This window comes from Aptenodytes forsteri, unplaced genomic scaffold (genome assembly GCF_000699145.1).
Source record: "Aptenodytes forsteri isolate BGI_AS27 unplaced genomic scaffold, ASM69914v1 Scaffold84, whole genome shotgun sequence".
Classification (NCBI taxonomy): domain Eukaryota; kingdom Metazoa; phylum Chordata; class Aves; order Sphenisciformes; family Spheniscidae; genus Aptenodytes; species Aptenodytes forsteri.
Window position 1 is genome coordinate 4,347,229 of NW_008795492.1, and position 56,818 is coordinate 4,404,046.

Consider the following 56,818-nt stretch of genomic DNA (forward strand, 5'->3'; position numbering starts at 1 on the left):
CAGGCAGCTTCCGCGTACGGGGACCGGCAGGGATCGCCGGGAGGGGGGCTAAAGGAGAGCCGTTGCTGACAGCAGCGCGTTTCTAAAGCTACGCTGGAATTTCTCCACGAGAACGGCATTAGATAGAAGCAACTGACAACACTGCCGCAAGACATTCCAGTTCCCACATCGTGGTGTTATTCGAGGGATCTGCGTGTCCTGGGAGCCACCCCGGGGGGTTGTGCCGTTCACCCACGTCAGCCGCTGGAAGGAGACGGGCTCCAACCGTTGGGTCAGCTTACCTTGAAAGTATTGGAGATTAATGCACTTTACTCTTGCGTTTCAGAAGTTTTACAGCTAGGAGATGGTGTATCATTTCGGTAGAATCATGCCGCTGCTGTATTTCATAGCAATTTTGAATGTATTAATTCCTGTACCTTGCTGGTAGACAATTTGTATTAATTTAATGGGTACATTCATTGGGAAGATTATTCTACCTTAACTTGGCCGATCAGCTTCTGAGCAATCAGATAGCCACTGTATTTGGTACGTAAAAATTAATGAAATAAATTAATAATAAATTAATTTTCCAAACCAAGGAAGCGCGCGCCAGCCTGTGATGTAATCCGGGCCTTATTACTGGCCACCTCATCCCAACCACTGCTGCCTTTCTGCCTCTCCCGTGGTCGTTCCCGGGCACGGCCTCGTCCTCTCCCCCGTTCGTAACATCACAGCCGAAGAACTGAATTACAGATTGCAAACGTTGGTGATTACTCCTGGCACCGCTCATCACCCCAGCAGACGCTGACAGTACACCTGCCTAAAAGCTGCCCGTGTAAACTGCAATTGTAAAACTGAGTCACCTAAAGAGACCAACCCAGAATCCCCCACAGGGGGTACCTTACCGGCAGTCAGCAAAAGACAATTCCTGCCTCAAAATGCTTACAATCTACATAGAAATGAGCACTAAATCATGGAACCATACTTAGTCTTATGAGGAGGAAAATGTTTTTCCGAGATCTTTGACAACGGATCACAGATTTGACAATTTCACCTTCCCTTCATTTTCCCGTTACCCATGTGTAAAGTTCTCGCAATACTGTTACGATTAAAGCACTGCAGACGCCCAGCCATTGTAGCTGCAGCAACAGCCATCTGAACACCTGCTACACGAGTAAAACTTAGGTGTTCAGAAAAAGGCATTAAACAGTGTAACCACTTTGCTTTGGAAAAATGCACACAATACATTCATGTCCTTTCAAGAAGTTTCCGGTTTTTCTCCTGGAGATGCACATAACAGGTACGAGCCTCGAAACAGCAGCCCCTCTTGTGGCGGCTACTTCCCGTGAGGCAGACTGACTTACTCCTGAGACAGGGCCCGGGAATTCTAGTTCAAAAACCACTGATGGTAACTCAGGCTTGAGAGAAAGGCAGGTTGGGGCGGGGGTTTTGGAGGAACCGTGAGTGAACCAGCACGTTTCCTGCTGGCAAAGGCTCCTTCTACTGCTTTGGTGGAGGGTGCTGTAAAAAGAGTATTCTTCTGATTTGAGCACAGTCAGGAGTCTCGGGAATTCCCATTTCTAACTGATTAGTCCCAAAACTTTATTGTTTTAACATACAAGTGTTTAAGTTACTATTTAAGTCGGTCTTGCCTTGGAAACACAATATATAGAAAAGAGTATCTGGTAATATTTGGAAAGGTACCAGCACATCCTGGTGTTAAATCTGTCTTTTTCCGAGGAAAATACTGCAGTTATCTTTTTATGAACACTCTCCACTTCAACAACCGCAAGCTTTTTAGAAAGAACACTCTGGGGGAAAAAAAAAACCCCACAAAAACTTCTGAATAACTGTCCACCTACAATAAAACCATAGGAAAAAAATCTTAAAATACATTTAGTTATTTGATGAGTTTGGCCTCTGTTTTTCAGCCATTAATAAATAGGCTATTGCCCATTTTCCATTTCAAGTATATTTACCTCAGGTAAACGCTCATTATCACTTGATACTTGTACAACTTCCGTACTTACTGCTCTGTAATTAGATTCTACGGGAAACTAATGAAAAAAATGTTATGTGGAGGTGGATCCAAATGTTTAAGCAAATTCAAATGTCTGGGGTGGGAGGAACTGGCCAGTAAGACGTATCTGAGAAATTTATACTGTACCTTCCCTATGAAAAATTTGGCTCTGTTTTAGACCACAGCTCAGTACTGCACTTCAGGTCTGTGCTTCCTTTCAAACATATGGATTAGATTCACTGATGTCAGCAGGACTTTCACATTTTAAACTGAGGTATGTGTTCACATATTTTTCTTTTGGGGCCAACAGATCATTTCCTGTTCCCAAAGTTACATAGAACATTCCCAACAAAAAGCACCAAAAAGGAAAAGTGAATCTCCTCCTCAGCACCCCCCTTCCTCCCAGCCAGCAAGGGCTCTTCGTGCAGGGGTATCTACCCGGGCAAAAAATAGGCTTCGTATAGTCTTTGAGTCAGGCTGAACTCGGCGGTGAACTCTGCCAGCACTCTTGCAATCTCTTGTGCTCGGGAATAACTTTACCCTCCTGGGCAGCTGCTGAAAATTAGTTCCATCAGTTATTGCAAGAGGGAAGGTTTTTGTGTGCGTGAGCATTTGCAGTATAAATCTTACCCTGTTTATAGACCCCAGTCTGGTGCCTCTCCACTGCGTGTGGCTCCACTGCCCGTACCTCACCTCCCTACAGGTAGCACTTACAGTTGTGCATATTTTAAACATCATGAGAAGATAAATTTAACTTACGATGACCATTTGTTTAAAACTACCTCTTTTTTTTTTAGCTGGGGTGTAATGTCATGCTAGCTTTCTGAGACAAGATATGCTGTATGTAATGCATAGCTATACATATATATTTCATTTCCCCAGCTTGAAAAAAAGGTTAACAAGCTGTTTCATAGTTATATATCTGGAGAAGAAGAAACGATGGCAATTGTTGTGCATTCAACCTAGAAGAAATCTGTGTTGATTTAAGGACTCTTAGGATAGTGAAATACAGTGCCTAATTACACATCGTTATTTATGTTCAAAATTCTTGGCACAGAAGATGGGTCACAATGCAATTTTAGAGCACTGGATTTCAGAAGGAGTTTTTTGCCAGAGAGGCCAGAAGGCTGAAAGGAAAAATTAGAACGGGAAGTTATCTGAGAAGTTGCTCAACGTTTTAAACTGGAGAAAAGTCATCATCAGAGGAAGGTCTCTCCATCTTTTATACTTTTTATGGAAGATGAATACAGTTGAGGGGAAGAGCAAAGCCCAAAATAGTTATACTGGTTTTTTTGTCCATTTGGACCAAACCATCTGCAGAGATCAGTAGACAATCGTTAGGGATGATTCCCAGAGTCTCTGTTTCGGTTCAGAAGGTTTGTTTCCACTGCTGCATTTCCCTGCAGCCACTAACTGATATACGTGAACCACTCTGAAGTAAAACTTTTATTTTGTTTCGCTCAAGGTAAGCTCACTGAAGGTAAACCTACAGACCCATCCAGAGCGACCCTTCGGCAAATCCCTCTGCACTATAACCAAATAGTCTCACATCACGTCTAGACCTCGGGGTCCCAACACGCACAGTGCTGCTCTGCGGGGGAAAGCACTGCATCTCTGTGGGAAAAGCAACGTGCCCTAGGACAGGAGGTACAAACGGAGGCCCCCTGGAGCGCTGGAACCCAGGCGGGTTTCAGCCTGGTGGCGAGGCGGAACAGCCCTCGGAGCTCTGTGACACCTCCGCTGTGTCATAAAGCACTGCGCAGCCCCGAGAAGGGTGGCAGAGGCCCCGGGGTTGCTCAGAGTGGCTGCGTATGCCGGACAGCCCGAGGGTGGCTGCCTGAACCCAGTGCAGGATGGAGTTTCTGGGGACCACACACCTAGCCAGTTACTGTGGCACAAAGAAGAAGTGCCTGTTCCCGGATCTAGTTCCCACCAGCACCACCAAGGACACCTATCAGTCCTACTACCTACCAGGCTACCGCTGCCGCAGCTCCTGGAGGCCCAATCTGCTTCACAAAGTGGTTTCGGTCCCTCCCAGCTCTGACAAGCAATTTAATCCCACTGGGCGGCCGCCCACTATTCTGCCTGCATCACGTTCTACCCTGCATGCCCGCTACAGCACTCGTGACTGGCACCATGCGAACATGGTTCAATTAAAAGGCTCCGAAGCCTCCAGGTACTCCGCTGGTAGACTGAACGCTGATTCAATGCGACTGATCCAAGATAAGGATCAACTGACTTATCGGATGCAAGAAGACAGTAGAAGAAACCTGGGAGAGAGGATCTCTAACATTGATTTCTGGAGATCTGAGCTCGTCTATGAGCTAGAGTGTCTGCTGAAAGCGACCCAAGACTTGGAAACAGCAAAGAAGCGGCTCGAATGTGCTGCAGATGAAATGCAAGGACCACTGAAGGTAGGTTTGACATAGCTAGTTATTTCATGACTGTACTGCGGAATGGGTAAAGAAAGTGGCTTTAACTCTGTTGAATACCAGTATGACTTTTACCGTTATCATCAAGACAGATCTTGGTGAACCATTACCTTGAGTAAGAAGGAAACCTGACCACCATGGCCTTTATATATAAAAGTCAACAAAGGAACCTATCAAGATACTTCTATGCCCTCTTTTCCTTCCTTTCTGCTTGAGGCTCCAGGAGGCTGTCTGCCTCAGGCACTGGCCGGTCAGCTCAGTACATTACAGGAGAGCAGAAAATGGCCCTCTAAGTTGCAATATCCCGATATTCTTATCTAGCTCTGGATTTTCTCCTATTGCTTGGTGAAAATAATATTTTCACTTAGGATGGCATATCATTTGTGTTACATTTTGAAGTTCTCCAGAATCTTAAAGGCAAATTAATTGCAACAGAAAAAGCCACAGTAATATAAGTCAATGAACGATGCTAGCAAAAACTCAAAACATGCAAAAACTAGAGTCAAAGTTCTCTCATAAACATCAGGAGTATTGCTGATGGAAGCTACGTCTATCAGAAATGTTTCTAGGCAAGTACAAATAGAAAACCAAAATTCAGTATTCAGTAATGACTTTTTTAGTTGTCTCTATCTGTACTGATTGAGTGGCAGGCTGAGGACGCTTTCTATTCAGGGAACATTTTCTGCTGAAAGTCTTTGTGCCAGCTAATGCTGTTTCATTTATTAGTATGGTTCTAAACAAGTGGATGAGACATTAAGAGTGAAGTTAACCTGCTGGGGCAGGTTAACTGAATTCCCTCGTCAATGACTGTAGTTATGCAGTCATTCTCTTGTATAGGTATGAAACTTCCAAACTTTGGCATTGGGTAAGGGAGGATGAGGGGAGATGAGATTAAAGGATTTTGCTATGGATGAGCGTAGAACAACACAGGTGTTTTAATCCACACAATTTACAACAAAGCTTGGGCATGTTGAGATGTAGGCCTTGCTGCACATTAATAAGCAGCTAATCAAATGGCAGCTGTGGTGGCAGCTAATCCTTAAAAGCATGTATTAACAGGTAAGTAGGAATGAGCCACTGAGATGGATCAGTTGAGCGCAATTAGGCCACCTCCTATTCTGTTCCAACCTCGATAGATGGTCATTACTTGACGCGTCAGCTCAGTGGCCCCTTCAGCAAGGTTCAAGGTTTCACTCCACAACGCGGTACTGAGCCTATTGCAAATGTTCCTTGGTTTGCTTGCAGATAGCCCTAGAATGCTTGTACCACCGTGAGAAGCGGAAGGGTATAGACTTAGTTCATGACTATGTGGAAAAGAACCTCATAAAGGTAAGACCAGACTTACTAGTTTATTTTTCAAACTGTGGAAATAACTAAAATCCAACTAAATATTCATCAGGGTAAAAACATTGCAGTAATTTCTTCCTTTCGTTCATTTGGAAGACTGAGGGGGGGAAAAGAGGAAGAAATTTGGTAAAACCGTATATATTGGGGATGGTTAATGTTCTATTCATCCTTCCCAGAGCAAAAGGAATAGCCTAGCATCCTTGTGAGGTCTTGTCCAGTTCTATCTTCCCTGATCCTATAAAACAAGGTAGAACATTTCTCAAGATTGTTTTCTGGGCCACGGTCTATAAAATCTCAGAAGTTCTTAGGGCTTACAATATAAAATGCTGGTTTACTGCCTTGCTATATATATAGTGTAACTGAACAAAGAAAATGAGGTGGATAGTAGCGATTGCTAAATCTTTGAAATAAAAAAAAAATCAAATAACATTTTGCTAACATATTTGAAAGAAGTTATATTGGATGTGTATGAGAACAAAAATGTATGAGAACAAAAAGAACATTATGGGACAATGGCATTGCTTCAAGCACTTTTCTGGATTGATAGATTACAGAAGGATGTGCAGACCACTTGGATAACCGAGATGCTTGTTCAGAGCCTACAGCCTGGAACTTGGAGTTTTAGAGTTTTAATGAAGAATCAAGGAGTTAATATATATTAGCTTAAGTATTTCAGCACTTAATTTAGCATGAGAATTCAGGGTAAGATGAAATACTGCTACATGTCCACATGAACAGATGAAAATATTTTTTCAAAATGAAAAATAAAGGCTATTTGCCTGATGTCCCCAAGCACTGCTCTGACTATGGAGCAGGCTAGAGAGTGACAATAAAGGACCACAAAGGCTCGTTTTGTAGTAAGAGGAAAGCCAGTTCTAAAGTTGCTGTCACTCCTACACATACCACACAAGTACAGAGACAGAGCCTGTATTTTTAAATTTGGGGTGTCTTAATGACTTCAGAATAATTTAAAACACTTTACTCCCTGTTTCAAAAGTCACAAAACTGTACACACTTATGTAAGAGGGTATGTTAGGCTAAAACAGAGTTTTTAAAAAGGAAAGAGGCTGGAACACCATAACGTTGTTTGAGGGACCGTATTACCATGTTTGTATAGTTTTCAGTGTGGTTGGTTTGAGTATTTTTTATTTATTTTAAGATGAGTGGAACCTGGCTTTGAATTTCTTTGACTAATATTTATAGTTTTGAAGAATTTTACAATATACTTCCTTAGGGAGCCTGTTTCTGAAATCAGATATTTTTTCAACCTACTCCACTATTAGCAAAATACTTGTATTGTTCTAGAAAAATGTAGAAGTAGTTAGAGAGGGTAGTTTAATGGATTAAGGTTCATGTTTCAAGTATCTTCATTACACTTAAGCCAAGCAAAATTTGACTTTATGTTTATTAGAATGACCTCATCCAATAAAATCTACTAACATGTTTGATATAATATAAAAAGCCATACAAAACCAAGTAAAAAGATACAACTTTGTCACACTGAGGAAGAGAAGGACCAAAACATGCATCCTTTCTTGACCTACATTGCATTTGAGATATGTGAGATGGTTGCAACATCTAGAATGCAGAACAAAAAGGATAAATTCACTAAAACAAATGAAGTTTGAAAGCACTGACACCATGTATTTTCCACTGTAGGAGGTTGATGTATTCAAGGACTGTCAAGAAATACTGACAAAACTTGCGCAGAAAATCAGTAAACAGTTGGGGTAAGACTTTATATTTAATTCCTGTTTTAAAGATAGGAAAGCTGAATTCAGTGTTGGCTAGTATCTAATGACAGATTGAAAATAGCAAAGGCAAAATCAGAGACTTAGCCTGTTAGATGCTCGTTGCCCTCCACTTCTAATTCTTACCAAGGATAGAATTTGTATGTTAAACTGCAGAAGAGCAATACTTACCGTTTAAAGATGACTGTGACTCAATTTTTAAGTCATGTTTAATCTGAAATCCTTCATTAAAATCAGGGACACCAAAATTATAGCTTAGTTGTGCCAATGTTGCTATGTGGCACATTGGAGCGAAGTTCAAAGGGAATTTTTTTTTTTAATTACAAAACTAAATTCAAAGGAAAATCATTATTGACAAAAGAAAGAGGAATCTAAGCACATCGTAAACATTGAGATGAGTTATGGAATGGACTTAAATTATTTTGATGTATATTTATCTATGTTTTTGTTATGGGAGGCTTTGGAATTTATTTTATTTCTTTGACAGTACACAAATAAATGCAAATTACATTTAAGTCTTATTTAATTAGGTAAAACTATTCTGAATACAGTGTTCTGTTAACTACACAGAACTGATACAAATTTTAAAAGGCATGTTTATATGACATGATTCTCAAAAGAAACAGTTCAAGTACTCACAAGGAAGATAAAGTTGTACAGTTCTTGATTAATACATTACAGGAGAAAAAGACATAAGTAGATTTTTATAAACAATTGCTCTTATTAATGGCACTCAGGACTCTCATGAGTCAGGCTAGATGTATTTCTGCAGTTCATCCCACTACTGTAATATATTGGGTATATGACCAGATAAAAGCTAAATTCATATTTGGTGGCATGAGCTCTGCCTAGCTCTCCAGGCTGGCATTTCTGGTTACCTTTGACTCAGTTCTGTCACCACATCAGGCAGACCGATAGCAATGCCAATTGACAAGTACGTCACGGAAACAGCAATATTTGCAAAAAACATCAATATGTCTGCTGTCTCCCTGATGCACTGGAAAGCAAGACTTTCTTTCTTCGTCCATATTACTCCCATTCTAGCCCAAGGTCTGCCAGGCCTTCCCTCCTTTTGGAAGAGCCAAAGGAGATTAAGTTACTCCAAAAATTCCTTGTGGGTAAGAAAGCAAGAGATGGAACAACATATTTCCCTCCTCGTGATCAAGATGAGCAGAAATATTTAAACAGATTTTCCAATGATGTACAATTTGAATTATGCTAAGTGAATTTGTCCCCCAAATCAGGAGAGATGGGAAACCACAACTCTGGTCTGCCCTTTTCTTTCTCATTTACAGCTTTGCTAGCATGAAGGTTATCACTGAAAACCTCCTCCCTTTTGCTCTGAGGCTTTCCTTCATGCCACCCAACTACCTGTTGTTTTTCACCATTGTGGTTGTCTGTCATCAAAATGACAAACATTATTAAATGCAGCGAGTTAAATGCAATTCTTTGAGGAATACTCTCTCGAGGCTGAAAGAGATGAACGGGACAGCAGCTCCCTCTAGCTAAATTACAGCACCAAGCATTTTCAAGCCACTGTAAATGCCAACAAACTATAAAATGAAGCATTGTAGGAAGTTAATGGAAGCAATTAGCTATTTAGCACAACAGCATTAAAGGTGGTTCAGATCAAGGTAATTCTTTCCCCTTCACAGCATCAACAGAGATGCACAGCATGCCCTGGAGCAGGATCTTTCTGACAAAAACTCAGCCCATTTTATTGATGAGAAGTGCTTTAACCTGAGGAACACATCGGACAGCATCAACTTTTATCATGGAGTGGAGAAAGCAGATGGGACGTGAGTACGAGTGGCTATTGTAGACTTCTCTTTCCCTGCTCCCTGCCGTAAGAGCCTGATTACAGCACGAGTCCTAGCCTTACCTTTGAGAAGTGATGTAGAATGAAGTAGCTTCTCTCTCCATATGGCCCTGTCTTTCCTTGGTGTGAAACCCTCCATCATCCTCAATTATTCTCTGCCTCCTAGCAGCTGCCATTGTTGGAGGCCGGGCAGAAGCTGGCAGTCTGCAGCACCTACACCGCTGATGTGCAGTGAGCTGTGCTTTTCAGCAAGGATGATCATTTACAACTGCGTTGCAGCTGACTCCTTGCCCTCAAACTCCTTTCTGCAGATGTCTCCCTTTGGTTTTGATTTATACTGTTCTGTGGCCTTTGGGTTTCAAAACCACATCCAATCAAATTAAAGTGCAGCTAAGGTGTGCAGTTAAGTGCAATGTGGTAAACAGCATGCAAGTGTACAGCAAGGACTATATATATTTTCCGTAAAAATAGCTTGGGTTATTTGGAAATCAGGCCATCAAGCTATACGGAGGTATGTATTAAAGAGGATGATCACAAAGATTTGGCATAGCTTTAGCATTACAGACTGAACTAAAAATCACTGAACTAAAACGTCCCAATTGTATACAGTTTTAAAACTGTTTATTAGTAGTGGCCTCATCAAGACCTGCATCCAATCCAAAAGCAATAGCCGAAGCAGCTTGCAATAGAGGGCAGTGTTTTTGTGCTAATGACTTGTTAGTTCCTTTATCGCTCTTTAACACAGCAATATTTGAATGGTGAATGTACTCTACAATCTCAAATGATGACGACTCTGTCTTGTTGGAAGGAGAATGTTCTGCTTCTCATTAAAAGATCACCTCATTCACTACTGAAATGAGGGCATATCTGAAGGAAACTTGGCAGGCATTCTGCTGACGCCAGTAACACTACCTACTTTTAGGATTAGCAATGAATAAAATTATCCTTGTCAGCTCTGGTAAAAAGCAGATTCACGTGGATAAGTTTTACAGCCCTTTTCCTTTCTCACCAACCATTATCCAAAGAAATGCCATTTTTCATTAACATTTTCCTGAAACCATCTGGCAGACTGAGACATACCTGCAGCACTCAGGAGCAGAGCAGGTGTTTTCTGCCTCAACAGAGCCAGCCAGATAAATTCCAGTCTGAAAAAGCAATGTTAAAGAACAGATTAAGTACTAAGTACTTCAGATAGTCAAGATGGAAACCTACTTGAAAACTTAATTTTCTGATGAGAATATGAATATAATCATCAGACCATAGAGGGGGGAAAAAAACCCCAACCCAAACCAAATACCCTGCAGAAAGTATACCAAGATTGTCTGGATCAGTAGTTGTAAGTAACGTCTGCTCAGGTTTAGCACACTGATTTGTGCACTTTACTGTGGTATCATGCTGGTTACCTGAAACTGCCTAAATAAACGTGTGGCACTAAGGAATTCCAAATCGTTTAGGAAGATCAGTACTTCTGTCTGGAGGGAGAGGAATACCCTATGAAAAACTGAAAAAAGGGCCCCTGCGAAAACAAGCACTGACAAAATTAACTTTTTCTTTTTGCATCCCTTAATATTTATTCTCAGTGTTCAATTAAAATCTAAAGTCAATGTGAAACTCAATAAATAGTGACCTGTCCCTGCAGAGTTTAACACACAGGCATAATTCTTAGAAGGAAGTTTTGTGTGGAGAAAGAAGTCTAAATGCAGGCAGAAGTTTGTCTCAGTGTTTCAGTTTGGCAAGTAAAATATCTGTACCTTTTCATAAAATGCACTAAATATTTCTGGGTGAAGGGAGAAGTGACCTAGTAGGCTAAACAGCGTATTAAAGAAGGTGGTGAATTTAACTCCAAAGAGAGTAGCTTATGCTGCACCAGTTTTCAAGCCAGGGGCTCAGGCTGCGAGTTGAGAGCCCCACAGACTCCCAGTTTGGAGAGACCTGAGTCTGGGATTTATATTCATAATTATGTTAATTATGATAATGAAGGCCATCTATGAAGCTTGGACACAAAACCAAGCATCCCAAAGTTTGTTTACATACAGGACATTACAGCAGGAACATTAATGGGTGGCACTTTTCAGTGCAGGAGCCCTATATTCAGTCTTTCTCTGTGTATTCATAGGCTTTTCCATAGCAGAGCCATTTCTGCTTGTCTCATAGATATTACTAAATTTAACTGTAACAGCCGTGTAAATTAAAGCAGAGGTGTTCATTTTAACACATGGAGAAGCAAGAGGATGGAGATATTTATCCAAATGACACAGAAGGACAGTGTTGGGGCTGGGAGAAAATTCCAGTTCTCCTTACTCCTAGGTCAGTGCCTTATCCATTTTCCTGCCATCATTCCTTCTGATGATGAGGGCTACTAGGATGTCAGAGCCACGTGCTTTATTATATAGGTCTCACATATCTCATGAGGTAGGGCTGCTCTGATAGCAGACCAGAGCTGTCTGAAGAGCTCTGTAACAATCCTTTCTCCTTCGGTTTCTTGCTCATTTTCCCTAAACTAGGTTGGGCTTTCATGTTCTCTGGTGGTTGGTGACACACAACTCGGTTTCCCCAGGATAAGTGTTTGGATTCACAAAAGTAGATGGTATTTGAATCTAATCTGATGGTGTGCAATGTGCAGGAGATCACGCTAAATAATCTAATAATCCATTAAGGCCATAAGCACTCTGAACCTTGACACAGAGAAACGTGTCAAATTTCAGCTGAGATACAGCAAGTAGGAATTCAGACCATCACCTAATCTGTTAAAGACAGGAAGAAGTTGCGTTGTTGATATTCATACCTGATCCTGAAAAACTATTTTTAAGCATCAATAAACAAAAAGTATGCAAGAAAAGGTCATTCTTTATACAGCAAAACATAAACCTACTTACTTTGGAGTTGATGCCAGGGCCACTAAGACCTTTAGTTAGCAGCTACAATATTCAAGCAAATCATAGAAACTCTGTCGAAGCAACAGCTCTCCAAAATCTTCACTTGTTGTTGCCAAATCTTTGGCTTGTAGAGGAAAAAAGAAAAAAAAAAAGTGGGTATGAAACCCATAAAATCACCTGATGTATGTGATTACACAGTTTGCACAGTTCAATGGATGAACACTTAGCGTAATTCAGTGTAATTATCACTGACCAGAAAATAGCTCGACTAAGCTTTTATTTTTTTATTTTCCCCTTATTTTAAATTTCTTACTAGTGTTTCAGTTCCTGCAACATGGGCTAAATTCAGTGAAGACAATATCAGGTGCTCTCAACATGCAAGGGCCAACTCTGTCAAGCTCCGAGAGGAGGCAGAGGTTGGACTGGAGAGCACGTCTGAGGAGATGTGGAATCATTTCATCAGTACCAACCTGGCCTTTAACAATCGTATTGCTGAAGTAGCTGATGCAAAGAACAAACTCCAAGCACAACTGGCCAAGGTAAGATTCACTAATAGTTGGCAGCTGCATATTATCTTAGTTGTACCTGAAAGGCATAGAAATCTTCTCCAGTGTTTACATCCTTCCTGAATAAGCACCTCCTCAAAAGATACACCTGTATTACCTGTCCTCAGATGGTGCATTTGAATCACACGGCCTGAGAAGAGCTCACTCAAAGTCTGACAAGATGACAAGGTTTTACAAGGAACCGTGCAACATCTGTCCATAATCACACACTGATTATTTTCATTTGCAACTTACATGTTTAAAGTGGGGGAAGATATCTTACATGGTATTTTTTTTTTTTTCAATTTTACATTTATAGATGATATTCCCTGGCCATTTCCTGATACAGAAATAGTACATGAATTACTTTTTTTTGTTTGTGTGGGTTTTTTTTGTTGTTATTAAACAGTGAACTAACTTTGGAAAGTGTGCACATAAAAAGGCCCACAAACAGCAGCACATTTATCTGTTATAGAAGAAGCAGAAGACTAAGTTTTTGCACTTTCATTTTGCAGCAGCAAGGGAAGAGCTCTAAATTAACCAAAATTTAGAAGTATTTACATGCAGAATGTCATTTTGTCTACCTTTGACACTTAAGTTCCAAGTTTGCCTCTCCCTTTTGATAAATACATTTCCACATCTTTAACCTGAATTTTGGCCTGGTTGCGGTCGGAAACAGCCTGATATTTCGGAGTGGGCCAGACAGCGAAGTCTTCAAACATTTGTTCTGCCTTTGTCTTCACATTATACAAAGCAGAAATGACACAGAAGGAGACAGACCTGTATTAATCTCTATCTGTATTGCCTTTTCAGTAAGCTTTCACTGAAATAAGTGATGTGTTGGAAGTGTATTAGTTGAATTTTAAAACGTATTCTGAAGTTAAGAAGAGGTGCTGCCTTTGTACTGACAGATAAAATCTGTTAAGCTAGCAAGACTCCCTGTGTTACTTTCATATGACTTCAGTCAGAGTTCAGTAAGTTCTTCCATTAAGACTCTTTCTCTAATAGAGGAGCCTCATGTTCACTCATTTGTTTCAATGCACATTTGGAAACAATAGAGCTTTCCTGCCATTCTATTTGCCATAAGTAGTTTAAGATGTTTTCAGTTTATTTTTAGGGACTCTTAGGAAAGTGCAAACTAACCAGCTAAATATGTGAAGTCACAGCACATAAATTAATGTTTTCTTTTTTTTCCCTGCTTATAAAGCACAAAGGATGTTGAATGTAGTTTTTTGTGTGTTTTAGATTGTATATGATCTAGCCAACTACAGCACTTTATCCCTGAGTTGGCCATACATACAAGTTTCTCACGGATTTAAATCTATGAACGTTTGCTTCACATTTTCCATTGACCTTTCTAATGCTTTTAAGTGCCCCTTTTATAAAAGAACTTCTAGCATGAGGTAACACAGGGTGCACATACAGAATCACAAAGTGCATTGTGAGATATCAACATATGAGCAGGGATTTTGTCATGGAGCCCAGCTGATACTATGACATAACTGCTGACAACTGGTATATAACAGGGGAGAAAAAAAATTATGTCCCTATACTGTTATACCATTAAATAGCAATCATAAGCTATCTGAAGAAACTTGACTAATCATATCTGTATAAAGAATAATTAGCTTGTATGGTACACATGGATAAAAAAATGTATCAAATAAGATTGCACTCTATGAACTAATGCTGCTGTTACTGCTGAGTTACTAGATAGCACATACATAGCAGAGATACTTTACTCATTACAAACTCCATAGTAATGTAGTTACATCAGAATAACAAAATGCTAGAGGAGAAGAAAACTGCATATGCTGGTGAGGAGTAATTCAGGCTAGTCAGTGTTGTCAAAGGAAAGGAAAATACAGTAGGTTTATTGAGCAAAACCATTGCTGGTTAAGATGTGGGTGAAGTTATACGGTAGAAGTCCTGTTAATTCTCTTGCTCATGACCACACCTCAAAAGGACAAGAGGAACGAGAAGGCGAGTGAGGGCAGAAGTGAGTAAGGAGTGAGTGCTCCTAGGAGTTATCTATAGGTAAGCATAACAGAGTACCCTTTCTTCTTTCTCCAGGCTTGCAGTATAGTCTGTAATAATCGGAGAAAAGAATATTGCTAGGATATGCTTTAAGAAGACAGCCAATGGCTGCCTCAAATTCTACCACACTTCTATTCTTCCACTGGGATGCGATTATAGTCAACTTCAGCTACTACAGTTCCTGTTCCCTTCACATCTAATAGCAATTAGACAATGGGTGCCACAATTGCATTGTGTTTAAAAAAATCAGTCAATCTTTCAAACGCTGTTTTTGCACTGACTTCTCAAGCAATGAATGCCACTTTCAGAGACATCCTTCTCTCCGCCAAATTATTTCCCTAACTAAGCAGGCTAGCTCCATAAAATGAGAGGAAAATGAGCATAGAAAAGATTCGCTATCTTGGAACCAGGCAAAGCTATTAATGAGGTCTGGAGCCTGTTTCAGAATGAAAAATACTTTTCTGATTTGTGAAACAGCAAAATCTCTTCCAGACAAAAAACCCACCAAACTACAGGGAACCTCCTGCAACCATTTGTTTCTAAAATCAGTACCCTGAAAAAGGAAACAATCAAAAAATACATAAAAGAATAAGTAGTGTGAATATTGTGATGATCTAAAAATGATCCTATGTTGAAATGGCACATTTTTTTTTGTTTATATCACTTGCACATAGAAGATCGGCTGGTTAAAATTAAAACCAAATGCCTAATGCCTGAGCATGTGATGGACCACAAGCTGTTTAGAAACATAGAGCACCAGGTGGAACAGTTTGTCTTGCATTGTAGATTTCATCTGTTGGCCCTGGAAAAAATTCATTTTCCCTTGGAACTAAGCTTTTTGTAAAAACTCATCTAGTTAGACTTAAACTCTGGAATCAGTGCACTGTACTAGTGTCTGTCATTGATATTGTGGTGGTGACTATGCTGTGTGCTATGGTTAGGATTTGTCATATCTTAACTTAAAATGTTTCTCCTGGCCTGAATTTTTTTTCACGTTTAGTTTATATTGCCCATATGTATAATGGCTTTACGGCCACACGTTTACAGTCCTGACTTTCTGTGCAAGAATGTCATTGCTTCAAACTTGTTTAGGGAAATCCACTACAAAAAGGAACACGGGCGTTGCCCTGGTAGTGATCTATTGGAACATTCTTGCATTGCTGTAATCAAATGGTAAAGGGCCTTTCTCCTCCTGCCTTTCTTTCCCTTGCTTGATGACAGTATTATATCACATATGAGATTATATGAGCAAAATGCCATTCATTTATAGCTTGGAAAACAATAAACAGGATTAAAAATACAAGAATGAACAAGATTTAGTTAGTTGTGAATTTATGCAGGCAAGCTAAGGAATTCCACGTGCAGTTTGCTATACCAGTTACTTCTGAAAAGCTAGGATTTTCCCCTCAGTAGGCATTTGCGCATATTGCATCAGGTACCTCCTTTCCTGGGTGCTGTTGTCTGCAGCAGCCCTTCACGGGACTGCTGTTCAGGAGAAGGTTGCTGGGTTGATATTCTAGATCAACAGTAGTTGGTAACAGTTATGTTATCGAAGGCTCTGTATGAACAATCTACAGCAGTCCTTCCAGCGCTTCCTTCTCCTCCTAAGTACCACCAAACTTGTATTTCTCATATAAACAAAATGTAAGGAAAAACAGTGATCCATTATTACTCTGTTTAGTTTTATTCTAGGATATTGTCTTCCTTGATGTCTAGAAAAGTGTGTTCCAAAAGATACACAGAATGTATTTATGTGATGAAGGTATTCTGTTTTTACTTCTATCAAGCATTATGCCAGGGGTTTTGCCAAGACCTTCTCCATCGATGACATAATGTCTCTGTTTCAGGTTACAAACTGTAGAAGTCTCAGAGTAATAACTGCACAGCAGTCCATCTGTTTTTATAGGCATTTTGTTTGCTTCTAGTACTGCTGGTGGACTCGTACCTCAGTTTCTAACGTTTCTGCACCATTTACCTTGAGTTACTGAAATACAATTGAATAATAGACTCCAAGAATTTTCCTGTTGTAACTGATCGAGGTTCTGCCATAGAATTTAACCTAGGTTCACACATCATATTTAGAAGCACATGAAGAAAATACAGTCTTCAGAAAAAGACTTCAGCTGGTTTGCCTTACCTGGATTGGAAAGTGTGTATAGTTAAGCCAAGAGAAGCACCTAAGAACTTTTCCTGGTAGGCATTTGAAAAGCAGATTTTTGCTCCTTAAATAACTTTCTCAAACTCCAACATTCAAGCCGCTTGGCACACAGCCTTTGCTTCTTTTTCATGTCTAAAACAGTCCAAACAAGACAAAATGCCTTCAACTTCTAGTCATCAGACAACACACATGATGAAAACATTCATATGCTATCATTTTATAATATATATTCACCTGTCCCATCACATTTTTTACTATAAACCTACAACAATTTCCATTTAGTTAGAGGGATGGTTTAGCGACTTACAGATGTCTTGTCTTGGAGCAGATCAGATGTGGTTTTACCCTTTATTCTACTTGGAGCTTGGTCCGAATCCCAATACTGACTAGGCTCCAAATTCAGATCAAGTAACCAAGTCAGCACAAGGGAAGTCTCCAAAGAGCATTTGTTGTCAGTGATTCCCACTTGCTTTTCTGAATTCTCAGTCCAGCTGCTGTCCGCGCTTACTGTTATTTCATTGATGTATTCAGGAAATTGAGTTCTCTTCACTTCAGATTTTCATTGTCTGCTATTTGGCTTTTCCTGCCTGCCACTTCTTTTGGGGAAGCTGGCTGGTGAGGCTGACAAACCCCAAGTCTATCAGAAGTCTGGGAAGTGATTTGCATAGAGTAACAGTAAAAAAGGATTAAATTGCTTTTGTATAATTTTGAACAGGAAACTATCGAATGCAGAATGGAAATGCTGTCCTTAAAAACCTGTTTTATATGTGTCCCGGTCCAGTTCACTGTAGAGCTTCTATGTTAATTTATTCCCTGCCCACTTTTGCTTGATTTTCTTCTAGACGACTTAGACAATTTGCCATCTTTACAGTGGCAATCAAACTGAGTACGTGGGGGCAAGGGTGTGGTATAAAGCATTTCCTACTTCAACTCCAAAGCCCGAAGTCATCACAGCTGCAAGAATGATTAAAGGACTGGAAAGCAAGCAATTGATAGAATAAGCTCCTCAACTTTCTCTTTAGCAGGGTGATGTTAAAGCACTAGATGACACTGCTTTATTTAGCTTATCCGAATAACAGTCGGGGTAGGGGCAGAGAACTTGCTAAATCCACAAATATCTATACAGAAGAAAAAAGAATCATAATACACGACTTTTTGCTTGAGCAGACAAAAACAAAAGAAGAATCAGTGGCCAGACAAAAGCCAGACAAATCTAGATGGAAAACATAAGCACTTACTTTTCAGAGCAAAGGAATTCATCGCTGCAACAGCTTACCACAGATAGATGGCTTCATTAGCACCAGGAACTCAAGACCAAGATCACTGTTCTCCCTGAAAGCTCTGCTCTTTCTACAGGGACTGGCTTACAAAGAGGAATTTCTACAGGATAGACTAGGGACCTGCAGGTAGTGCAGACAGCGCATAACTAAGACTTCTTTCTGAGCCTAAGATTGACAATGTCCCATTTCCATTTCTGTCCCAACTGCACAAGGCTATGGTTAATTTATCTTACATGATTCTGGGATTAATCTTGGTCATAACAATGCGAGGTTCATCCAGAATTTGGATAGCAGAACCCTGGAAATACGAGGTGCTGGAGGCAGAAGGCCAGAAGCCCTAGGCTAGGTATTTGGCAAGCGTTAGATCACAAACCAAAGAAGGTATTACAGCTCCACTGTGTTTCATCATCACTGGGCTCACAGAGCACGTGGTTGTTCGGGGATGCAAATGTTCTGTAAGAGTCTAATTGCAATGTAGGACTCTGGTCAGGCTTCAGGGCTGCTCTAGGACCAGGTTTTTAGGCTGGTGAACAGAAAATATAGTGTACACAATTCAATATAGAAGAAGTATGTAGTCTTTAGCATGCCTCAAGAAACACTCAACTTATGCCAAGAGATGTTATGGTAAATATATTTTACATCTGGTGTAAAAGTACACAGATCTTTAGGAAAAGAAGGAAAACCTTTAATCATGGTGCCAGCCCTTCATTAATATATTTGTGTCTCTTTTCTATAAAGTTAATATTAACATAGTTACCTTGGCTTCAGTCTCCTGGAAATAACCAATAGGGCAGGATGTTTATGTACATTAGCTCTGGGAATCAGTCAGACCAGACAGCAAGTGACATATTTACATAGTCCAGTATTTATACCATACCTAAATAGCAGATTCTCTCTGCCAGCTCCAACACCTGTACTGTGATCAGAAGTTGTTTCTCTGCCCAGAGGCAGTGCCCAGCACCACCCTTCCTGCAAGCTTTGCTATTCCACTACCCGGGAGCACAGGGATCAGAAAGATGCTAGAAAAACAGGTACATGTGTAATAAAATCATGAAAAAATAACCACCCACTTCAATAAATGAGTAGCCATGTTTCTGAGTATTTCCACTCAGTTCACTGAGAATGTGGGCTTTTAGAAACAGCTCTGTTTTGTTGTTGGTTTTTTTTTTTACCCCTGGGGTGTGAAAAGGCAGTATATTACATCAATATATGATGGAAATTAATTCTCACTTCCCTTTTTGCCTGGTGTATTTTTACTCTATACCTGAAGAGCCTACAGAATTTTGTTTTAGTAAGTTACTCCATCTCTTAAATGTTACCCCCTCAGAGTGTCCATCCTTCACACATTATTTTTATTAAATTTATTTATAAATTTAAGAAAAAAAGCTTTCCTGTCTTAGCAACTATTGAGTATGTTTATATGGTGGCTAGAAGGAAGTATTGAATACATTTAATATTTACACAACTTTCTTCTAATTCAAGGGATGAACCTACTTAATTTTATAACTAGCATAAAATATAGAACGAAAGCCAGGAAAACCTCGGTGGCAATAAAACCAGAAACTGCCTACCAGCCTCTGAAATAGTTTTCAAACTTCTTACCTGAGAAATTCTGAAAGGAGCCCTCCTGCAGCTGTTGAAAAGCACACAGCCTGCTCCTCTGAACAGGAACATAAAGAAATACTAAAATACGATGGGAGGTGCCCATGCAAGAAGCATGCAGGAGAGGTGTAGCAGTGTTGTGAGCCGAGGGAAGGAGTATGCCTATGGCAGAGGGTGTACTTTCCCTGTGGCACTTGCCCCACAAAGCCTTTCATCTCGGACCCCAGCGTATCCTCACATAACTGTTTTAATATATTTTTGTTGATCGCTTTTTTCCCTTCCTCTTTTTATGCCTTAATATCTCAGTTATTTACAGTTTTTCACGCCTGTTCGTGGTGGCTAGGTATACAGTTAATCTTATCATTTAATACTGGAACCTCTTTGAGAATAAAGTTTTCAGACGATTAACGAACAGTGCCTCAGGAGCGGTTGGGAAGGTGTGTGCTGGTTGGTGTAGGCAGCTCAAACTTGCCTGGAAAAACCTGTTTGAAGGAGGAAATAGTTGTTTAAGCTAGGAATAGACTTTTGCCTGCAAACCCAGAGAAATTACAGATGAAAGCTAAGGCACTCACTGGAAGACAAAACCAGATTTCTCTCTCCTAAAACTGTTGCTTAATCTCATGAAATCATAAAGACTTGCATAGACTACCTCAGAGTACGAGTTATGGGCAAGTGGAGAAACCACGCAGGAGAAGCCTGGCTCCTCAGCATGCCATGCAGCAATGCTCCACTTCATGGATTAGCCTAGGGGGAACACGAAATGAGGAAGGCTAGAGTTATCATAATCAAGTGACAGCCATTGCGCATCAGGATGTATTCAGGTTGTCATGAATCCAAGTGTCTTTATTTGCAAAATAACAGAAATCTCTTCTCACACTGACGGGGACACAGCTGCTAAGTAAAGGCAGCTTGGATTGAACGGATGTCAGACTTTGCTGGCATTGGTACAGAAGATAGCTTCTTTCTGCCACAACATTTACGTGTGAGAAACTGAGGTGGTTGCTACTATTACTGCTCCCTTCCCCTGCAACCCTTCCGCACTCAGGCAATTCATATAAACTTGCAAAAGAAACAGGGTTTAATTCAAGGCAGCAGTGCTCATATATATTTATAAAACTGTTCCTTATTCTCAGAAAGGGCTGTCTTGCAGGAAACAGAGATGGACATATGTAGTAGCTTGTCTAGAAAAGAAGCATTTTCAGGCTCCAAAGGGTCATGAGACAAATGCATTACATTGACTCTACAGGCAAGGCAAATTTAGCTTACCATGACTGGGTTGAAATTTCATTAATGACTAGAAAGAATCTCATTCCTGACAAGAATCAATATTATAGAGCAGCTGCATGAGCCGTAGCCGTTTCTCTCTGGCACCATCTCTTTCTAGAGACATGCCTCTGATAGAGAGATGTATACCCTCCTCTCAGATGAGGCAACCTGAGACAAAACAGAGCATGCACAAGGTCCAAACTGCCTGTTTTATTGTTATTTTGACCAGGTTTAGCAAAAATACATTAGTAACATAGCAATTTTGTTCTCCTAAATGATGACGCAGTCTAAAACTGCTGGTCCTGCAGCATCTGAAAGCATGATACAGCGTAAAATGGAGGACAAATACAACAGAACTCTGAGGCTTATTCTTGTTCTTCGATAGTTAAAAGTGTAGCAAGGAGGTATGCAAAGAGTTAAGCGTTTCCTTGTGTATAGTTATTGCTTCCTCTGTTATTTTGAAAATATTTTAGAAAATCTAGGCCAAGTTAAATGATCTTATGTTTTTCTCCCCCTTTAACTTTAATAAAACTGTTTTAAAATAAACATCTTGTACATTTTTAGGACCAGTGGAAAAGTAAAATAGAAACTGATTGCATATAAATGTAAAATTGATTAGATTATTTTCAGAGATTAAAGTAAAAAAATGCATACTGGAATTCAGTGGAAGGAAGATTTTTTGTAAGATTGTTATACCAACCAAATGAAAGGCCCAGGGTCCCTGGGTCCTCTGTTTCAATCTAAGCTGAATAGACCAATCTGTGTAAGGACACAGATTAAATGTCCAGATGTATGTTTAAAGCCTTCGTTGTTTTAAAAGGGTAGTATTTACATTCTGATAGTTTCCTCTTTTCTGTGAAACCGTCATGCTTAAGACAGTTATAAAGAAAATGTTGGGGATTTTATAGGTAGCCTTTGGCATGCGTAGAACTTACAGTACGCTTTAGCTTTCAGATTTGTTGACTGTATTTATGCCAGCCCTATTCCCATTGTTATAAAGCTTTATAAATAAAAGCTTGCAATATTCCCAAATCCGGACCGATCTCTCCACTCCTAATACGCTTGATGAATTGTGCAATGCATCGGTTCGAAGATATTTTCCCTGGGCGCAAACTAAACCACTGCTTCTCTTAACTATGAAACTCAGTCATCCCATATGAGTATACACAACAAATGCACAAAAGTTACTGCTCAGAATGATTTTAACTCTGCTTCAACACAGTTAAACTATCTGAATGCATTACCTGTTGATGTCACATTTTGTTGAGTGTGATTTTTTTCTTTTAAATGTGCTTTTCTTTTTTTCTGAAAAGATTCCTGGACTATTCCCCACCACCATCTGATTAAAAACAAAACAAAACTTGATAAGTCATAAAACAGTGACCTGCAATTAAGCTTCAAAAGAAACAAACAAACCCTAGAAACAACAAGAGCAAGGGACATGGTAATCTCTGTCAAGAATTTGTCTGTGACATGACAGTAAAAACTGTCAGGCCCAAATTCATTTCAGATTGGAGATCTGGGTTATACTTGTAATCCAAAGATTGCAAGATATCATAGTTTTACTTTGAAATAATGTGGTCGTATACCCTAAAATTAATTGTGAAATCAGTCACGATTACACTATTTAGTCAATTAAGTATGATAACCTCAACAAATGTAACTTTTACAAAATAATTTGGATGAAATATGAAAACATGGATTAAAAAAAAGTTTAAAAAACTGACTGAGAGGCAAAATATTATATATAAAGAAATTTACAAAATGAGGAGGCACAAGAATGTTCCTCCCACCATATTACCGGGCTGCTGCTTTTTGCATTCGGATACTAAACACCGAGCAAACCTCGGAAACAACAAAGAAACAAGGATAGCTATCAGACTGTAGCATTTTAAAAATGCTTATGTTGTACATAAGACTGCCCTGATTACATGATGAAACATGTGTGACTTCAGCAGCTCTTTCGCTCGGTCTTACTGTATCCAGCCTATAAAAACCGTGGCCTTGGTGAAGTGAGAGAACAGTGGGAACGCAGTTTTCTACAAGCTCTCAAGAATGCTGCAGCACAAAACTTTACTCGTGTCCTGGAAGGGAAAGCTTCCGGACGGGCAGCTGCCTGAGCCAATGCCTCACCATGCTCTCTTAGCAACACGCTGCTCAGCGTTTGTTGTTTTTGCTTCCTGCCTTTGGAGGTCATCCAGAAATGACGTAGACTGGTGCAACACTATCTGGTGATCCTCCCCACCAATCCGTTTATGTATAGTAAATTATCGAAATCATTTTTATCCAATGAGTGGCCAGAATGAGTAATTGAAAACTGTTTGTACAAAGCTTCTGCGATGCTTTGGAGGTGGTTCCCCCGAGGCCATTTTTCTTTGTATGTCTTAAATGACAGTGCTTTAAAAAAAAGTAAGAAAAAATTTGAGAACACACAATGAACCTAAACCACATCCACTTACACGCAGCCAAGCAGGGCTTAAAGATGGATGCGTAGTTTCACATTTGAATTTTGAGTTCACAGGCAGGTTTAAACAATATTTTTCTTTAGCGAATGGGTGAGGGGTTTGCTCAGTAGCACTAATCAATTGCCTCGGTTGTGCATAATGTGCTTGCAGACTACTCCTACCTTTATGAGCAGGACACCAGAGCACCTAGTGAAGTCATGTGGCACAAGAATATAGTTACTGCACACTGTGCCGACACAAAGTGTTATAAGGGTTGGACAAAAACCTGATTTTTCAGTGACTTTTAGATGAAAGCTCTCTTTTCATGACTAATGAACTACTGGATTCTCAATAAAGAGGAACATTTTCTATTTAGACTTCAGAGCTTTCCCTTTTTGAACTTTAACATTGTGTGAATTTGCAGGCTGTGCAAGCTCTAAATACTTTGAGTCACTTCTAGATACAAGACGACTATTGTCCTATGTCAGTTATATGCCATTATTTATGGGGGAAGTGCGTATATGACTTAGTATTCTAAAAAGAGAGGGCAATACAGTCTCCCGCTTCTGTGTCACTAAGGGAACACCTATGTGTTTGCTATGCGTACAGTGGGCAATAAGTGCTGTAAAGGAACGGAAACAAACCTCAGGTTTGATGATTACCAACATTCATGCACTTGAAACATTACTACTGAATTTGAAACATATGGGTTTGTACTTGCACTGTGGCCACATATGAATGCATCAGAAGAGGATTTGAGAAAAGCGTGGGTTCAGAAAACTGCTCTTCTAAAGTTCTCTCCACTAGCTGAGCTTAACGAAAATGGCTTTTCCAAGAGACTGAGGACAGTTTATACATGGGCAATCTGCTCAACACTGTCTGTTCTGTCAAGAATCAGCTTGTTCCTTCTACATCTTAAAAAAACATCTGATATGTAATTTATCTTTTCATGCAAGCAGAATGAAAGAGTAAAGCGCACCCAACCATTACAGAAGCACTGTCACATAGTACTGGAATGGCCATGGTTTGCTGTAGGCAATCCTTATATAGTAAGGATTTGTGGCAGAGGAGTAGCACTGTTATCTGAAATACTGAAGACTACTAAAGTTGTTCCCTGGTCATCTTACAAATTTGTGTAATGCTTCCAGACCCTGCCGCAGTATGTTTCTTTGCACGTGCTGCGTCCCCTTTGATGGCTTCCTGCCTTCCTTCCATGTGTGGAATAAACACAAGATACCTATACTGCTTTCAAAGAAAAGGAGGGCAGGAAAAAAATTTCTCACAGAAAATATTAATTTCATCCTCTTCTCTAACCTGATTAGAACAATTAGCACTAATTAAGTGTAAGAGAGCTTGTAACCTAACTCCACTCACTGTATAAATTAAATTGTTTTGATTCATATTATCACAGGACAGAAAGTATCAGCACAGTGACTACATTACATGCTTACCGTAACACGAGTGCATTTGTGAACTGCAGCATTGCTCTGGGGAGCTGGTTTCACAGCCATGGTTCATTTCTAACCAAGTGCTCTGGGCTGCTTTAATTGCACTGTTTCATTGATAGATTTGCTCCACAAAGGTGAATCACCATTTCCACCTGCTGCCCAAGAGAGAAAGTGTTATTACCAATAAAGCTCAAAGTCTGAACCACAAAGGTCCTACCCAGAATCTGAACTGAGAGTGCAAGTCCTCTGTTCCACCATAAGTAGAAAACAAATAATCCACTCAATCCTTTCTGAAATTGAGACATAACTTTGCTCAGTTCTTACTGGGCTGAGATACGTGCTGCTTTGTTTCATTGTTTTTACTTTGAATTACACCTTTTTATTAAAAAGAAATAAATCTGCTTACAACTTGCTCCAAATTGTAAGTAGAATTAATGTAAGAGGCCAACATCCTCACAATACCCCACTGCAGGTAACAGAACTACGCCACAATGAATTTGGCTCACTTGCACGCAGTTAAGGCGTAGCATGGGAAACACCGCTGTAGTGACAGAAGCTATAACATAAACACAGGAAAGGAGGACCCTGCTAAGCAGTGGGTGACCTCTAAAAGCACTGCGTATTCTTTGCCTCACAGCCTTGGTACGTCCCCACAGGTTGATGTTTTTGGTTAGCAATGAAGGTGAACAGTGGGAGCAAAGGATAGGACTGGCAGGCTTGTAAAACTCTCCCTGACATACATCCGCTTAATCACCAGCAGCCTACCTAGGAGCTGCACCTCACCTTTGTCACGTACAGATAAACACGCGCTGGATTCTCTTAGGGAGGTTATAAATAGCAAAGTTCTGACAACAGCATAAACTACTCAAATTCTGCTTCTGAGCAGCAGAGGACCCAAATCCTTGGTGTTTTCAGGGAAAAGGAAGGATGTGGGCTTGATGCATAATGAAGACATTTAACTTCATTAAGTCTCTTTCCCTTAGTTTTTATCTATAGAAATAAGTATGTGTAACCAGTAAAATTGCAGCCAAGTTGTAAAAGGATGTATTTAACAATGCACTCTTATCATAAGTGGTTCCTCTGCAAAACAAATAGCCACCAAAGCGCTATGGATTACCTGCATAAATATTCCCTGTAAAACACAGCTAGCTTACAGTGATTATCTAATTAAGAAGGAACCACCGCAGAATAAAACTACAGGGAGAAATTTACTACCGTTAGCTTCACTTTCTTCCATACTGTGTTCCCTTCATAACAAACCAGCTTTTTTTCCCTGCAGTCTATAAGCAGTTAAAGCTTCTTTTTGGGTGAAGATGCTCTTAAGCTAGCTCTGTGAAAACCAACCTTGGACCCAAAGGGCTCAGTACAGTGTGGAGACCTGGCTTCAAATCAGTACAGTCATGTTCGTATGCTGCCGCTTCAGGGTCCAAGGTGATTCATCTGTTGGAAAATTGCATTGCTGTAAGGGTTGAACTGGTTTGGACAGTGCTAGCCAGGAGATCTTTCACATTGCTCTACTATACAACGTCAACAGGCCCTTAAGGATTTGGACTGGGACGCAGGTTCCTGGCATCCTTAACTCTTTAGGTTTTGTCTATAAATATCCTTTCAGCAGCAGGAACTAACTGAATTTTCAAACCACACATATCATTAGCAAACCTGGTACAGCTTAGTGTGTAGGCTGATCTAAAGATCTAAATAGCAGCATAATTTAAATCACTTTATGCCATTTTTAGTGGTTGTTGAAATTCAAGTTGCATTGATTTTAGTAGACTGGCTGAGAAACTCCATTAGTTCAATTTGTTCTCTTCCATTTTAAAGCTGTCTATTGGAAAAACTTGAATAGGTTCACTACATTGGCTGTAATGAATCCTGATAAATAAAAGTAACATAATCAATTGGCTGGGAAATGTTACTTGAATATAAACATTTTCTCCCTTCTTTCTTTTTCAAGACTGAGCAAAGCTTTTCCCTTGCAACTTCTCTCATTTTTTAATACAGATTAAAACATGTAAGAAGCACTTACAGGGTTTTCAGGGATAATATTATATGATTAACATACACTGCAACTAAACCCCATGCTATACTAATTCCATGGGCCTCTCCTTTTTGGTAATGTTTCATTCTGTATCTTCTCCATTTACAGAAAATAAGCTTTTAAAGGAAGTTGGTCTTCCCTCTACAGCTCCCAGTGGAGTTTTCAAAACTTTGAGAATTTAGTTTCAGTATGAAAATATGACTTGTGTTCATATGTTCTTGCAGCAGATGTCCCCAAAACACTTGGAGTATGAAACAATTTCAGAGGGGACATATTTGATTACTTTTGAATTTTTATGAGGCAGAAAGAAATAAGAATTGAATGAAAATGGCAGTTTATTGGAATTTTACCTTTGCAAAATGTTCATAGACCAAGCAGCAGATTTTTTTTGTTTAGGAGAAAAATTAGATAATGAAGCAAAATAGAAATAAGTCCCTGTAGTTCTATAAACACTGCCTCTATGAAAATGGCTTTATCACAGAAACACAGTTGGAATTTCTCCCATCACAGTAATTCAGTGCTTCTCTTCTGCTTGTAATAAATTTATATTCCAATTTGCCTATAAATTTCTTAATTTTATAATAGGAAAGAGATGGTGCATTTCTTAGTGGAAGTTGTTTGCCTGTTTTCCAGGAACAACTTCCTTAAATGTTTTCATTCGATGTATGATTGTATGGGCCTCCTTCTTCTAGCTCTCCTATGAGCTTTGATTACCATATGTCCTTTTAAAATATGGCAAGACCAAGCCAACATATTATACAAATACATCTGATCGATATGAGTTTATAGTAATCTCCTCCCCTAAATTAAACAAAATGACATGCCAGAATGGAAGCAGTTCCAATAGAAGTGTTTAAAAGCAGGGGTGAGTTCTGATTTTCTACACACATGAGGCTTACAAAAACATTCTGCTTTGTTCAGATACTTCAAGAAATCTTCCAGACAGAAGATACAATCATGTTACTGGAGAGATCCATAAAGGCAAAGGAGTACCCACTGAAAGTGGCTCAGACCCGCCTGGAGGGAAGAACTAGACGACCCAATATAGAACTTTGCCGTGATGCACCTCAGTTTCAGTAAGTAAAGGCCAGACTACTCCGTCCCTTCCTTCATCAGCCACTCAAGAATGGGAAATTTAATGACAGTGTGAACATCAGTTTGATGAGATTAGAACTGCATTCATTACATTGTGATATAAATTCTGGAAGAAAGTAGTAAAATCCAAGTAGCTATGTTGAAATAATGGGCCAAAACATCTAATGTTCAGTGTGTAGTTGCCTTTAGAGTCCTTCTCCCAGGACAGTTAAGAGCTCAATTGCTTGTTGGTGGCTGACATCTTTTGGGATTCAGTCTCATGTCCGAGTTGTGACTTAGGAATTGATTTTAATTCCATTCTGTATGAAACACAAGATTTCACTTTAGGAAATACCTAATTTTAGAAACACATTATCCCAGACAAAATTCTGTCTTTTGATGCAAAAAACTATCTAATGGTCAAGCTCTTTAAAAAGTTAATTGCAAATAAGAATGAGACAGCATCTCTTACTGCCTCAACTAATTTTCAACTATATAGTGCCTCCAGTATCATCTTTGTACAGGTTAGCTCATTTGGCATACATTTTGGTTATATAGCTGTGGGGACTTCCCAGCACATGTTGGCATCAGCTTGGTGATCCCTGTGCTATGATCCATTGTATAGTGTGTATTGTGTTATTATAGATGTACAAGAAGATGTCCGAGATACTAGCCTTCCTTCCCTGATGACTGAAGAAGGGTCTTCTGAATTGTAATCCCATTTATCTCCCTCCAATCCAGTTGGAACACATCAGTGTTCCAAAAGAACTCTATTGAGTATATCTTATTTAAAATACTGTCTTCAAAATATCTGGGGGGGCGGGGGGGGTGGCAGGTTCTCAAGAAATACTGCACCTGGAGTGAATAGCTGGAGTGAATTTCACAGTCCAGTAAGAGAATTTTGCATATTTTTATGAAAAGTAGAAAACTATTCCCTTTTTATTTTTGTCTCTAGCAAAATCCCACTGTATACAACAGCTTCACATACAATGAGATTAATGAAGTACATAATGCTTAAACTGAGTATTTCTATTATTTTTCCCTAAACAGTGTTTTATCAGCTCAAAAAGCTATTCAAACAAGGAAGGGGCAATAAATCATAGTTTATTGTACTGGCATCTTTTCACTTTTTTAACTCCTTAAACCATAAATCGTACAATGCAATATATCTTTTTTCAGCCTCAACTCCTTAATTGGATCTTGACATTTCCTTTGGCGTATCCATATATTAGATTTCTTCAACTTCATGCTCTGCTCTCCGCATCCATTCTGTCACAAAATATTGTTCTGGGTCTGAATTCTTTTATATCCATTTGGATAGCTTTATGCACGTGGCTTTTCATATCACATAAATCACACCTGTTCTAGACGCAGGAGCTCAGCTGTCAGAAACCAGAAAAACTTCTGATTGCACTGTAGCATTCACTTAGCAGTTACATTTACTATGGGAGCAGATCATTTGCCACTTCAGTTACCACCACACCATCAATTATGTATGCAAATAAGCTAGTATCAGCATTTTATTAAAAACCAAAACAAGACGGCCTTAAATATTAACACACAACTCCAGTTTTATACTCACTCTGAGTCTTGTTCTCTCCCTACTTCCTCCCTGAAGACCTCTTCCACAAAAATGTCTGCAGCATTGTGATTGGTATCAGTCCAGTCAGCCGGATTGCATGTATCCAAGATACAAAACTTGTTTGATTTAGGATCAAAAATGTGCTGAAGCAGTATCACATTACCCCTTCTTCTTCCCACAATTGCCAGTGATGCTGTTGATGTTCCAAAGGGTCCTGCCCAAAAAAGTTTGGAAGCTTCATTTGAAGTCACTGGAACATCAGAATGTCTTTGAAAATTTTCTTCAATTAGAGTGAAAGGACATTAATGTGACATACTTAAAAACAAAAAGTACATAGGGGTTCTGAATCAATCTAACTTCTACTAGCTTATAGAAGAGCTTCACAAGCTGTTACACAGCTATTTGGAAGTATTTTAGGCTTAATACACATGCAAGTTTTCTGTCAGTCTAATATGGCTTCTAATATTTTAACCAAAACGTTTATACAAGTACATCGTTTACTAGATGTAGTTATATTGACAGATAATTAGCATCTCCTGTTCTCCTTCCTCCAATGCATATGAATTTTGCTCTACCACAGCTCCCTAATCCAGACCAGGTTATTTTGGATGCTTTACCTGATCCGAATCATTGAATGTTATGGTCATCATAACTGCAATTAGAAAGAGAAATTCTGACAGGGTATTTGAAATTTGGACACTTTTTTCTATCACAGTTTTTGGCTGAGCTCACATCTCAAATAAAATGTATTTTCTTAGAGACAAAATCCTATCTGAGAAAGTAAAACCATTTGCTAATCCACTTTTTAAGGATTTTTTGCTTTTAACTAATTTGTTAAGTGTATTTCTCTCATGTGGTTTAAAGCAAGGAGGAATTCAGCCCAATAGCTCAACTGTAATAGGGAAAGAAAATATCAAATGAACCACTTCTTTGTAACATATAAATGTTATCTGAGTTTGCTGTTTATTTAAAAGGAAGTGCTGATGTTGGCAGTTGTTCTCTGTGTGTGCTGCCAACTTTGTAGTTGAAGGGATTAGGCAGAAAACAAATTAATAAAGTCTAGTTTTTCTGTGCTGAAACAACTGGGACTAACCCAAAACAAGTTAAAGTGGGTTCTGGAAAAATCAATCTTTCTCATAGTCTATAGTGGACTGAGCAATTAATAGAACATTAGACAAAACACAAAGTTGACAGTATTAAAGAGAGTTTACCAGCTCAGAGACTGTACAAGAAGATTTGCCACATCTCCATTGATAAGCCACTGGAAGAAATGTGGCTAATATCAGCTCATGGAAAGTCTTGATTTCAGAGCTCCACATTCAATGGTTATTCTGGCAAGTGATTCTTGTACCAATTAACAGGCTTCTGCACCAAATCTAGACCATTTAGCACATCCTGCTGCGCAAGTTTAAGCTATCATGAACTACACCAACACTCTCCAGTAACATCCATCCCAGACATATTCTACAGGACCATATGTAAGCGCTCAACACAGCCGTGCTAGCCCTAGAGAGGCTACACAAATGAGAGGCTGCAAGTGAAGAAGATAGCAATTAGAAAGATACATCAGAGTGGCTTAATCTGCTGTTGAAGGTCAACGCAAGCAAGAAACATCACTTCTTAAAGGTGCTATGCAAACTAGTTTGGCAAGTAGGTTTCATACTGATTCAGTCCAAGACAGCTGTTCAAATCCTGCCTGAAAGCACGACCTGTCCACTGTCAAAAAAGGAATGTGGTGAGGGACTGCTAAAGTTATGTGAGCAACCTGTCTCATTCTCTTTTCTCAGGCTTGTCACTGAAGTTTACGCTATAGATGACACCTTACATACCTTAAAGCGACGTCTGCAAGAAGCCCACGATACTCTGCAGATGCTGATCCTCAACAAATCAAAGCTGGAACAAGAAATTTCTGTGAAGGCAAACTCCTTCTTCATTGACAAGAAGTGTATGGACATGCGCAAAGTTTTCCCCAGCACCCCACGGCTCATTGGCTACACTTGAATGTAACCTTTGACATCCTAGTGCATGATATAAGAGTTGCAAAGGTTGCAAATATTTCCTGAAGGAAATAATTATTATTCTGTTTTCTCAAATAAAGAAGTCCTATAGAAATAAACTAATGAAAATTAATATCATGCCTCTCTCCTTTGAACAACCTTGTATTCTCAGCTGTAGCTGAGTAGACTTATTCTAACAGAATCAGACCACGCTAAAATAACCAAATATTGCAAGACATATGTGAGTTACTAGCTAGAGAAAACGTTAGACTGAAATGCCATACTTCTCAACAGAATTAGTACAATACAGGATTTAACTGTTCAGGATAATGTGCCTTCTGTGTTTTAGTGCTTGTCTGGAAAAGTCCAGTTTAAATACTCTCCTTACACTCTCCTCCTGTCTAGCAATGCTAGATTTGATGTTTGGAATTAGAGGAGGTTGAATAAACTTGATTCACAGAAACTGAAGGGCAGCTTCAGTGCAATCACTTCAGGTACACGTGTAGCCTTTATTCATTGAGTGGGAATCTTTCCACCTCTACCTCTTTTTTTTCTTTTTAATTTGATTTTTCATACAATTAAGTATGAAGAAAATTTGTCTATTTATATGAACTATTTGTGACTGATGTGATATTTGCCTAAGTCTGAAAGGTCTTAACTATTTAGAAATACGTACTATCTATCAATAGATCTCAAAGGACTTCATGAGCAAAGACAGCACCATTGCTCTATTGTGACTAATGAGAAAGTTAAGACAAAGTGGGAATGGAACCAGCATACGGGAACATGATGTGCTTAAAGAGCACTGAAATTGTCCTTCAGTCTGTGAGTCAAGATTGCTCAGCTTTCTAGTTCTCAGCGGAGCACTACTCTGTGTGATGGAGAGGAGAAGGGTGGAATGGGCTTTGAGATCTGACTTTTCTGGATGACAGTTGAAACACATTAACAGTGAGGTAATCCTAGTAAAGGATTTGAGGAAGAACTAGTTTTAACTAACGGTAAAACAGTCTGACCCTTTTGGACAAAATGGAGTAATAATGTTTTACTGTTATTTGTGTTTCTTTCCTGGATTTACTCACACTCACTTACAGAGTAACCGGCAAACTACAATTCTAATATCTGAGCTGTTTCCTCCTACCTCAGCGTCCTCTCTACAGGGCAGCTCTAGGAACACATAAAACGCATTTTACACTGGACCAAAGCCAAATCCAAAACAATGCTAGATTTGAAAGTCTCCTGAATAAACTGGCTCTGTTCCTTACCCTTTGTTTTGTGTGGGTGGTGGCTTAATCTAGCTACCAAGAAAAGTAACATTGCTGAGGCACGCCGAGCTGAGCGGTGCTGATACTTCCTTGTGAGTTAACCTCAGTTTTCACTGAGCGTGGTTGTGGCTGAGCCATTTGACACTCAGTTTTTCTCATTCAGTTAAAAAAGTAGTATCTCCTGGCTATTGTGTCAAACCATGTACATAGTGATATGTTTCTGAAGATTTAAAATCATGGGAAACCATTTTGGAACACACGATCGAGAAGTGGCATCCAGGCCTACTTCTGATACTCGTTAAACCCATCTCACATTGACCACACTGCATCTTGATTTTCTTAATGAGGATAATGCCGGTCATGTTGCACATGACTATGGACAGGGCAGGCTGCTCCATCCAGCAAGCTGATGCCAAATGGTGGCTTTTTGGGAGGAATCTCTCTCAATATAGGGAAAGTTCCAGAAATAATTTGTGTTTATATTACCACATATGACTGCAGAGCAGTGCGATGGCTCCTGGTGACGTGCCACCGGAGACAGGAGGAGTTCTGTTACTGAACACTTCACCGGTAATCTGGTTTGAATTAATAGCCATACCTTGCTGTTTCTTACTCAGAAACACTTCACAACAAACTTCTATCACAGAATCCCCCTTGGGACATGACTTTAGGTGGGAGGAGTGAGGAGTCTCACTGCTTTGTTTCCCAGCAGGGAAGACTGTTACCACTGGTAACATATTCCTCCCTCTCTATGCCTTTGTATGGAGGCAAGGGAGATTTTATGACTTGCTTCTGTTACTACCAAACCGTAGAATAAAGCACTTGATTTGCATTTCATATACTATTTTTACAATGTATAAAGAATAATATTTGTGTTCAGCTGTTAAATATTGACAATAGTCCCACCCTATATATCAAATACTGACAGCTGACCAAGCAAAGGAGTAAAAATTATTTGGAAATTTGGATCTTCTTCAAGGCTTTAAACACATTTCTAGAAGTTGGAAGCTTTCCCAGTTCACACAGCTACTCTAACAGCTAGAAATAGTTTCTCCCCTCCTTATGCCAAGAACTCAATTAAGAAATATATAGCAGAAGGGAGGCACTTCTAAGAGAGCTGAATTCTTGCAACAGTTCTTGACAGAAGAGGAAAAAAGGAAAAAAATCTTTGCCTGAAAACAATCAACATCAGTGAAAAGTCAGCCTGAATCAAAGCCCTGAATTTGCAAATCTGGGGGCTTTGGGATGGAGATGGTGGGGCTGAACAATAGTTCTGAACATCACAAATTCCAGCTCCTTCCTGACTGTGCCTTTGTTCAGCAATGTTCTCTCTCCAAGACCTGGGCTCTGCTTTTGGGTGGAGTACTCACTTGGTACATTGTCAGTGCAAACAACACTGAACTTGGTTGAACACAGTGTGAACTCCTCCTAAGAGTGACTGCCTAAAACCATGGATCTATGACAGTTAGCACTGTTCTTTGAGAGCATCATTTTGCATGATAACAGTAATTCCCTGAGATTCAGCTACCATCAGCAAGAATAAATTTTTACTGAATACTGCAAAAATAACAACACCGTACAAAAAATCATCTTCTTCCCTAACTACAACTGACCAGAAGATACTAAGTATATTATCCTAGTGGAAAAAAAACTCGGTGAAGAAAGTTTTCTTGTCTTTCATTAGTGGTATCCATGCATGCAGCACGTTTCAGTTGCTGATAGTGTACGTCCTCTTTTTAAAAGTAAACAGCTTTCATTAGGCTATTGAAAAGGAGGAGACTTCCATGGACTTAGGCTATAAACCTATATAAATCCAAAAAGGCTAGAAATAAGTCACTATTTGCTTCTTAGAAGTCAAGGTAGATGGATAATGCAGAAAACCTGGATTGTAGTCTTGTTCTGCCACTGATTTACTGTGTAAATGAATTTACACTCAGCCTCCAGAATGCAGTTAATCCCAGTTGTGATGGGAATATGTGAAAGGAAAGACATTTCTAACAATCATAAAGATACCTAGATAAACCTGAGAATCTCTTAAAAAAAAAACCAACCCTGACAGAATATAAATGTTCTTTCAGCTTTTTTCCATAGATCTCTCTCTTTGAAAATCTCTAAAAAAAAAACCAACCCTGACAGAATATAAATGTTCTTTCAGCTTTTTTCCATAGATCTCTCTCTTTATGAACTAGATCATCAATTATTGTACTCACATGCAGCCACAGACATCAAGAAGCCAGATCTACTGTATTTCCATGTATAGAACCAGAAATTTAATGACCAGTTCCATAATACTTGAAAGATAAGAGCTGTTTTATAACAAATAGACTAATGCAGAAAAGACCAAAACCTGTCCCTGCCTGTTTCAAACAATGAGATAATTTTAGTTCCAGACAAGCTATTTCCTAACATTATCTAAACTATAGCTCATAAAAGTTTATGGACTTAACCTCCAAACAGAGTAAGAAAACAATGGATCTAAGTATCTTCACTAACGATAATCCCAGTTCAGTGCCACAAGGTTACTGATTATAGCGAAAGTAGCTTATTTTACCCAAATCTACTAGTAGTTTATTCCTCCTTTTTTTTTTCCTTTTTTTTTTTTTAATTTAAAATCACAGCAAGGAAGCAAAATTTGTCATGTACAGATTAAATGTCTTGCCACACAGAATTTACAGATGATGTCCACAGTCAATATGGTGCTCATTACAGCACATGCAGGCCCACCGATGTAATAAGATATCCCAAATCAAATGAAGGATATATGCCAACAGTTTGGTAAGTAATTACTATCTTGGGTAAGGTTATGCACAGACTTAGACCTCTGCAATATTCAATCTGAAGATATGAAGATGGAGTCAAACTTTCAGGTCTTTGCTCTGCAGCTGCTTCAGCAACACTGATTTCACAGAATCACAGAACAGTTGACATTGGAAGGGACCTCTGGAGATCATCTAGTCCAGCCATCCCCCCGCTCAGAGCAGAGTCAACCAGAGCACATTGCTCAGTGCCATGTCCAGTCAGGTTTTGAATATTACTGAGGATGGAGACTCCGCAACACCTCTGAGTAGCCTGTTCCAGTGTTTGACAACCCTCACAGTTAAAAATGTTTTTTTCAAGTTTAAATAGAATTTCCTGTATTTTCACCTGATCCTCCTCTACCAACTGTAAGTCTTCCTTGCTCCAGACTTTCCCACTGGTCTCAAGGACCTGGGATTTCTGAGGACATATCTTACCAGTAAAGACCAAGGGTGAAGAAGGCATTGAGTATCTCGGCCTTTTCCATATTGCTGTCACTGAGTCCCCTGCCCCATTCACCCAGTGGATCCACATTTTCCCTAGTCTTCCTTTTGTTGCCAATACACTTGTAGATGCCCTTCTTGTAGCTCTTCATGTCCCTTGCAAGATTTTGGCTTTCCTGACCATCCCCTCATGCTTGGACAGTGTCTCTGTACACCTCCTGGGTGACCTGACACTGCTTCCACCTCTTGTATGCATCTTTTTCATGCCTGAGCTTTGTCAGCATCTCTTTGTTTATCTGTGCAGGCCTCCTGCCACCTTTGGCTTATTTTCTGCCCATTTTAATGGACCATTCTCAAGCTCAGAGGAGGTTGTCCTTGAAAAATCAGTAAGACCTCAGTGACCCCTCTTCCCTCCAGGAATATCCCACGGGATCCCTGAACAGGCCAAAGTCTGCTCTCCTGAAGCCCAGGGTTGTGATCGGACTATTTGTCTTGTTTCCTTTCAGAGCCTGATCTTCAGAATTATTTTCCCCTGAAAGAAAGAAAGAAAGAAAAAAATCCACAACCTGGATATCTCATGTGAAACCTCTGAAATTAAACATAAGGAGAAGTAAACCCTCTCCTGATGGTAGTGCTACAGAAGAAAACCTAGACATTATTCAAGCCTGTTCCGTAGATATTAATTCTCTCCTTTTCCCCACGAGAACAGAGGTGGGTATCATTAAGGTAGCAGAACCTAGGGAACCCTCCCTTTTCATGCTCTCCTTTTCAGATCAGTTTTTCTTTTTTATTGGTGGAGCAGTGTGACTGGAGCTTGTTCTCCAGCATGCTTCCCCATGCTCTTCTTCAGAGTATATGTTGCACCTTATTTGAGACAGATCCAACAATTCAGCATAACCTCCAAGCCTGTTTTGGTCAATACAACAGATCTACAGACCAAAAAGGATTTTCTGGGATTTTTTTTTCCCCTAGAAATTACAGGCATGAATTTAAAGCATTATGATAATGCATTTCCCTAATACAACACAACTCCTGATAGCTTTTGGAAACAATGGCAAAGTGCATGCAGCTAAACTATGTTCAGCAGATATGAGATTTCAAATTTCTGTCTCCTTGAATCCTGATAAGAGAATTTTCTGTTAGATGATTGAGTTTTTAACTCACAAGCAGCTATGATACATGCTTGTCACTACACACAATGGTTTGGGCTCATTTTCTTTCAACACTGTGAGAGAAAGCATATGGGGCAACACGTCCTATAAAAGAGGTTCATGAGAACAGGAGAATTGCAACATAGCAGTAGTAGATATACCAGTGACAAACAAAAGCAAAAGCAGATGGCTCTGGACCTGGATTCCGACACCAAAGCAGTAGTTTACAAACTACCATGAACTTTTCAGCTTATTTATGCATTTCTTCCCCCCAAATTCTTTTTTAAAGAAGGAAACCCATCCCAAGTAGATTACAGGCTTCTTTTTTAAACCAAGGGATTAAATTCTTACAGTAAAGGCACAACCAATTCCAACAGTGAAAAATAAATAACCAATAACAAATAAATAAATAATGCTTTACTGTGCAATAAAGTATTTAAATTTATAGAGGATATAAAACAGCAAATCTTTCTTCCAATGCAAATTGCTTTGAAGCGTTAAAGAATGGTAGAAATTTCAGTATCACTGAATTATGATCCCACATCATGTAAGAACATGCTTGCTCTCCTCAAGTGGTAAAATAACCGCTGGCTCCTTATTATGTGCATTACCAGTTCAGATCTGTTCTCTGGCCTCAAGCCTGCTGAAAACCATGCTATTAAACAAACCTTCTATTAAAACTTAGTCAGGAGAATAAGATGCAGGTCAGACTGGTCTAAATATTATTCAGTGAAGGAAAGACCCTCCTAACTATTTGGACTTCATAGCTCTAGTTATTTTTCAACTGAAATCCATAAATGTTTATCCAGTCTTCCTATGATGTCCTTTGATCTCTTACATTTTTATTTTAAAAACACAGATAACATTCCTGTATCCATATTAGACAAATAAGTAGAGGAGACAACACAGTGGTTTGAACTTTTGTTTGGATTTTCTCTCAGTATTTATAAACACAAAACAGTCCTTCATTGGTTGCCAATGCAAAGAAATTCAAGCTTATATAAAATACCCATGCTGATCTGGTGTATTTAATATAAGGCAGACCCATGCTATACAAATGAGACTCCTGATCAGTTGTTTGTGAGTTTTTTTGTTGTTTTTTTTTTAAAAAAAAAGGCATTTACTGTGTTGTATGACTATCACCAAAGCCTCCAATATTGAATGGAATTTTTAAAGTGGAAAAAATTGAAGGGAAATATGTCTAAATAAATAAGGCAGAGGTTGTCTTCTGGTGGGAAATTTCTTAATGTTGTGAAACGAACATTCATAAGAAAATTCAGCACAAGAAAACCAGGCTTTAAACAAACAAAAGACAGTGGTGAAAATAGTCTCTAGGTCAGAGGGCAACAAGCAAAGCGTGGTCAGGAAGGTGGTGGGGCAATGAGTGTCAGTGGGTCCCTCCTCTCCAGAGTCTAAAAGCTCATCACAGTTACTCCACAACCAAGCAGAGCTGGCACAGCAAGAGCAGGGAGCTACAGTGACACTGCGGGGTACTGAGTAGCAGAGTGACGCTCTGAACCACACTTACAGTTACGGTCACAAGAGCCATCCCGCACACTGCCGATTGCCTAGATCGCAGGCATCCTGCAACAACCCCTGCAAAATGCTCCGTGTGGCCTACGCATTCTGGTTTGGTCCTTTGCTTTAGCACGCAAGGAAAAGCGTTTATTGAACAGGCGTCTGATATAGCAGGGCTCAGGCTAAACATCTAGGCACTTCATATGCTACGGCGTAGTTAAGGCACTGTAGGAGGAAGAGCAACATTGTTTTAAAAGCTCAGCTTCAGAAACAAAAACAGTCATGTTATTACAAACATGCAACAAAGAGGAGTGTATTCATCCCCTCATATCACATCTGTGCCCTGCAGGCAATGTTCTGACAGAAGTCTGTGAAACTTGTACTTGCAGCTATCTCAGGCAGCTCCACCTATGACTGTCTCAGCTCTGGCTCTCCCAGTGCCTGACATGATGCCAGAAATGTGTACGTGACCCCCTAATGTTCCTATGCAGTACTAGCTGTCTTTAACTAGCAAACATTCACAAACACGCCATACAGGAAAACAAGGTAAACATGAAAACGGACTTAGAAGTTTTATTTGCATCTCTCGTGTTCATTTGCGTACACTGCAGAGAAGCACAGTGATCTAAACACGCTGACACTCCTGAATCTCTCTAGGGAAGGACTGTGCTGCTGCTCAGTCCTGCGGGAGCTCTAATCCAGCCCTGTGTCCAGGCAGTTTGTGATACTTCTGCACTGCAAATGCTGCTGTGACTTCAGCCCACGGACTGAGCTGATTAAATGTTAACCAAGGATTTTGTACATGTTTTACAGCCAAAACTGAGCTCCATGCTACTATGGTTACTGCATTACCTCCCTCAGTTGCAGTATTGCTGGATGCTTTTGTTGCAGTCTATCTGTCCTGTTGGCCACTCTTCTCCTCCAGCATCAGCATTTTCTAGACCTCAAACATCCTAACCCGTAACTGGCACTAGCAGTCCTGCTGTTTTCCACTGGCCCCAGATTCCTCGTTCCAGGGTCCATTTCTAATCCCACTCCTTTGAGGAACAGAAAGGGTCAGCTGCAGAGCTCAGCCAGACATCCTTTATTAAGGGGGCATGAGAGGCAGCAACCACAAGGCTGGTCTATCGATGGCTGAACAATAGCTGGTTGGCCAAACCCAGCAGGTGGAATTCAAACTGAACTACCCACAAGCATCCTTTATGTGTTACACACATTTTACTAGATTGCAGGATACGTTCGCTAACTGGCTAAAAAACATATTTGCAGACAAAAATCATTTTCTTGTCATGTGCTTTTTGCTGCTTTTGGAGCTTGCCTGTCTTATGAGCAATCCATACATATTGTTAAGCTGAGCTACAGGGTCCCTAGTTTTCAGTAGCCTGTCAACATTAACATTGCATAGCATCACACAGCACTATGCAGAGTACTTCAGGGATCTGCAGTGGCTGATGGTTCCCCCATTGGTTATCACAAAGTTTTTACAATTCAGCTATGCCAAAGTCTAGTGTAACCACTGTTGCAGAATTATGCAAAGGTACAAGAAATGGCTGGTCAAGAGACACCAGAAAAACCTCATTTGGAAGAACACAGCAATTTTTGCTTCACTACTGCTGATGGCTCCAAGCAGTAACAGTGGTATTACCATTGTCTGGGGACATGCACTCATGAATTTTTGCGTAATGCATCAGCTCTGCATGGACTTCAACAAGAAACCTCTCTTCATCCTCCTGTAGCAGAGTACATATTTGAGCGAACCATGACATTACTGAAAGGGACAACTTTTGTTATCAGGAAACCAGCTATCTTGGTTAGCTACTTCAGATACCATGACAACTGCTTTAGTATTGGTAGGTCAACAGCTCTAGCCCTGGTGGAGACTTGTTATGAATGTTGTTTACCTCTAAATTGTCAGCACCAGTGATGTACCTGAAACAAATACCCACCTCTCAGGAAACGGCTTTTCAAACGAGAATGGAATTAGTGATGACTGCTACATGTCCTACCACTGACCCTTTGAAGGAAGGGACAAGAAACTGCTTTCTCTGCAGGGTTTGGGGGGGCGTGCTCTTGCTGTGCACATCTTGTTAGATTTTCACAGAGCCGTGCCTGAACAGTAAGGAGCCACTGAGAAAGCTCAGTTATGCATGTAGCCATTGCAGAACTGGGGTTGTGCTCTTGCTGGTTCAGTGTAGTTTAGTTGAACTGGCTGTTGAAATTGCAGTTGCTGGTTCTAACCTGCCTCTGGCAAGCTCTAGTCTGTGCCACTGCTGCACCCTATCCATGCACCCTACCCTGCCCGCTCTCCTTGGGAGCTACAACACACAAGCACTTGTCTTCCTGCTGCTACTCCTTTCTGCTTGCTCAGGCTGCGTGTCCCCACTTCACCTGTCTCATATATGGGAAAGCACAACCCTTGCCAGGCCCCCCCTTCCTGCCATCCAACACACGAAGGGAACAGCACCACCATGCCTCCATTTCATGCAGGAAAATACATATTAAATAGACTCAGTGAAAAAGCTGTTAGATGCCAGTGTCACAAATGCTGTTGGCACAGTGCAGCCTCCTAAGTGTCTGCAAAGACATACATACTCCTATGAAGAGGGCAAGTCGCAAAAAGTGATTAGCTTTCCAGCTGAATTTTGTAACTAGAAAGTGCCACCCCAAGCTACATGGGCTCAGGGGTGCTACAGAAATTAAGTGACATATAACCCATGTTCAAAACAGAGAGAGTTTTATGACTAACTACTAATGGATACCCTGTACCACACATCACAAAATATTTCTCCCTCTTCCAGAACCTTAAAGCTGAGCTTATTCCTTAAGTCTACTGGAAAAAAGGAAGAATTCATCTGTACAAGTTACTTAGTGCAGAATTAGTTTTGTGCATTGGATTGAGCATGAACAGGTTGATTTGCCCAATAAAAATATCAGTTCATATATTTCTCCTCATGTTTGTTAGTCTAAGCAGAGAGAGTACTTTTAAAAATGTACTCTGAATACTTCATTAAAGATTTTTGGCATAGCTGAGGTTTCCTGTGTCCCGAACACTGAACAGACAGTAAGTGCCTAAGCAAACAATGGCACTTTACTGAAGTCAACTCTATACAAAGAAAAACTCAGGAATAATATGGCCTAGCAGAGAAGTTCAGTGTCAGGGGGAGACTGCTGAGCAGGTTTGGGTTGTTTGTTAAGCTGCAAGTGATGTACAAGGCTTTGCTGCTAAACAGGTCATCCAAGGGTGGGTGGAAAAATATTAGTTTTTCCCTCATCTGCAGTTTGTGCAGGAAAGTTGACAGACTTGCCAAGCAGACAGCCCTAAATGATACAGTATTTCCTGTACCTCAACTGAAAGCACTCGGGCAAAAGAACTGCTACCTGGTTCTCCCCAGGCGCAGTTAAATTATAGCTATGCATTGGAGAGCTCCACAATTTCTATACATCAACGTTTAAGCACTGTGATTTATTACTAGTAGATAGCTCCAGCATGTTAATGTGCATTTATCTTTCATATTCCAAGAGCAGCAGAAGAACTATTCTTGGTATGACAACATTTACAACAGAGTTTATGCAGCCAGATTTCCCTACTTAAGGCCATCACTTTGTATTTAGACCTGTCATAGTCTTGCAGAGTCCCCTGGCACATGGCACCGAGCCTGGTGGCAAGGGTGTTTAATACCTTGAGCAAAGCAGAGGCAGGGGAATATTCAAGGCACAGATGAGGGGAAGGAGGAACGACTGATGAGACAGTGACAGACTTTTTTTCTGAGCTGAGCAATATGCAGGGCTTTAGAACAAGGTTCCAAAAAAAGAACAGCTACAGATATGAGTGCAACTAAAAAGAGGACAAAATGATACAGATTTACCACAGGCAGAAGGCATCCAGTAACTTGATCTCTTCCCATGAGAGGACAACATTTTTTTTTCTTTTAAACTACGGAAATGTAGTAGATCTAGCCTATCTGGGTTTTTGGTATAACACTTCGTAACTCATGGGGAATTAACTCTGTTGAAGACAATACTGAATAATACAAGAATTGTTAGGTAAGGAGCTGGCTAACATGAAGAGTTTTACAGTCAGATGCTGCGCTCTCCCTCCCTCGTCTCTGCTGGTTTCTTGCTCCCGCTATTTCCTCAGTTGGGTTGCTGGGCAAGGACCGATCTGGCTTCTCCCCCATCCAAAAGAAATGCATACAATCAACCAACCATGGCACAGTGGTAACAACTGGTCAAATAACTCAGTGCTGAGTTGCCTGAATGTATCCTCTGGAATGAATTATTTCCTTCAGGTTTGGGTACCTGCCTAGAAGTCACTTAATCAGAATTGTGCTATGTATCCTCTTCCCCATACCACCAGCACCCTCCCCAGTACATGCTGGAACTTTCTTAGAACCGCTCTACATTTTATCCTTACAGTTTCTTTGTTTCTGAGCTAAGAGTGTTTGATTTAGAAGAACTCCAGAAAAAAATCTGCAAGGACTGCAGTGAACAGTCATTTCCTGGTAATTTTCCATCAGCTAAGACGCATGAAGGCTGGAGTAGCCCAAGAGAGCTCCAAGCCTGCCTTTGTATCTGCTTTTATCAGTTTTGATGGGTTAGGCTGTCTTTGCTTTTCTGCATTCCTGCTCTATGTTGTAGGCATTAAAAAGCCTGAAATGGAGCTTGTGGTGTTTCTCAGAGTTTCTCCTTTTAACATCAGGCGGTTCTGGGTTTGGTACTTCTGCTCAGAGGAGGACTCTGCTAGTTGTTACTGTGAGGGAGAAGGCTTTATCCCACAATGTGATTCCTGACCCAGCTACAGATACTCTAGAGAAGCCAAGAAAAGACTGTAATTCTAGCATGAGCTAACAAGCATGCCGTGATCCTATCAGGCATCAGGAAGAGCACCTATTCTCACCATTCCTCTTGGAGTGTGTTTCGGAAAACTACAACACTCTCAGCTTTGTAAGTAACCACAAAAAGACCCTCCAAAATAATTTATAATTAAAAAATCCAACCCAACAAATAAAATATGCAGTAAACTGAAACAAATTAAATCCTGCATCAGTAGCACTGTGTTTATACAAAATTGTTTTCCAAGAGTAAGCCAGAAATTAGAGCTCTGCGACGAGTGGTTTGTTTTTTTTTTTTTTTTCATTCCAAATTCAAATGACTTTCATTTTTCAGTGCTAATCTTAGAATGGAAATCTTAAGATTTCATCTGAAAAACATGAACACTCTGGAGTTTCTGAAACCAAACTATCAGGAACACATTCACATAAAGCTAGATGAGGTAGCTGTGTTACATACTGAAACGAGAAGCACTAAGCCGCAAATCATTTTCAACAGACCAGACACTGACTGACTTCTGCCCAACACTAGAAGAACTGTTTATAGCAGGACTGAAGACTATCCCAAAACAGAATCCAGGTTATAGTGCCCCTACAAGAGGTTGAGTAACCAGTCTCCCTTGTTTGCTGACTAAGTTTTCACACTTTTGATACCTCTAAAACTGTCAAGTTCTCTCGTTAAGATTCAATAGCAGCTGATGTGTGCAAGTCTTAAAACACCAATGCAGACAGACTAGTAATGTTGGCCAAAGACACTTTAACTACACAGCCTTCCTCCTCTAAGATGCCTTTCACTGGAATCAGTATCTCTTTCCAGCTCAAAAGTAGTAATCAACAAATACAGACTACAAGAGTAGCACTAACTTACTGTTTTCTCTTACAGAGCACAGAAAGATTCAAAAGGCACAGAAGAATGACCACTGAATTCAGTACTGACCCAGCTATGGACCTTAGATGTCTGAAATGTGTTTGGTATCACGTTACCTGGCCTTTTTCTGAAGGAAGATTGACTTGACTGGGAAAAATAATCAAAGGTAACTATTTGGCTCAGCAAACGTCTTTATGACTTAGAGAAGAATGCTGTTACACATATGAAATGCCATGGATTTTTCTTTTTCTAGCCTCCCATCATTTTACTATTCCAAAGAACAGTAGTTGCAATTTTCTTACTGACATTGAAGTGGACTCAAAATCTGAACTGCCCATGCACAGCTTTTCACAAGCATCTTCCTGCAAGCTCATTTTATCGCAGGTGCTAAGACTGAGACCTACTCATTTAACAGTGGGCTAATATATTTGGAGTCACAGATCAGATTGTTTCACTACCCAAGGAAAACACACTTTTTCTCCATCACTAACTTGCAGCCATGCATTGATTTTGCTGCTCCCTGGCATATGGTCCTGGCAAAACAAGCAGCAACTGCCACCCAGAGCATAGAAAGTGTTGAGAAGGCTTTTAAGAGAGAAGGAAATGGGTACGCTGCTACCTTTGAAGAAAGGAACAGATCTCACCAAGTGGGAAGAGTAATTTGGAAGAAGTTGTAAAGGACGGGGAGGGGGGGGAAAATGCATACTGGCAATACAGGGACAGGGGAAAATGCTCAGTGAAGGAGTTACAGGAATCAACTTAATTTTATCATATACATGAGTGAAGTAGAGAATGTAATAGTTATCGTCCAAATTCTTTCCTGCAGAAGGCATTTCCTTCCTGCCTGATGCATTCAGCCATGGCAGCTTAAGCAAACTGTAACCTTTGCTTTTCAGCTTGTCTCAGTAATGAAGTGAAAGAATGGCAATGAACAGCATTAGCTACAGCATAAATATACTGATTTTTCAGTCTTAGGCACTGACAATGAGATATTCCAGACCTGCAATATGTAACTATATACCATCAGTCTGTGGTATATAGTTATGCTAAGCATTCTCACTGCAAAACCATATGTGCTCTATTATGTCCTCCCTGTTCCCTCACTTGCCTGCTTCTGTACAGTAAACAGCAGATCATGGTCTTAGCCCATGATTCTTTGTGTTGAGATGTTTTACAGTTCTTTCCCAGGCCACTATAGAAGAACTAGTCCCTCCTTTGGAAACATTTATGGAAAATATGTTGAAGGGGAACCAACATTTGAATTATTTTTGCCTGCTTCCTCACAGCAAAATAATCAGGCTGCACCAAACTTATAAGTTTACAGTTCCAGCTGAATGCTAATTTTAAAGCACTTCCATTGGCATGTTGAAGCTGAAGATCTGGGTAATACACTCGGCCAATCATACAAAGTACAATTTGTAAACAAAGAAACACGTAACCTTCCCTTGCAAGCAGAAGGAAATGACACTGATAGCTCATCAGTGAGAATCACTCACAAACAAGTTTTGTTGATGTTAATTATCAACCAACCAGCCATTGCTTATAGAAGTCTGTCTTCCTGACTGCTGCATATTGATTCTGGATGCAATAGGCTGTAGTACCATTGCTATAGGTGCATCCTTTTGTGATGGGAAGTCCTATTCCATTATTGTTAAAGGCCTTCAGCACCAAGCCTGTGAACAAGCTCTGAACAAACTTATACAGGAATAAGGTGGGGTTTTTGTTTGGTCGGTTTGTTTAAGTGTGCTCCACTTTCAGTAATGACAGTAATGAACAGTCAATTGCTTCTTTAATTGCTCGTTTACCCATTGGACCCTTCAATCTTTATGATTTATGTGATATAGTTCATCAGCAGTCCAAATGCTTAAGTAGTTTGTCACACACAGAAAGTGAGTGACATTTCTTTCTACAGAAAGAAACACAGTCTGGGATTTGTATTGGGTAGAGAGGTTTACAATGTCTGACTCTCTAGGCATTTCTAATTGTTCTCAGTATTTCTCATAAACCAAATCATTACCGAATCAAAATCATCGTAGTCAAACTTCTCATTTGTTATTTCTTGCAAAACTAGGAGAAAATTATCTCTTCTACAAGTGTTCTGCATTCTTCTCTTGTTTAGAAATGTCAGGGTGTAAACAGAAAACAAAGTAGAAGCTTGTTTCCGTTTTTGCTTCCCAGAGTGCACTGAACAAATGGCCTCTTACATACTGGACACAGGGGAAAAAAAATGATGCAAGTAATTAAAATGCCAATTTTATTATTTTCAGACTTTTCACATACAGAACATTCCTCAACATTAGCAAAGCTAACACCCATTTATTTTAAAAATAAAATCCTTCTGAGAATCTAAAAAGACTTTGAGGAATTTCCTCCATCTCTGTAGGACTAAAGATGCCCAATGTTTCCATACAATACTACTCAAACTAATCTTCCCCCTAAAAAGCCTTCTACTTGCCAAGATTTTTTTTCCTGTTCCTTAAAAAACAAACAAAAACTTGTTTTGAAAGAAATATGAAAGGAATCAAAGGAGTTGTGTTGAGCCAAAAGTCCTCCTTTCTCCACCCTCACTGTACTCATCTGGAAAGCATCTGGCAAACAAATCCATTGATAGTTTAGAAAAGCCTTTTATCTGTCCTCACAGGCTTAAGAAGGAAAGTGGATAGCATACACATTCCATGGACTAATTGTACGTTCCTTTTATATTATTGCCATTTTTAAAACATAAGAGTACAGCATAACATCTACCCCACTCATTTAAAAAAAAGAAAAAAAAAAAAAGGGCTTCCCCGGGAAGGCTGCATGAAACCCAGGTTAATAAAACTTGCAGGACAGCCAGCCAGCTACGTTGATTCAATACCATCCTCTCAATGGCAGCACAGCAAGTAGACACCAACGTACGGAGCTTACTTGCGTCCACTTGGGCTTATTACTCATTACTTGGTTATGCTGGATCAGCTACATCCATTGCCCCAACCTCATTTTACTGCCTTATTCTTTACACCACAATTCCTAAGTCTTTGAGATATGTAAGTGGCTGGACTGCTACTGAACCTAGAGAAAAGGAGCAGAAATGCGTCCAGACTGTTTCTGTACGTATTTGCTGGGCTCTCCCTTGATCCACACTCCCCAGCTCCCACACACTTGTTACGAATGATCCAAATAATGAACAGCGGACTGCAGTTCCCTTTAAAATGTTGCCACATTCAAATGTAAAGCAATGCTTTGTACCAAAGACAGAGAAAAAGTTTAACTCCCTTAGATAATTTCGAATGTTCACTATAAAATATGACCATTGCCTGGACAAAGCCGGTAGGCAGATTACTTATAGAAATACTGTCACTCAGACAGTGAATGAGTACCGAGATCATTCTATAGTTTTCCTAAGGAAACCCAATCTATAGAAAGTAGTCAATGTACAATTAGGCTTTTTGTTCTCCTAGAGTTATCAGGAGTAAAGGCAGGTACAGTAGGAGCTATGTAGATGCTTATTTATCTACAAAGTCTTTTGGGAGCAGGGGGGGAGACAGACAGGAGCCAAATTTCTGAGTCAGACTGACCTGCCTCTCTTTCCCACCTCAGCAAGGCCAGCATGTGTGTGTGTGCATGCACGCACACTTTTCAAGGAAGCAGCATAGAAAGGAACAAGTCCACATCTCCATCTTCGCACAGACTAATGCAGGGAGATCAGCGGCATGATATCTCTTCAGAAACATGAAATGTAGTATTTTTCTATTAAAACTATATAAATACACACATTGTAGCTAGACATTAAACTGGCAAGTTGGGAGGCACATGCAAGTAGTACGTGCAAGTCCTCCCAAACCTGATCCATCCCATATGATATTAAACCACATCCTTGTTCTCCCACTTTCCCCTGTCTTCAGCCAAAACTGAAGTTTATGTAGCTGAAAAACTATTTATGGTACAGTAGCACTTGTAATGGCCCCTTAGTCCATTAGGCCACTGTACAAACTGTCTCAGTTGCCTCAGGAGGGTAGTTACAGTTCTTGCCTTAGAGATACTATAGTCAAAGCAGAATTTTCTGCTGTTGCTGTCAATGAGAAAGAGGTGCAAGTTCAGAGGTGGAGCCAAAACTTTAGCTGTTGAAATTCAACATTTACAATTTGACCCCTTATTGTACCACTGGCATATCTATCAACACAGACCACGCTCCCTAGTTCAACAGATTCCTGCAATATCTTCTAAGTTGCAACCTAGATACTTCAAGTTTTCAATAAAGCTTCAGTCATTACACCCTATGGGAATAATTTTCTTTGGGTAACTATACCAACATCAGTTTATCCCATTCTTTATAACCCAATTGCCATAGTAATACCCGAAAGTACAATTCTTCCCTAATACAGAGTATAACAAGTTCCAGTCTCTCAGATGACCACTTTCCATTTCAGTTTTCGGCTTTTTTGAAAAAAGTGTTTTCATGCTATTTAATTTTGATGATGAGATTATAATACTGGCACACCAGAAGTCACAGATCAGTACATTGCACTCTACACAAAGAACTGGTTAACAGTAAGTAGTCCAGATAAGCACAGATGAAGAGCAGCCATAAATCCTGCCTCCATACTGTAAGTCATGTAAGACCAGGCAACATACCCTCCTTAACTGGAATTACAAAGTATACATGTTTCTCCTGGTACATAAATTTAAAGCATGTAAGACACAGCGAGAGGAGGAAATTATGCACCGCGCTGCCTTTCATGCACATTTATGTAAATTCCATGATTACATTAAGTTATTAAAATGGCACTATGTAAATCTGAACATGCATCAAAGAAATGCAAATATTTATATAAAAGTTTAAGTGGGAACATTTAGGATGGTTCTTTGCTAGGAAAAGATTAATTTTCAAATAGCTGATCATTTTAAAGTTGGAAGTTGGCTGTTTATTAGAATTCAAGCATTCAGCAAACCTTTGGGAACCTAATTCCTTTCTGCGCTTACCCTCAGGAATCAAATTCCCCTCAGAGTGAAAACTTACCCCTAAACCAGCATAAAATACTAATTACTATCCTGTATATAATAAAATACCAGTTTTCTGTTTTTAGTTTTCTTAGTATTTGGCTTCCTGCAATGATAAATACAAGTACTCCAATGCCATTTCCCATACAAAGTGGCCGCAGTATTGCTTTCTCACTCCTTCCTCAAATATGTAAGATGTACTTGCAAGATTAAAAAAACCCTCTTTTTTAAAAAACCCCACATTATATGAACCATTGCAATATATTCTTTGGCAGATGCATAGTCTCAAAAGTTATTTTAAATCTGTTAAAGAAGTTAAAACAGGTTTGCAAATGACTCAGACTTTGAGGAGAGCTCTTGGGAATGCTTTCTTGGCTGTCTTGAGATCCAGAACTGAGAAGAAATGGGGGAGGAAGGATTAGTATTTTTTAGCACTATCAAACTGGATTTTACAGGCCATCATTGCTGTCTTTAAGACTTCACGTGTCTTGGAAACTTACGTAGCTCAGCTGTACACTACGCACTATACTTCATCAAGAGGAAAGAGTGCCACATTACCAAAAAGTACAAAGAAGTCCCCCAAATATTATGAGCCACTGAGTTTCTGGGATGATACTTTCAGCTGGAAAGAAAAATAAAAGCTCTCATTTGTCCACATTTGTACTTCTGATTTATAATGAGGGCTAAAATTTGTTTTGAAGGGTCTATTTTAGAATGCAGTGCTGATCTGCAGAAGCTGCCATGCTAATGATATTACACGATGTTTGGCAGTCCTCACTGTCTTGCCACATACTCCTCCCAGCTGCAATTCCATTTTAGCCATTCCACTGAAGTCTCTTTAATGGACTGTCAGAGCCTGAGGACACTGATGTTAACAGCTACCATCAGTTAAAAACTAAAGCAATTACAAATAAAAATCAAGTTTCCTTTTTTCTGAATGGATGACTACTCTTCTCTTCCTAGAGACAGCAGTTACTTGAGACCGAGCAAGTTACCATTCTAATGCCATGCTATTACTTATGAATTTCTGACTGTCACACACCAGGGAGAAGTCTCACTGCCTCCCCAATAATCTGGTTTACACGCAGAAGGGTGCAACAGGTTCTCTGCCCTGTTCTTTTGCTTTGTTTGTTTGATTTCCTTCTACTCACTACAGATTTTATCTCCCCGCCTTTGCATTCAATTATTATTAGCGCCTAACTTCAAATGGACAACAGTTATGCTACTAGATTATTTTCACACAGTGACATTTGGGTTCTTTTTCAGGATAAGTAAACTAGACAAAAAATCAGTGACAGAAAAATTTCTAGCGCTGCACAGAGAAATTCCAAGAGCTGCTTGTCATCTGTTGGCTAGGAGAAAGAGACAACCCCAGACACATTTTTTACAAAATCTCTTTCAGTAGAATAAAACAAGATTTATAGGATTTAGACTGAGCTAACATACAATGGAATATTATACCTGCCAATCCTCACTCATTCTTTATTAGTATTATCTACTTTTTAATAATTATTATAGCATCCCACTTCTCTCATGAAACATTGTATAATGTGTTTTTTATTGAGGATTTTAAAGTTTTTATTATTTCAGCCACTTAATTCTGTCTCAGACTGGGGGGACAGAAGATATTCCACTATATATACACCAGTAAAATCATGTCATCACATTTGATTTCTGTAGCACTCTTCCAGAATTTCTAATTTTAAGCCACAAAGGTGATCTGACTGTATGCTTTAATTTTCATTCAAAAGGAGAGTATAAAGAAAATATGAATGGACTGTGTAGAAAAAATACACTCCTCCTATGCTATGTCTTCAGCTATATGTGTGCACATACCTATCTCCTTATTTCTGTGGTCCGGCTGTCCTCCCAAATTCAGCGGCACTGTCATGAATTAATGCAGACAGGCACAAAGAATGAGCACGGGCTTAACGCAAGCTTTATTTAATGCAAAACAATGAATGTCAGAGGGTTAGAAAATGACGGGAGGTGACTGTGTGCTTAAAGTTGTATCACACTGCCATGAGCACAGGAGAAAAGAAACTTACCTGCTCAGGTACTGAAAAACACAGCCATAAGGCTAACTTTGCTGACAAAGCAGCAGGTGCATTCAGGTTAATTATATCCTGCCTTCAACAACATAAAAGGAGAGCTGAGTTTTAAGATTCTTGAATGTCTTGAAATTACATGCTCAGATTGCATGCTGACCATTTAGCACCTATATGCATGCATGACACCCCAGGAGGCTTCTGCTCTGCCTTTCCCTTTGCAGCACTGGCTAAGGTTCCACCTTTAAAGCGTATTGGGATCTTCTGAACAAAGATATTTCATATTATTAATTTAGAAGACAACAAGCAAGCACTAGCAGCATTAGTCAGTCTAGAGCACGGATCACAGCCTCACGAGACAAAACTTTTCCAGTCTTTTGCTAAAGGCTTTCAGCAAAAGGAAAAATTAAACCTAGATTTTGCTATTTGACACTTTTTTTTTTCCTTTTTAAGTTTGCATTCCTCTGAAGAAATACAAGCCAAAACATCCATTCTACTTAGGTTTGTTATATGTGCATTCCTCTGCAGGAGCTACATATCTAACTGATTACTACTTGTGTTAGTTTTATTAGAGATCATGGAGCCTTATACCTTGCGGCAGTTAATACAGCTCAGCATTTCATAAAGAACTGAAGCCTCTCCTCCCCCTTCCTTGTTCACACTGTCCAAATTCTGTTTATTTCAGAATGTATTTGTAGGTCCTAAGCCTGCTGTGACTCTGTTGATATTAACTTACAGAGCTGAAAGTATTTATGGCTAAGGTTACAAAAAAAAATCTCATAATTCTCACTCAGACAGGATCTTGAGGTTAGACTCAAGTTTATGACTATTACACCATGTATACTATTATCGTTTTGTCAAATATAATTTCCTATTAACTTCTGGTTATTTTTAGGAAAGATAGTCACAACTAAAATGGGTTAAACCAAGTGTTCTTCTTTTCACACCTTCCACTAACTAGGATCTTGTTCTACACCCCAAAGAAAAAAAAAGAAACTCCTGAAGTTTTACTCATTTCAGAAAGAAGAGTGCTTTTCCTGTTAACTGTTATCCAAGTATCATCTTAATTTATAACTGGATATTAATTTTGTTACAAAAGATGATGCTTTTAATTCATGAGATGGAAAGCAGGAAGAGGAGAAATATTTTACTTACATCAAGAAAACTAGAACTGAAAATAAAAAGGAAACCCCAAATAACAGAGCATCAAAAGTTTACAAAAAGGAAAAAAAAAAACCCAGTAGTAAGTGCCCTTAAAGTAATTCTCTACTTGGGGCTGCCCTCAGACCAAACTGGAACAGCATGCAGCCTTGCCAGCCTGAGGACAACATCCAGCCATGACTCACCAGTGAGCAAGCATCAGTGGGAACCTGGCAGCTTTCTATGTCTCCCGAGGCCTGGGCTTGTGATGTCCTCTGTCTCCCCTCCAGGTCTGCCCACAGGACTGCTACTAGGTCATGCTTACAGGTGAAATGCGGAGTCTTGGCTAATAACACGTTTGTGCTTCAGTAGGGAGCCTGGTTAAGAACCTGTCAGGGCTGTGCTCCCACAGCAGCAGCCAGGTCAAGCAAGCCAGTTGCTGAACAGAGCACTGTCTGTATTTGCTTGTAGCATTGCCCCCTCTCCCAGACATCAGTGTTGACTTTCTGCCAAGTGGCAGTGGTATCTGTGCCCCTTGGATGTCATCATTCTGGAGAAGCAGCAGTGATACTGAATCTAGATATATTTTAAGTGGAATTGCTTTTGCTAACACATACAGCCCTAAAATGAGGTGTCCAGTTTGTCAAAGCAGTATTCTAGATGGTCCCTAGATTGGGCTTAAAAATCAATTCTTACACACCAACCATATCACAAATCCATCCCCTTGTACTATTTGGGGTTTACTTGTGTCTTCCAGATCTGAAGCCTCACAGATCTTGGCATGCCTGAAGTTACCCTTTCTTAAGCAAGGGTTTTCTCCTTCTTCCTGTTTACCCACCCACTGTAAGTAAACTTACTCTTACCTATATTCCCTTTGATAAAAGCTGCTTGTAAGCTGACCCTTGCTAGGTATGCAGTAGTTAGGTGAGAAACATGGCATACCCTTAAAATTCCTGCGCACTGGCTAACAGCATGATGAGACAGTGAATCAGTACATACCACTAGAAGATTTCAGGCAAAGCAATCTCCATCAGCATATTACCCATATACTCCTATGCACAATCACTTAACCATAGTCTGTCAAGCAAAACAACCTCTTAGATCTTTTATTTTTCCACTGGAAGAACCGTAAATCAAAATTAGCCTCTAAATAGCCCTGTCAGTGGTACAATTATGAATACACACATTAGATAACCAAATAAAGTCTCTTTGGTAGTCTATACTGACAGGCCATGATGAGTGGCCTACTTCTTTCATTGACAAAATCCTACAATCCCAATGCTTCTGCAATCTTAACTTCTCCCTTTGGATCCCATAAATTACTGACTGCTGCTCCCTGTACGTCAGGATTTGTGTTAGTAGAGAAAGTGCAGGGAGAACTGATTTTAACAGAAAAGGACAAACACATAAGCGTTGAGGCAGGATCTCCGCAGACATCTAAAGAGGAACCTAGAAGAGCAGGGCCCAACTCCAGGCTGCCTACTGTATCTTTCTGATCATAAAGAAGCTCTACCCACATAAAACAAAAGCACTTAACAGGTCACAAATGCAATACTTACAGGAAAACCTATGAAATGACAAACAGACACATCACCCAATGCACCCCGTGAAAAAGAACAGATTTAAAATACGTTTGTTTTTATTTCCAGAGTGACACTACTGTCTTTGTAAACTCAAAGGAGCATCACAAGCTAAGACAATGTTTAAACTGAACAGTAAGATCAGGATTCAGCTGCCTATGCATGGTATTCCTACTGTCATTTACTGTGTGCAGTGTCCCACCGTGCCTCTTACTACCATGCTGGAAGGGTGTTGGTCTCTTAAGTCCTACATCACAACCTCAATCCACCCTGTGCACAGGCCTCGGGCACCTAAGGGCATTTCAAACAGATCCATAACTCATTAACCTAAACACGTAATCCCTTTCCTCACATCACCCCTCTCCCCAAAGACGAGCATCCTCTTCTCTAAAAGCTACAGAGGCTCTGGCACATCAAGGAGGGGGAAAAAATTAGCTCATGACTGAACTAATCAAAGTGTTCTGAAATAAAGCATATCTATTTATAGGCATAAGGAATTCACGGGTATTAAGGTCTTTCTCAGGTAAGGAATGAGCTCAGGAACATACTAGAGCTCCAGAACCTGGAAGCAATACTGGTTCGTGAGCTTGGCTCCATGCCTAAACTCAGATTTCAGTCGCTTTCATGTATTATAGTGCTCAACTCTTCAAACTTGCTACAAATCCACGTCCCGTCCAGACACTTTTCTGTATAAATATCCTCTACTCTGTTTTCAGTATACAGCAAACGTAAATTGTTTCTTGACTCAAGAAAAGGTTAAACAACAAAAAGAAGCAGCAAGACTAGCATTCCTAACAGTCTGAAAGCCTCATGCTTCAAACAACAGAAGTATTGTTACTCATTGCCATGATGTTACAGTTGCATGACCTGGCAGGAATACTATACAGTTCCCAGGACTCAAACTGAAGTGCTGCGAGAGAAGTATTATAGACTACAATTCTTTCTTTTGCAGCTGAAAACAGAAAAAGCAGTCAAAATAGATACAGGCCCCCAACATAGAGCAGGTCGCATGACAGTCAAGAATTTCCCTGTTTAATGATATTTAAAAAAAAAAAAAAAATCACAGAAGTTAAAAAAAAATCCTCAAGCAGTCAAGAATTTCCCTGTTTAATGATATTTAAAAAAAAAAAAAAATCACAGAAGTTACAACAAAATCCTCAAGTTCCACTGTGGTTACAAATCTGGAACTTAAGGCTGGGCTTTGAGAGAGACATACAGATGTCCTCTCCAGCACAGGAAACGTCCTTTCTTGGGAAGATTCTGAATTTTTATTTAGCAGATTTCATAATTATTGCAATAGCCCAAAAACTTGTGGTAAAATTCATCCTCTTGTGCTGTCTGTGGCTTTGGGATCTTCTTTATTGATATAGGATTTGTTATATGGTTTTGGAAAGCAATTTTGCAGTCCAGTGGCCTATGCGTTAACTCCTTTATACCCTTTTGAACTGGCTACTTCTGCACTGTTACGTGTAACTGCAAGGACTGACCTGATCCAGGTGCTCCCTTTCAATCCAATAGGTTAAATTTCCTCTTAAAAGGAAAGAGCAGGAACCTTAATTTGCATTACCAGCAGTAATACACACAAAATGCTACAGCTAACAATATTACAACATAACTAGGGATACTACAGGATACCACAAGCGTGAGTTCTTTTCCTATTGTAAATATGCCCACAGAAGTGCAACACAGAAAAAAAAGAAAATTACTGGGTTTTTTCACATTGCCATTTTGATAGGCTGTCTTTCAGGATTTCAATCTGTAGCCCGTGGGCTTTTCTTTTACACTGAGAAGTTTGTCACACTTAACATCAGGTTTGCTTACAAGGAAAATCTTATCCAGAAAGCTAGGAATAGATTCCTGTATCCGTTGATATATTTTGCTCAATCGTCTCTGCTTATAGAAGGGCTGGGCCTCAAGAAAAACTAAGCTTCATTGCACCTAACCACATCTCAGACTCTCATGTGCTTCCTCTATGCTTTGAAACTCAGTGCAGTCTCATCTACATTGGCTCCCTCCACAGGGATATCCCTCACACAGCCCCAATACTGTGGGGAGGGGCTGTATTGCAATACAATAGCAGAGATTTGCATTCCTGCTGAGTGCCTGTGTTTAATTTTGAAAGTGTACCTTCAGTCTAATGAGGAAAAAATGAAACTAGGTGCCTAGACTGATATGATAAGTACCATTGAATGCACAACTGCAGGCAAACAGTAAGCATGTTCTTTGCTTATTTCCCACAACAGGTTTTGCCCACTGAGACATGCCTTGAAATTAGAGGATAAGCAAAAAAATAAGGGAGAAAGTGTGCTGGTTTTGGCTGGGATAGAGTTAATTTTCTTCACAGTAGCTAGTATAGGGCTATGTGTTGGATTTGTGCTGGAGACAGTGTTGATGATACAGGGATGTTTTCGTTACTGCTGAGCAGCGCTGACACACAGTCAAGGCCTTTTCTGCTCCTCACCCCACCCCACCAGTGAGCAGGCTGGGGGGGCACAAGAAGCTGGGAGG

The 56,818-nt window shown here is 39.8% G+C and overlaps 1 protein-coding gene across 1 annotated transcript; it reads left to right on the plus strand.

Moving 5' to 3' along the window:
* Positions 1–3,852: 3,852 nt before the first annotated feature.
* TEKT5 (tektin 5) lies at positions 3,853–31,699 on the plus strand. Its single transcript, XM_009281664.1, has 7 exons — positions 3,853–4,417; positions 5,681–5,760; positions 7,438–7,508; positions 9,185–9,328; positions 12,541–12,763; positions 27,964–28,118; positions 31,486–31,699. Exons 1-7 carry the CDS (start codon positions 3,853–3,855, stop codon positions 31,697–31,699), a joined length of 1,452 nt encoding a protein of 483 aa, XP_009279939.1.
* The last annotated feature ends 25,119 nt before the right edge of the window (positions 31,700–56,818 follow it).

Excerpts from the sequence above, each read along its gene's own strand:
- TEKT5 (XM_009281664.1), top strand. The coding sequence starts at position 3,853 with ATGGAGTTTCTGGGGACCACACACCTAGCCAGTTACTGTGGCACAAAG. Across the intron at positions 4,418-5,680 it reads GCAAGGACCACTGAAGGTAG|CCCTAGAATGCTTGTACCAC; the intron begins GTTTGACATAGC and ends GCTTGCAGATAG. Across the intron at positions 5,761-7,437 it reads TGGAAAAGAACCTCATAAAG|GAGGTTGATGTATTCAAGGA; the intron begins GTAAGACCAGAC and ends TTTCCACTGTAG.